General features: G+C 47.6%; 3 protein-coding genes across 3 annotated transcripts; 1 reads left to right on the forward strand and 2 right to left on the reverse strand.

Moving 5' to 3' along the window:
- The first annotated feature begins 37471 nt into the window (after positions 1–37471).
- On the forward strand, positions 37472–40358 carry LOC125506237 (cysteine-rich receptor-like protein kinase 44). Its single transcript, XM_048671094.1, has 6 exons — positions 37472–38390; positions 38601–38735; positions 38819–38952; positions 39038–39248; positions 39330–39573; positions 39643–40358. The coding sequence occupies exons 1-6, from the start codon at positions 37532–37534 to the stop codon at positions 40100–40102; spliced, it is 2043 nt and encodes a 680-aa protein (XP_048527051.1). The 5' UTR covers positions 37472–37531; the 3' UTR covers positions 40103–40358.
- Positions 40359–45238: 4880 nt separating this feature from the next.
- LOC125506238 lies at positions 45239–45605 on the reverse strand. Its single transcript, XM_048671095.1, has one exon. The coding sequence runs from the start codon at positions 45570–45572 to the stop codon at positions 45303–45305; it is 270 nt and encodes an 89-aa protein (XP_048527052.1). The 5' UTR covers positions 45573–45605; the 3' UTR covers positions 45239–45302.
- A 10514-nt stretch (positions 45606–56119) lies between these two features.
- On the reverse strand, positions 56120–56589 carry LOC125506239. The gene has a single exon (XM_048671096.1). The coding sequence runs from the start codon at positions 56515–56517 to the stop codon at positions 56242–56244; it is 276 nt and encodes a 91-aa protein (XP_048527053.1). The 5' UTR covers positions 56518–56589; the 3' UTR covers positions 56120–56241.
- Positions 56590–72089: the final 15500 nt, after the last annotated feature.

The raw sequence follows: 72089 nt of genomic DNA on the forward strand, positions 1-72089 counted from the left end.
AGATTCTGTTTTTCGTGTGTTGTTTGCTTATTTGATGAATCTATGGCTAGTAAAATAGTTTATAAACCATAGAGAAGTTGGAATACAGTAGGTTTAACACCAATATAAATAAAGAATGAGTTCATTACAGTACCTTGAAGTGGTGATTTATTTTCTTATACTAACGGAGCTTACGAGTTTTCTGTTAAGTTTTGTGTTGTGAAGTTTTCAAGTTTTGGGTAAGGATTCGATGGACTATGGAACAAGGAGTGGTAAGAGCCTAAGCTTGGGTATTCCCAAGGCACCCCAAGGTAATATTCAAGGAAAACCAAGAGCCTAAGCTTGGGGATGCCCCGGAAGGCATCCCCTCTTTCGTCTTCGTTCATCGGTAACTTTACTTGGAGCTATATTTTTATTCACCACATGATATGTGTTTTGCTTGGAGCGTCAATTTTTATTTTGTTAGGATTTTCTTTCCGTTATTTAGAACAATGTTTTGCATCTTTTATTTCAATAAAAGTGGCATTGATAGCCTTTACTATGCCTATGTTACAAGTATACATGTTGTTGTTTGAAAACAGAAAGTTTACCGCTGTTGCAATAATTCCCTAGAAAATTCAGAATGTGATAAAATGTTGAAACCTTTTGCATATTAAGATCTGTTAAATTTACTACAGTGGGAATTTTCTTTCATAATTTTTGGAGCTAGGGAAGTATGGATGTTGCAGCATTCTTTACAGACTATCCTGTTTAGGCAGATTGCTGTTATGTTTGCATTGTTTGCATATGTTTGCTTCTTTAATGATTCTATTTGAGGATAGGACTATTAAATATGCAGAGGAATTTAGTATGCAATGTTGAATAATAATTTTAGTGATTTGCTACAGTATAGTATGATAAGGTCTATGCAATGGTTTATACTAACTTATCTCACGAGTCCTTGTTGAGTTTTGTGTGGATGAAGCTTTTGAGATTTAGGGAGACCTTGATATGAGAGGAATTAAGGAGACACAAAAGCTCAAGATTGGGGATGACCAAGGTGAAGGAAATATGCCCTAGAGGCAATAACAAAGTTATTATTTATTTCCTTATATCATGATAAAAGTTTATTATTCATGCTAGAATTGTATTAACCGGAAACATAATACATGTGTGAATACATAGACAAACAGAGTGTCACTAGTATGCCTCTACTAGACTAGCTTGTTAATCAAAGATGGTTATGTTTCCTAACCATGGACAAAGAGTTGTCACCCGATCGTTTAGTATGTTGCTATTGCTTTCTTCATGACTTATACATGTTCCTATGACTATGAGATTATGCAACTCCCGTTTGCCAGAGGAACACTTTGTGTGCTACCAAACGTCACAACGTAACTGGGTGATTATAAAGGAGCTCTACAGGTGTCTCCAAAGGTACATGTTGGGTTGGCGTATTTCGAGATTAGGATTTGTCACTCCGATTGTCAGAGAGGTATCTCTGGGCCCTCTCGGTAATGCACACCACTTAAGCCTTGCAAGCATTGCAACTAATGAGTTAGTTGCGGGATGATGTATTACAGAACGAGTAAAGAGACTTGCCGGTAATGAGATTGAACTAGGTATGGGATACCGAGGATCCAATCTCGGGCAAGTAACATACCGATGACAAAGGGAACAACGTATGTTGTTATGCGGTCTGACCGATAAAAGATCTTCGTAGAATATGTAGGAGCCAATATGAGCATCCAGGTTCCTCTATTGGTTATTGATCAGAGACGTGTCTCGGTCATGTCTACATTGTTCTCGAACCCGTAGGGTCCGCACGCTTAAGGTTACGATGACAGTTATATTATGAGTTTATACATTTTGATGTACCGAAGGTTGTTCGGAGTCCCGGATGTGATTACGGACATGACGAGGAGTCTCGAAATGGTCGATACATAAAGATTGATATATTGGAAGCCTATGTTTGGATATCGGAAGTGTTCCGGGTGAAATCGGGATTTTACCGGAGTACCGGGAGGTTACCGGAACCCCCCGGGAGCTATATGGGCCTAAGTGGGCCTTAGTGGAAAAGAGAAGGGGCAGCCCAAGATGGGCCGCGCGCCCCTCCCCTCCCTTGGTCCGAATAGGACAAGGAGAGGGGGCCGGCCCCCCTCTCTCTCTTCCCCCCTCCGTGAATCCTATTCCAACTAGGATTGGGGGGGGGGGGAATCCTACTCCCAGAGGGAGTAGGACTCCTCCTGGCGCGCATCTCCTAGGCTGGCCGCAACCCTCCCCCCTTGAGCCTTTATATACGGAGGCAGGGGCACCCCAGAGGAACACAAGTTGATCCACGTGATCATATTCTTAGCCGTGTGCGGTGCCCCCTTCCACCATAGTCCTCGATAATATTGTAGTGGTGTTTAGGAGAAGCCCTGCTGCAGTAGAGCATCAAGATCGTCACCACGCCGTCATGCTGACGGAACTCTTCCCCGACACTTTGCTGGATCGGAGTCCGGGGATCGTCATCGAGCTGAACATGTGCTAGAACTCGGAGGTGCCGCAGTTTCGGTGCTTGATCGGTCGGGCCGTGGAGATGTACGACTACATCAACCAAACGCTTCCGTTGTCGATCTACAAGGGTACGTAGATCATACTCTCCCCTCTCGTTGCTATGCATCACCATGATCTTGCGTGAGCGTAGGAAATTTTTTGAAATTACTACGAAACCCATCAGTGGCATCCGAGCCTAGGTTTTATATGTTGATGTTATATGCATGAGTAGAACACAAGTGAGTTGTGGGCGATATAAGTCATACTGCTTACCAGCATGTCATACTTTGGTTTGGCGGTATTGTTGGACGAAGCGGCCCGGACCGACATTACGCGTACGCTTACGCGAGACCGGTTCTCCCGACGTGCTTTGCACATAGGTGGCTTGCGGGTGACAGTTTCTCCAACTTTAGTTGAACTGAGTGTGGCTACGCCCGGTCCTTGCGAAGGTTAAAACAACACCAACTTGACAAACTATCATTGTGGTTTTTGATGCATAGGTAAGATTGGTTCTTGCTTAAGCCCGTAGCAGCCACGTAAAACATGCAACAACAAAGTAGAGGACGTCTAACTTGTTTTTGTAGGGCATGTTGTGATGTGATATGGTCAAGACATGATGCTAAATTTTATTGTATGAGATGATCATGTTTTGTAACTGAGTTATCGGCAACTGGCAAGAGCCATATGGTTGTCGCTTTATTGTATGCAATGCAATCGCGCTGTAATGCTTTACTTTATCACTAAGCGGTAGCGATAGTCGTGGAAGCATAAGATTGGCGAGACGACAATGATGCTACGATGGAGATCAAGGTGTCGCACCGGTGACGATGGTGATCATGACGGTGCTTCGGAGATGGAGATCACAAGCACAAGATGATGATGGCCATATCATATCACTTATATTGATTGCACGTGATGTTTATCTTTTATGCATCTTATCTTGCTTTGATTGACGGTAGCATTATAAGATGATCTCTCACTAAATTATCAAGAAGTGTTCTCCTTGAGTATGCACCATTGCGAAAGTTCTTCGTGCTGAGACACCACGTGATGATCGGGTGTGATAGGCTCTACGTTCAAATACAACGGGTGCAAAACAGTTGCACACGCGGAATACTCAGGTTATACTTGACGAGCCAAGCATATACAGATATGGCCTCGGAACACGGAGACCGAAAGGTCGAGCGTGAATCATATAGTAGATATGATCAACATAGTGATGTTCACCAATGAAACTACTCCATCTCACGTGATGATCGGACATGGTTTAGTTGATTTGGATCACGTAATCACTTAGAGGATTAGAGGGATATCTATCTAAGTGGGAGTTCTTTAAGTAATATGATTAAATGAACCTAAATTTATCATGAACTTAGTACCTGATAGTATCTTGCTTGTTTATGTATGATTGTAGATAAATGGCCCGTGCTGTTGTTCTGTTGAATTTTAATGCGTTCCTTGAGAAAGCAAAGTTGAAAGATGATGGTAGCAATTACACAGACTGGGTCCGTAACTTGAGGATTATCCTCATTGCTGCACAGAAGAATTACGTCCTGGAAGCACCGCTGGGTGCCAGGCCTGCTGCTGGAGCAACACCAGATGTTGTGAACGTCTGGCAGAGCAAAGCTGATGACTACTCGATAGTTCAGTGTACCATGCTTTACGGCTTAGAACCGGGACTTCAACGACGTTTTGAACATCATGGAGCATATGAGATGTTCCAGGAGTTGAAGTTAATATTTCAAGCAAATGCCCGGATTGAGAGATATGAAGTCTCCAATAAGTTCTATAGCTGCAAGATGGAGGAGAACAGTTCTGTCAGTGAGCATATACTCAAAATGTCTGGGTATAATAATCACTTGATTCAAATGGGAGTTAATCTTCCAGATGATTGCGTCATTGACAGAATTCTCCAATCACTGCCACCAAGCTACAAGAGCTTCGTGATGAACTATAATATGCAAGGGATGAATAAGACTATTCCCGAGCTCTTCGCAATGCTGAAAGCTGCGGAGGTAGAAATCAAAAAGGAGCATCAAGTGTTGATGGTCAACAAGACCACTAGTTTCAAGAAAAAGGGCAAATGGAAGAAGAAGGGGAACTTCAAGAAGAACAGCAAGCAAGTTGCGTCTCAAGAGAAGAAACCCAAGTCTGGACCTAAGCCTGAAACTGAGTGCTTCTACTGCAAGCAGACTGGTCACTGGAAGCGGAACTACCCCAAGTATTTGGCGGATAAGAAGGATGGCAAGGTGAACAAAGGTATATGTGATATATATGTTATTGATGTGTACCTTACTAATGCTCGCAGTAGTACCTGGGTATTTGATACTGGTTCTGTTGCTAATATTTGCAACTCCAAACAGGGACTACGGATTAAGCGAAGATTGGCTAAGGACGAGGTGACGATGCGCGTGCGAAACGGTTCCAAAGTCGATGTGATCACAGTCGGCACGCTACCTCTACATCTACCTTCGGGATTAATATTAGACCTAAATAATTGTTATTTGGTGCCAGCGTTAAGCATGAACATTATATCTGGATCTTGTTTGATGCGAGACGGTTATTCACTTAAATCAGAGAATAATGGTTGTTCTATTTATATGAGTAATATCTTTTATGGTCATGCACCCTTGAAGAGTGGTCTATTCTTATTGAATCTCGATAGTAGTAACACACATATTCATAATGTTGAAACCAAAAGATGCAGAGTTGATAATGATAGTGCAACTTATTTGTGGCACCGTCGTTTAGGTCATATCGGTGTAAAGCGCATGAAGAAACTCCATACTGATGGACTTTTGGAACCACTTGATTATGAATCACTTGGTACTTGCGAACCGTGCCTCATGGGCAAGATGACTAAAACACCGTTCTCCGGTACTATGGAGAGAGCAACAGATTTGTTGGAAATCATACATACAGATGTATGTGGTCCGATGAATATTGAGGCTCGTGGCGGATATCGTTATTTTCTCACCTTCACAGATGACTTAAGTAGATATGGGTATATCTACTTAATGAAACATAAGTCTGAGACATTTGAAAAGTTCAAAGAATTTCAGAGTGAAGTTGAAAATCATCGTAACAAGAAAATAAAGTTTCTATGATCTTATCGTGGAGGAGAATATTTGAGTTATGAGTTTGGTGTACATTTGAAACAATGCGGAATAGTTTCGCAACTCACGCCACCCGGAACACCACAGCGTAATGGTGTGTCCGAACGTCGTAATCGTACTTTACTAGATATGGTGCGATCTATGATGTCTCTTACTGATTTACCGCTATCGTTTTGGGGTTATGCTTTGGAGACGGCCGCATTCACGTTAAATAGGGCACCATCAAAATCCGTTGAGACGACGCCTTATGAACTATGGTTTGGCAAGAAACCAAAGTTGTCGTTTCTGAAAGTTTGGGGCAGCGATGCTTATGTGAAAAAGCTTCGACCTGATAAGCTCGAACCCAAATCGGAGAAATGTGTCTTCATAGGATATCCAAAGGAGATTGTTGGATACACCTTCTATCACAGATCCGAAGGCAAGACTTTTGTTGCTAAGTTCGGAAACTTTCTAGAGAAGGAGTTTCTCTTGAAAGAAGTGAGTGGGAGGAAAGTAGAACTTGACGAGGTAACTGTACCTGCTCCCTTATTGGAAAGTAGTGCATCACAGAAAACTGTTTCTGTGACACCTACACCAATTAGTGAGGAAGCTTATGATAATGATCATGAAACTTCAGAACAAGATACTACTAAACCTCGTAGATCAACCAGAGTAAGATCCGCACCAGAGTGGTACGGTAATCCTGTTCTGGAAGTCATGCTACTAGATCATGATGAACCTACGAACTATGAAGAAGCGATGGTGAGCCCAGATTCCGCAAAATGGCTTGAAGCCATGAAATCTGAGATGGGATCCATGTATGAGAACAAAGTATGGACTTTGTTTGACTTGCCCAATGATCGGCAAGCAATTGAGAATAAATGGATCTTCAAGAAGAAGACTGACACCGACGGTAATATTACTGGCTACAAAGCCCGACTTGTCGCAAAAGGGTTTCGGCAAGTTCAAGGGATTGACTACGATGAGACCTTCTCACCCGTAGCGATGCTTAAGTCTGTCCGAATCATGTTAGCAATTGCCGCATTTTATGATTATGAAATTTGGCAGATGGATGTCAAAACTGCATTCCTGAATGGATTTTTGGAAGAAGAGTTGTATATGATGCAACCAGAAGGTTTTGTCGATCCAAAGGGAGCTAACAAAGTGTGCAAGCTCCAGCGATCCATTTATGGACTGGTGCAAGCCTCTCGGAGTTGGAATAAACGCTTTGATAGTGTGATTAAAGCATTTGGTTTTATACAGACTTTTGGAGAAGCCTGTATTTACAAGAAAGTGAGTGGGAGCTCTGTAGCATTTCTGATATTATATGTGGATGACATATTACTGATCGGAAATAATATAGAATTTCTGTATAGCATAAAGGGATACTTGAATAAGAGTTTTTCAATGAAAGACCTCGGTGAATCTGCTTACATATTAGGCATAAAGATCTATAGAGATAGATCAAGAAGTTTAATTGGACTTTCACAAAGCACATACCTTGACAAGATTTTGAAGAAGTTCAAAATGGATCAAGCAAAGAAAGGGTTCTTGCCTGTGTTACAAGGTGTGAAGTTGAGTCGGACTCAATGCCCGACCACTGCAGAAGATAGAGAGAAGATGAAAGATGTTCCCTATGCTTTAGCCATAGGCTCTATCATGTATGCAATGCTGTGTACTAGACCTGATGTGTGCCTTGCTATTAGTCTAGCAGGGAGGTACCAAAGTAATCCAGGAGTGGATCACTAGACAGCGGTCAAGAACATCCTGAAGTACCTGAAAAGGACTAAGGATATGTTTCTCGTATATGGAGGTGACAAAGAGCTCATCGTAAACGGTTACGTTGATGCAAGCTTTGACACTGATCCAGACGATTCTAAATCGCAAACCGGATACGTGTTTACATTAAACGGAGGAGCTGCCAGTTGGTGCAGTTCTAAACAAAGCGTCGTGGCGGGATCTACGTGTGAAGCGGAATACATAGCTGCTTCGGAAGCAGCAAATGAAGGAGTCTTGATGAAGGAGTTCATATCCGATCTAGGTGTCGTACCTAGTGCATCGGGTCCAATGAAAATCTTTTGTGACAATACTGGTGCAATTGCCTTGGCGAAGGAATCCAGATTTCACAAGAGAACCAAGCACATCAAGAGACGCTTCAATTCCATCCGGGATCTAGTCCAGGTGGGAGACATAGAGATTTTCAAGATACATACGGATCTGAATGTTGCAGACCCGTTGACTAAGCCTCTTCCACGAGCAAAACATGATCAGCACCAAGGCTCCATGGGTGTTACAATCATTACTGTGTAATCTAGATTATTGACTCTAGTGCAAGTGCGAGACTGAAGGAAATATGCCCTAGAGGCAATAATAAAGTTATTATTTATTTCCTTATATCATGATAAAAGTTTATTATTCATGCTAGAATTGTATTAACCGGAAACATAATACATGTGTGAATACATAGACAAACAGAGTGTCACTAGTATGCCTCTACTAGACTAGCTTGTTAATCAAAGATGATTATGTTTCCTAACCATGGACAAAGAGTTGTCATTTGATTAACAGGATCACATCATTAGTTGAATGATCTGATTGACATGACCCATTCCATTAGCTTAGCACCCGATCGTTTAGTATGTTACTATTGCTTTCTTCATGACTTATACATGTTCCTATGACTATGAGATTATGCAACTCCCGTTTGCCAGAGGAACACTTTGTGTGCTACCAAACGTCACAACGTAACTGGGTGATTATAAAGGAGCTCTACAGGTGTCTCCAAAGGTACATGTTGGGTTGGCGTATTTCGAGATTAGGATTTGTCACTCCGATTGTCGGAGAGGTATCTCTGGGCCCTCTCGGTAATGCACACCACTTAAGCCTTGCAAGCATTGCAACTAATGAGTTAGTTGCGGGATGGTGTATTACAGAACGAGTAAAGAGACTTGCCGGTAATGAGATTGAACTAGGTATGGGATACCGACGATCGAATCTCGGGCAAGTAACATACCGATGACAAAGGGAACAACGTATGTTGTTATGCGGTCTGACCAATAAAAGATCTTCGTAGAATATGTAGGAGCCAATATGAGCATCCAGGTTCCGCTATTGGTTATTGATCAGAGACGTGTCTCGGTCATGTCTACATTGTTCTCGAACCCGTAGGGTCCGCACGCTTAAGGTTACGATGACAGTTATATTATGAGTTTATACATTTTGATGTACCGAAGGTTGTTCGGAGTCCCGGATGTGATTACGGACATGACGAGGAGTCTCGAAATGGTTGATACATAAATATTGATATATTGGAAGCCTATGTTTGGATATCGGAAGTGTTCCGGGTGAAATCGGGATTTTACCGGAGTACCGGGAGGTTACCGGAACCCCCCGGGAGCTATATGGGCCTAAGTGGGCCTTAGTGGAAAAGAGAAGGGGCAGCCCAAGATGGGCCGCGCGCCCCCCCCCTCCCTTGGTCCGAATAGGACAAGGAGAGGGGGCCGGCCCCCCTCTCTCTCTTCCCCCCCTCCGCGAATCCTATTCCAACTAGGATTGGGGGGGGGGGGAATCCTACTCCCAGAGGGAGTAGGACTCCTCCTGGCGCGCATCTCCTAGGCTGGCCGCAACCCTCCCCCCTTGAGCCTTTATATACGGAGGCAGGGGCACCCCAGAGGAACACAAGTTGATCCACGTGATCATATTCTTAGCCGTGTGCGGTGCCCCCTTCCACCATAGTCCTCGATAATATTGTAGCGGTGTTTAGGCGAAGCCCTGCTGCAGTAGAGCATCAAGATCGTCACCACGCCGTCGTGCTGACGGAACTCTTCCCTGACACTTTGCTGGATCGGAGTCCGGGGATCGTCATCGAGCTGAACGTGTGCTAGAACTCGGAGGTGCCGTAGTTTCGGTGCTTGATCGGTCGGGCCATGGAGACGTACGACTACATCAACCAAACGCTTCCGTTGTCGATCTACAAGGGTACGTAGATCATACTCTCCCCTCTCGTTGCTATGCATCACCATGATCTTGCGTGAGCATAGGATTTTTTTGAAATTACTACGAAACCCATCACAACGCACCCCAAGATAATATTTCAAGAAGTCTCAAGCGTCTAAGCTTGGGGATTCCCCGGTTGACATCCCACCTTTCTTGTTCAACAACTATTGGTTAGTTTCGGTTGATCCTAAGTTTTTGCTTCTTCACATGATGTTTGCCATTCTTAGAATGTCATTTTATTTTGCTTTGATTGCTATTTGAATAGAATACCAAGATCTGAAATTATTAAATGTTAGAGAGTCTTCACATAGTTGCATAATTATTCGACTACTCATTGATCTTCACTTATATCTTTCGGAGTAGTTTGTCATTTGCTCTAGTGCTTCACTTATATTTTTTAGAGCACGGTGGTAGATTTATTTTATAGAAACTATTGATCTCTCATGGTTCACTTAGATTATTTTGAGAGTCTTAAATAGCATGGTAATTTTCTTAAATAATCCTAATATGCTAGGTATACAAGATTAATAATAAAACTTTCTTATGAGTGTGTTGAATACTATGAGAAGTTTGATACTTGATGATTGTTTTGAGATATGAGGATGGTAATATTAGAGTCATGCTAGTTGAGTAGTTGTGAATTTGAGAAATGCTTGTGTTGAAGTTTGTGATTCCCGTAGCATGCACGTATGGTGAACCGTTATGTGATGAAGTCGGAGCATGATTTATTTATTGATTGTCCTCCTTATGAGTGGTGGTCGGGGACGAGCGATGGTCTTTTCCTACCAATCTATCCCCCTAGGAGCATGCGTGTAGTACTTTGTTTCGATAACTAATAGATTTTTGCAATAAGTATGTGAGTTCTTTATGACTAATGTTGAGTCCATGGATTATACGCACTCTCACCCTTCCACCATTGCTAGTGAGGGAGTCCTGGATTAGGGGGTCTCCGGACAGCCGGACTATCTCCATTGGCCGGACTGTTAGACTATGAAGATACAAGATTGAAGACTTCGTCTCGTGTCCGGATGGGACTCTACTTGGCATGGAAGGCAAGCTAGGCAATACGGATATGGATATCTCCTCCTTTGTAACCGACCTTGTGTAACCCTAACCCTCTCCGGTGTCTATATAAACCGAAGGGTTTTAGTCCGTAGGACAACAATCACAACCTACAATCATACCATAGGCTAGCTTCTAGGGTTTAGCCTCTCTGATCTCGTGGTAGATCTACTCTTGTACTACCCATATCATCAATATTAATCAAGCAGGACATAGGGTTTTACCTCCATCAAGAGGGCCCGAACCTGGGTAAAACTTCGTGTCCCTTGCCTCATGTTACCATCCGGCCTAGACGCACAGTTCAGGACCCCCTACTCGAGATCCGCCGGTTTTGACACCGACATTGGTGCTTTCATTGAGAGTTCCGCTGTGCCGTCATCATCAGGAAGGATGTCTCATCCCGTCTTTAAAGATGACACTATCGCCGAGGGAGCTTTGGCTATCGGCCAAACTCTCCGGCTAGGTGGTTTTCTTATGACCGCCCGTTCGGCCGCTGCGCCAATGATGACTTGTCGGGTCATTGAAGGCAATCTTCACGTCAATTCGGAACTCGCCGAGCAGTTAGATCCAATGGAGCTCTCTTCCCTGAACGAGCTCTTGGATCGCATCGCCGCCCTGGGAGTCGCTACAGACTACGATCAGATTGGGCCTAAATCCGATCCGAGAGAGATCAACTCTCCCCAGGTCACCCATCACATTGCAGTGGTGGAGGAACAATGCGGCAACCCTTCATCTATCTTAAGGACTAGCTATGTCCGGATTCCCGATCCCTCCAAGCCGGATACCCGCGGAGGGGAGGACGTCACTCAAGGCCTGAACCTAGAATCAGACAGCGGGCTAGTTTATTGGAAAACATCCAAGAACCCAAACTTTCGAGTTCGGAAACTCCTTGGCCCCTGAGTCTCAGATGGGGTGAGGATTCGGATTCAATTCCACCCACCCACCCAAACATACGCGATCTATCCCAAATTAGGCAAGAGCGAAGAAACAGTACACCATTACTGGGCCAGATTCCTCCTGGTCATGAACAGGATAAAGGACTGCAGCGAGGAAGACGCAATTTCACTCTTCTGCAATAATTGCACGGACAAGGGAATTCTCAACGCCATAAGTCGTCGCGAAGTCACACACTTTGCTGACTTGGTGTCCATAGTACGAAAGTACTGTGCGATGGAAAGCGCCTGGAAAACCGAAGTACAATTTTGGGATAATCCGGCCCTGAATACAAACCCAGTCCGAAATAAAAGGGTGCATTATCACAATACACCTGGGTTAACTGCCAAAAAGCAAAAGTCCTCTACGGGGCAAGGAACCGTACTGGAGGGATGGCTCAACGGACCCTGCAAAATTCATAGTACAGCAGATGCAATACCAATGCACAACCTTAGAGCATGTTGGATACTCCGGCAGGTGGCCAAAAGTGGTGTTAACGGTGGACAACAATGCGGTGTTAACGGTCTTTGAGACCTTCGCGTCAAATAATAGACGCAATCGAACACTCCGCAGCATTGCCGAAATCTGCCACATAGCAGAAATAAATCCTTGGAGTGACACGGCTATTACCTTCAATGCCAGTGACGAACCCAAATTCTGAACAGCCCGAGCACCAGCCACACTGGTCCTCAGTCCAATCGTGGATGGCTTTCGACTTACCAAGGTACTCATGGACGGCGGCAGCGGATTAAACCTCATCTATGAGGAAACTCTTCAAAAGATGGAAATAGACTAGAGCCGCATTGAGCAAAGTAGCACAACCTTTAGAGGAATCAGCCCCAGTCGGGAAGCATGTTGTGCTGGGAAAATCACACTAGATGTGGTATTCGGAACGCCGGATAATTACAGGTCCGAAGAAATTACATTCCAAGTGGCCCCGTTTAGCAGCGGATACCACGCTCTACTAGGGCGGGAGGCGTTTACAATCTTCCAAGCCATACCCCATTACGGGTACATGAAGTTCAAAATGCCCGGGCCCAACGGAATCATCACTCTCGCTAGTGATCCGGACATAGCACTCCGCGCCGAAAATAAGACAGCCACACTGGCCCTCGAGGAACTGTCCGAAGCCCTAGCGGCCGAGGAACTAACTGCGCTGCGCTCCACGGTGAACAGGGACGATGTGATACTCGATAAAAGATCCAAGTACACCTCCTTTAAACCGGCAGATGAAATAGTTAAATTCCAAGTCCATCCAACGGACCCTACAAAAACAGCTTCCATCGGGGCACAATTAAACCCTGATGTCGACGCCGCACTGTGAAAGTTCCTACGCGAGAACTGGGACATTTTTGCCTGGCACCCTTTAGACATGCCAGGAATCCCACGCAGGCTGGCCGAGCACAGCCTAAATATCCTAAAAGGATTTAAGCCAGTCAAGCAGGCTCTTTGACGTTTCTCTGATCCTAAGAGACAGCCATGGGAGAGGAACTAGCCAAGCTATTGGAGGCCAGATTCATCAGAGACATAAAACATCCAGACTGGCTAGCAAACCTGGTGATGGTACCAAATAAGGACAAATCCTGGCGCTTATGCATCGATTTTAAGGACCTTAACAAGGCCTGCCCAAAGGATCCCTTCCCCCTCCCCCGCATCAATCAAATCATCAACGCTACCGCAGGACACGATTCATTGTGTTTCCTCGACGCATACTCCGGCTACCATCAAATTAAAATGGCGGAGCCAGACCAAGCTGCAACGGCATTCATCACACCATACGGCCCATTCTGCTTCAACACAATGCCCTTCGGGCTCAAAAACGCCGGCGTAACATATCAGCGCATGATTCAGACATGTCTGACAAACCAGATTGGCAAAACAGTGGAGGCATACGTAGATGACGTGGTCGTTAAAACCAAGCATGTCAAAACTCTAGTAGACGACTTGAGGCTCACATTCGACAACCTCCGAGCATATGACATCAAGCTCAATCCGGAAAATGCGTTTTCGGCGTACCAGCCGGAAAGCTCTTGGGATTCATTGTCTCCAGTAGAGGTATTGAAGCTAATCCGGCCAAAATCCGAGCGTTGTCACAGTTGACTACCCCAACAAACCTCAAACAAATACAAAAATTGAATGGATGCATGGCGGCTCTAAGTCACTTTATCTCCCGCTTGGGAGAAAAGGCATTACCCCTTTATCACCTCCTCCATCGCACCGAACACTTCGAGTGGACGGACGCCGCCACGGCCGGACTCAACGAAATAAAAGCCATATTGGCAACAAACCCGGTCCTGGCCGCGCCAAACATTGGCGAACCAATGCTATTATACATTGCGGCAACTCATCAAGTAGTAAGTGCAGTACTCGTCGTCGAGCGAGAGGCGGACGGACACAAATTCCCCCTTCAAAAGCCGGTTTACTATGTGTCCACTGTCCTTACTCCATGCAAATCACGGTACCCGCATTATCAAAAGATAGCATACTCGGTATTTATGGCATCCCGGAAGCTGCGACACTACTTTCAAGAGCGTTCGATAACGGTAGCCTCGGAAGTACCACTTAACGATATTATAAACAACCGCGACGCGACGGGCCGGATTGCCAAATGGGCCATTGAGCTCCTCCTGTTCGACATAACTTACAAGCCACGGTGAGCTATTAAGTCGCAAGTTTTGGCTGACTTCGTCGCCGAGTGGACGGAAGCTGAACTCCCTAAAGAGTACCGCACATATTCAAACTGGATCATGCACTTCGACGGCTCCAAAATGTTGGCTGGTCTGGGGGCTGGCGTCGTTTTGACGTCCCCAACAGGAGACACCGTTCAATACGTACTACAGATAATGTATACGGACTCTAGCAATGCAGCCGAATATGAGGCCCTTCTACATGGTCTCCGGATGGCAGTATCCATGGGCATTCAACGCCTAGAGGTGCGTGGGGATTCGAAGCTCGCGATATCCCAAATAAATGGAGACTTTGATGCCAAGGATCCGAAAATGGCAGCTTATCGCAATGCCATCCTAAAAATCTCAGCTCGGTTCGAGGGGCTCGAATTTCACCATGTGGCTCAGGAAAACAATCAGGCGGTAGATATCCTCGCCCGCATCAGCGCAAAACGGGACGCAGTCCCTCCCAACATATTTCTGGAAAGGCTTTTCAAGCCATCCGTAGCATGGGAAGGGGACACCGGTACCAACAGTCCGGACCCGGCCAAAATACCCGATACCGAACTCTCTGACATAATCGGAGGCTCCGCCATCGAAATAACACAATCAGCCCACGACATAATGGCTATTATTACCCCGTGGATAGAACCATTCCTGGCCTACCTGACTAGACAGGAACTTCCAGAGGACCAAAATGAGGCACGCTGCATAGTGCGGCGATCCAAGGCCTATAGGGTCCACGAGGGAGAATTGTACAAAAAAAGCGCTACCGGAGTCCTTCAATGGTGCATCTCCGAAGAGGAAGGGCGGAACCTTTTGGCAGAAATTCATGCCGGACTCGGCGGTCATCACGCCGCAGCCCAGGCTCTTTTAAGCAAGGCCTTCTGTACATGATTCTATTGGCCAACGGCCCGGGCAGACGCACAAGACTTGGTCCAACGTTGCGCCGGTTGCCAGCTCTTTGCAAATCAAAGGCACATGCCACCCACCGCCCTCCGAACAATCCCCATTACATGGCCCTTCGCGGTCTGGGGGCTTGACATGGTTGGACCCCTTAAAGGGGGAACCCACAAGAAAAAAATACTTATTGGTCATGGTGGATAAATTCACCAAATGGATAGAGGCCAAACCGGTTAAAACAGCTGAATCCGGATCGGTGATATATTTCATATCCGGGATTCTACACCATTACGGCGTCCCCCACAGCATCATCACTGATAACGGCACGAACTTCACGGCCGACGAGGTAAAACTCTGGTGCAGCAAAATGGGCACCAAGCTCGATTATGCTTCAGTCTATCACCCACAGACCAACGGTCAAGTCGAACGAGCAAATGGTCTTATAATGAGCGACATTAAACCCAGATTAGTGCGCTTCTTAACGGAGTCTGACATGCACTGGGTAGAGGAGCTCGACTCCGTACTCTGGGGGCTGCGAACCACGCCGAATCGTAGTACCGGATATACACTGTTTTTTATGGTGTACGGCGCAGAGGCAGTCCTGCCCTGTGACATAATTCATGACTCACCTCGAGTGCGCATGTACGAAGAAAGAGAAGCCGAGCTCGATCGGCAGGACAGTCTGGAAACCTTGGAGGAAGAGCGTGACGTGGCCAAAGCCCGTTCCGCATTTTACCAGCAACAGGCTCGCAGATACCAAAGCAGAGAAGTACGGGCCAAAACTTATAACGTTGGCGAACTAGTTCTACGGCTGCCGGATAAGAAAAAGAACAAGCTAGAGCCCAAATGGGAAGGTCCCTTCATGATCTACCAAGTTCTGACCGGCGGAGCGTACCAACTGCGGGATGCATCGACTAGTCGACTCAAGCCGAACCCATGGAACACAGCCAGGCTCCGAAGATTCTACGCCTAGCATCGGACTTTATGTTAGTCCCCTCCCTTTGTCCATTTTCTGAATATACATCATCTGTCTTGTTTCCCTTTCTTTCTTTTATTTCTCTAGGCCTTCAAGGGTCACCTTGTGCCTCACTTGTACATTACAGATGTGCTAGCCGCACTCTCTACACCTGGGGGCTTCTTTCACAGAAGCTTAAATTATTTACCTGGGCCTCACGCCCAACACATGCGTTATACTTCCGCATGTACCTTTTTTCACCATTATATGCATCAACATGACTTAAGTTTTGGCCAAGCTGGGTTGCCTGGCTCTTGTATTTATGCCCTGCGTTCCCGTTAATTCGGCTAGGGCATAAGTGGAGCACCTCTGCGATTGTTACCGCCGGGTCAGCCGAACGTGTACCTTAGACTGGGTGAAGCCGAAAGCTAGCGTTCTTAAGAGAATATTCAGTCGGTGAACAAAAGATGACTTTTATTTATTATCCATATCTGCCCCTAGATGTTTTTTCTGCGCTTCTTGTCGCAGTCCAGACATGCACTTTAGGGCATGCCTACCCAGGGAAAGGAACCCTTAACGGAACTATTCTCTCTGGAAGATGTTTCTTACTACCCATGTAATATAACATAACTAGTTGGGCACTTGTCTGATAAAGCACTAATGACCCCTACGCCTGGTCTCATGCATGCCCCGGTTCTTACATAACCGAGAGGGTATTCGGATACACTCCGGACTGTCGGGTCCCGAGGTTGAAGCGAAAAGGTCCGCCACAACAAACGATCTACAATCCGGCTAGAAGGCATCATACATGTCACTTTAAAATTACATAGTCAATTTGACTAATTGAATTCCTCTTCAATGCCATCCAAAAGGTTGTCTAGTCTACAGTCCTGTTGGGAATACTTTGTGGCCAATTCTACTTGGCCGTACACTAAACTCACAGGGATTTCCTTGCCATCAGGCCCCACAGGTCCGACTTCGGCCATGTGGTTCGGGTCAGCCTTCGTATACCGTGTCTTCACCATTGCCTAGGCTTCCCTAGCACCCTGACAGCAGGCCGATATCTTCCATAATCGGAAGCGCCGCCGTGCTCCCTTCAGCTTTTCTGCAAGCTCTCCAAGGCCTTCGGGTATAGAGACGGACGGCCACAAGGCCTGGGCGACGCCTTGCATCACCTGCCGAACTCGTTCGTGCAACTGCGAGAGCTCGGGAAGAAGATCACCCGTTGAACCAGGCATCTCCTCGGCAGGACGACCTGTTAGCATACCTACAAACATAACTCTGTCAGCCAGCTTCCTCGCCGAACTCCTTTTTCAAAGTTCGTTCAAGCACTTACCAAATATGCCGCGTAGAAGCCGCCGATTTTCCTTAACAGAGTCCGACAGTTGGGCACGCACATCTTTTGGTTCCATGCCCAGCTTGGTGTTGGCATCTTGGAGATCATTCTTCTCCTGCCTCACCCTCGTCAGCACGCTCTCACCAGCCTTCAGCTGGCGTATGAGTTGTTGCTTATCCGGAGTTACTCTAGTGTCATCTGCAATTTTATCGTCAGATCGGCATATATGCCGCATTCTAAATATGATACTTATCATTCGAAGGATATGTTACCAGAGGGGGTCTCTTTGGGCTCCCCTACCGCGGCCAGTGTGGCCTGAAGTTGGGCCTTGCACTCTTCCAGCTCCTGGGACAGTTGAGTATTCTTTTTTGTAAGAACCTGCATAACAAATGATCCTTAAATCAGTTATCCTAACTATTTCAAGTCTCAGGGGCTACTGATATATATAATCATCAAATTTTCCCACCCGTATGTCTTTTACATACTGCTCCGTGGCTCTAGCTAGACCATTTTGAGCGGCACGGAGGTGCGCGTCTCCCGAGCTGAAGGCATCTAATGCCTCTTGGGAGAAACAAGCGTCATGAAGAACAGTCCGGCGACGCCTGTGGTTCATGGCACTTTCCACCTCGGAATTGGTGGCGGACAGTTTGTCCGTATCCTCTATAAGAGGAGCGCCCGGTGCACGCCTCATATTCGTTCCTGCATCCGAATCCGGCCTTGGAGCCTGGCCGGTGGAAGCGCGATGGGTAGCCTCTCCGGGTATAGTCCGGCGAGCGCTCTTTTTCCTGAAAAGAAGGCATGGGCGTCAGTATGCCTCTAGGAATAATGGCTTGCAATAAAGACGGTGCGCCATACCGCTGCGCCGGCGTCTCAATCTGGACTGCGGGTCTTTTCAGCCCACCTGGCCTCGCGGCCCCTTGTTGGCTAGTTGCCACAGGCTCGGCCTTCTGCCCCGAGGACCTCCCCTACAAAACACGGCTGTTATACGGCAATCAAAAAGCGCAAGGACGGATCCCTTTTTAAGTGCTGGGACTTCGGTCTCAGTCACTTGTGAGGCTGGAACTAGCCCAGGGTAGTTGGCCGTAATGGCCACCAAGGCGTTGTCATTACTCCGTTGGTAAAATACCCCATCGATCAGCTCCACAGATATGTCCGGATCCTCCTGGGAGGCCGGGTCAAGGGACCGTCCCGGGTCCTCGGGTTGTGGAGGAGGGTTGTTTATCTCCTTTACTGCCTGGCGCAGCTCCTGCGATGAAATCGCTAGAATAAATACTTAACTACGGGAATACGAAATGGATGGGCGATAAAAAGCCTTCGCTTACCCAGCTCGGAGGATTGTACATAGAAAATACGCCCTGCGGGTTGACACGAATGAATTCCTCCTCTTCTCCCTTGTACAAAGTGGATAAGATCTTTATTAGATCGGCAACTGATCCCGACCCTTTGCGGCCGTGGCGGGTGGCGTCATCCTCCCCGTTGAAATCCCACATGGGGTGGCCTCTATACTGAAGCGGCTGCACCCCCCGCATGATGCATGTGGCCATGACCTCGACCATGGTCAATCTGGATCGAGCTAAAAAACTTATCCGGCTCATCAGGTAAAGAATGTCCCTGTCATCTTCCTCCAGGGAGCTCCATGGACGCCAGCTCCGGCGTTTCTTCAAAGGGGCGTTGTCGAACTCAGGAAAGCCAATCCGAATAGGATCCGGGAGGGGGACATCTTCTATATAAAACCATTCTGAAGGCCAGTCTTCGGACGTCTTCTTCGGGGTCCCGGACAGGTATCCGGTCCCGGCAATACGCCACACTTCGGCTCCGCCCACTTGGTATATTGATCCCTTCTGAGAACGGGGCACAAGGCAGAACAGCTTCTTCCATAGAGCGAAATGAGCTTCACAGCCCAAAAACAACTCGCAAAGGGCTACGAATCCCGCGATATGCAGCATGGAGGCAGGCGTAAGATTGTGCAACTGGAGGCCATAGAACTCCAGGAGCCCCCGGAGAAATGGAAGAATTGGAAATCCGAGCCCTCTTACCAAATAAGGGACAAGGCATACCCTCTCTCCCTTGGAGGGATTGGGAAGACTCTCCGCTTGCTCTCCGCCATTATAGGTGGCAAGCCCGGCTCGAACCGGGACCAGGTACGCTGGGGGAAGAAATCCCTTGGACTGAAGCATCACTAATCTGCTGTGCGGGACGGAACATTTCTCCCAATATCCAGGCTTGGAGCTAGGGGTGCGAGAGGAGGAGCTACGGCGACCGGCCATGATGGAATGGATTTCTATCGGGTGCGCTCCGATGAAGGCTCGCCAAGGGAGGATGGTGTGATTTGGATCTGAATCCTCGTCTTTTTAAATAGGCGGCTCATTCACACAGCTAGGGGGGTAAATGTGAAAACACCCTGGCTCTTCACATTCGCTCGACACGTGGAAAGTAGACATTATTGGGCGTAGAAGCCAAGGAGTACAAACCATCACAAGAAACCGGACATTATTTCGACAGGTACACAGAATTTGGAGAGGAACCCGCCTTGCAATGCCGAAGACAATACTGCGCGCCGGACTCATCGTCATTGAAGCCTGGTTCGGGGGCTACTGAGGGAGTCCTGGATTAGGGGGTCTCCGGACAGCCGGACTATCTCCATTGGCCGGACTGTTAGACTATGAAGATACAAGATTGAAGACTTTGTCTCATGTCCGGATGGGACTCTACTTGGCGTGGAAGGCAAGCTAGGCAATACGGATATGGATATCTCCTCCTTTGTAACCGACCTTGTGTAACCCTAACTGTCGGTGTCAAAACCGGTGGATCTCGGGTAGGGGGTCCCGAAATGTGCGTCTAGGCCGGATGGTAACAGGAGGCAAGGGACACGAAGTTTTACCTAGGTTCGGGCCCCCTTGATGGAGGTAAAACCCTACATCCTGCTTGATTAATATTGATGATATGGGTAGTACAAGAGTAGATCTACCACGAGATCGGAGAGGCTAAACCCTAGAAGCTAGCCTATGGTATGATTGTTGATGTGTATGTCGTCCTATGGACTAAAACCCTCCGGTTTATATAGACAGCGGATAGGGTTAGGGTTACATAGAGTCGGTTACAATGGTAGGAGATCTGCATCTCCGTACCGCCAAGCTTGCCTTCTACGCCAAGGAAAGTCCCTCCCGGACACGGGACGAAGTCTCCAATCTTGTATCTTCATAGTCCAGGAGTCCGGGTGAAGGTATAGTCTGGCTATCCGAACACCCCCTAATCCAGGGCTCCCTCAGTAGCCCCTGAACCAGGCTTCAGTGACGACGAGTCCGGCGCGCAAATTGTCTTCGGCATTGCAAGGCGGGTTCCTCCTCCAAGTACTTCATAGAAGATTTTGAACACAAAGATAGTGTCCGGCTCTGCAAAATAAGTTTCCACATATTGCCATAGAGAGAATAATATTTACACAAATCTAATCTGCTGACGTATTCCGTAGTGTGACACACCATGACCAAGCCTTTATCCGAGTCGTTTCATTATCCCACCTCAGCGCGTCATGCGAGGCGGTTTCCTTGGCACGTCTTGTTAAAGCAGAGATCGTGTCCCCTTATCCCGGGATTCTCATCAATACGGGCGTGGGTAACCCAACCGCGCCATTGATTATGGCGCTTGTAGATAAGCGAGTTTTACCAGTCTGGTGGGGACATGTAGTTGCGTCCGCCCATATAAGGGGATAAGGATCCACCTTTTTACCTACGCCTTCTTCCTCCTTCGCATATCCACTCTTGCGCACTCGAGCTCCAGCGCCCAAGTCCGCACTCCCACCCTAACCTTCTCCAGCCATGTCCGGAGCGGGAGGCAAGTGGATGGTCTCCTCCGTCATGGAGGGACACATCAAAAAGCTGAGGAAGGCCGGATACCTGTCTAACGACATCGCGTACCGGCTTCCCGAAAAGGGGCAGCTCATCCCCACCCCTAGGCCCCATGAGAGGGTGGTGTTCCTCCCCCATTTCCTCCGCGGACTGGGCTTCCCTCTCCACCCATTTGTCCGGGGCTCATGTTCTACTACGGCCTGGATTTCCATGATCTGGCCCCGAACTTTGTCCTCAACATCTCGGCGTTTATCGTCGTGTGCGAGGCTTTCCTCCGCATCTGCCCCCATTTCAGCCTATGGCTCAAGACTTTCAATGTCAAGCCGAAGGTGGTGCGCGGCAACCAGGCGGAGTGCAGAGGCGCCATGGTGGGCAAGATGGCCAACGTCCTATGGCTCGAGGGCTCCTTTGTGGAGACCCTGAAGGGGTGGCAATCGGGGTGGTTTTACATCACCAAGCCGCGCGACGCCGAATGGGTCGCACCCCCGAGTTTCGGTCCGGACCCCCTACGCGGCTCACCTCCTGGAAGGAGACGGGCCTGTCGTGGGGTGAGAAAGGAGAGCTGACCGGACTCCAAACATGCATCCAAACCCTGGTGGACAAGAAGCTCAAACTTGTCAACGTAGTCCAGGTTATGCTCATCCACCTGCTCCTCCCGTGTCAACAACGGGCTTTCAACTTGTGGGAGTTCGACCCGGCGCGACACCAAACTCTGAGCAGGCTCTTCAACACGACATACGAAGATGCCTGGAAGGTGTTTTTCAAGGGCTCCGAGGCCCCCGCATCCGCTACCGAGGATCGCGGATTCAGTACGCAGCGTCACACTCATGCGGTAAGCTATTTTTTCCTTTTACATGGTATCAGTTTTTCATAGTTTGACTCCATGCGGGATCTAAGCTCCCTTACCTTTAACAGGACTGGCAGGTGACGTCCGGACAGATCAATTGTCCGGCTTCTTTGCCCGAAGGCCCAGCGGACGCTCGCTTAGCGAAGCTGCTGCTTCTGGCACCCTATGTGGTGCCGGAGAAGAAGGCCACGAAAAAGGCCACGGGGACTCAAAAGAGTGCCCGGGGCCAGGAGGTGTCGGATCCATCATCCGACGGTTCCGAGGTGCATTCCTCCCGTGAAGACGAGGAGAAGAAGAAGAGACCTCTCCCCTTCCAGCGGGACGAGAGAAGAAAAGGAAGGCCGCCCCCTTTGGGGAGGCCGGAGGGTCCAAGAAGGGGAAAACCCTTCCTCCGGACTACTCCACCGACGCCGACGACGGCGGAGAGGAGTGGCAGCCCAGGGCTAAGCCCCTGGCAAAATCGTAAGTATCCAGATACCAGGGTAATTCATAGTATTCATTTATTGCACAGCTTTCCCTTACGTCGAATATGTTTATGCAGCCCACCCAAAGACCGGCTCGACGTGTCGTCGAGTGGCTCACTGGACTCGTCGGATGTGAACTCGCTTCCGACGACTTCCTCCCCCCGCCCTACGGACAACACCGAAGTGTTGTCTCAACAGGTTCCAAGCCGGGAGGAGGTGGTCCTGGAGGCGCCGCAAGGTGACCTCCCAGACTCCGGGAGTAAAGGGGATGAAACCCCCCAGGGCTCCAAGTCCGGCTCTAGGCCGGACACCGCTCCGGAACCTTCAAAGGTTCCAGAGTCCGGCGGGGGACCTCCTTTCAAGAGAAGCAAGCCCACCGTGCCGGCGGCCCCCGTCCAACCGGAGGCGCCGGACAATATGTTGGAGGCGCTCCAAGGCGCCTCCATCGACGAGGAGCACCGCACTATTATGAGTGCGGTGGTCCAGAAGGTTCAGTCCGCCAAGAGCGGACTGACTGAAGCTTGTACTAGCCTTTTAACAAGCTTTGAGGTAAGTAAAGAATGTGTAAATAATATTACCGCATAAACAGTAGCCCCTGATGCTCTGTTTGGCGTTCGGGAAGAAAAGCCGAATATAGGATCAAATAAAATTCGCAGGAGTCTAACAAATATGCGTATGCAGGCTTCTCTACTTGCGTCTGCCGCACTGACTGCGGAAGTGGACACGCTAAAGCAGAACCTCGAGCGGTCCGAGCAAGAGCTCGGGCGTGCCAAGAAGCAGCTCGAGGATAATGAAGGTAAGAAATACCTTGTTTAGATATATATATATAAAGGTGCAATTGCAAAAAATGACAGGATTATCGTGGCTATTGTAGGGGCCACGTCTGAGGTGGTGACCCTTAAGCAAGCGCTGGTCGAGGCCGAGAAGAAGGCGGCCACGGAGCGCATCGAGCGGGAGAAGTATGAGGCCGAGGTTGGCAAGGTACGGCAAGAGCTCCAGGCTCTCATGGAAAAACATGAGAGCTTGGAGCTTGACTCAAAGACGTGAGCGTCCGAGCTCGCGGTGGCTATTGAAAATGCCAAGTCTGCCATGGCCGAATCCCAGAAGACCCTCCAGGATTTGGATGAGGTGAAGAAGATAGCGGCGGGTAAGGCATTCTTTATGCAAAGCAAACACATAAACGTGAGTTACTTGTTACTTACCCGAATCCGGAGCTCTCCAGGAGCGTTCGCAGATCTTCCCTGGAGTGTGTCTGATGCCGCCGCATTCTGTCGAGCCGAGGAGGGCAGCTCGACAGAGAAGGTGTTCTGGTCTCAGTATGCTGAGGCCGGACACCCCGTGCCCCTGAGCGACCAGCTGAAGCAACTGGTCGAGCTCCACAAGGCGGCCGAACAGGCCATGAAGGGCCTCATAGTTCGGCTGTGGCCTGGAGGGGCTCTGCCTGGGAGCTATTTCGGGCTGGTGCGGCGGCTGATGGAGGCCTGTCCAAGGCTCGAAGTCATCAAGCGCTCCGTCTGCATTGAAGGTGCCCGTAGGGCCCTTGCCCGTGCTAAGGTGCACTGGGGCAAGTTGGATGCTGGGAACCTTGTGAAGGACGGGCCACCACCGGGGAAAGAGCATCGCAAGCCCCAGAATTATTATAAGGATGTTCTGAAGGGTGCCTGCCTTGTGGCAGATGAATGTTCTAGGGATGTAATTTTTGAGTGAAACTTGCTTGTTTTGTCCTGTGCGCTGAAAACTTGTTCATATGCGCTAAGCAATGCTGTTGAATTTAAAATATTACCTTCTGTGCGGCTGTTTATCAATTCTGAGAGATGGCAAGTCGTCGGCTTCTGCCCCCGTGCCGCTAGTGCTGGGGTGTTCGGGGATAAACCTGAGCGCTCTTTTTCCCATGTTTGGGTCCTTCCAGGGAGGCGCTCAGCCCAACGAACAAGGCAATCGGACTATAATGCGTGAACACTCTCACTTAGCCATAGAATTCTATAATTTTAAATTCCGGCGAAGCCCCTGGTATTCGGAAGACCGAGTTCGGGGCACTATCCACGCCTTGGCCGGACAGAGCCGGCTCCTCGCCCTCAGCGGCATAAGTCTTTAGGGACTCGAAAAACCTCTCGAACAGCGACCAGCTCTCGCTTCATCATGACAGTCAGTTTTAGCTTTCTGCACTGAGGTGCTCGACCCAGCTCAACTAGGGCACAATCGCAGTGGTTCTCCTAGTGCTACCTTAGCCGATATAGCGGAACGTAAGGCACCAAAACATAGGAGCCGGGCAAACCCAACTATTGACCCAAGACATGATTCGGAGCCGATGCATATAATGCTATAAGTTCGGGGTGCCGCACTTGTTAAAGTGTTCGGACTTCTCACACCATATTGAGGGGTACTAAAGCCCATGGCGTATTTTTGCCATACCAACGTGTACGGGTGCAACATGTCGTTAAGGAACATATATAAAGAAAAAAAGGTAATGAAAAAATAGACGAAAGCTATGCATTATTTATTAAAAAGGGCTGCGATCAAAGCAGAACGATACAAATAATGCGATAAGTGAAAGGTTGGACTAGTTAACATGTCCGTTCCAGGGGCAAGCTGCGGAATAGTATGCGGGACAGGTATACTGCTCGTGATAGAGACCACCTGGGAGTTCCATAATGCGGCGTGGCTTGTCTGCTTCCCTGGTTCTTGCATCGTTTGTGCGGCAATTGAACTGTCGGACAGGCCTTCCAAAGGATGGAGTCCTGAAAGTAAGAGAAAATTAAAAAATCGGCAGCCCCTGGTACGGTTTAAGCCGTGTTTTGGGCGTGCCGTGATGGTGCCCCTCCCCCTGTACCCATGGTATCTCTAGAGCGTAGTTATGTACGCGAAGTACTGGCGTCGCCTTTTTGCGAGGGTTGGGGTTGGGGCCGCATTGCTACGCCTGCTCAGATCGTGCCAGGCGGTTTTGTTGTAGGTTACTCCGGGCGCGCTTGATGGTGTCCGGTCGTTTAGTGGCTGGACTGGAGAACTGCCTGGAGAGGCTGCTTTGTACTTCCGCTGCAAGGGCCGCCGTGTGCTCCTCCGTTCGGAGGGAGCGTTCGGTGTTTCCATTGACCGTAATTACTCCTCGAGGGCCTGGCATCTTGAGCTTAAGGTATGCGTAGTGTGGTACCGCATTGAACTTGGCGAGTGCGGTTTGCCCGAGCAGTGCGTGATAACCACTGCGGAACGGGACTATGTCGAAGATTAACTCCTCGCTTCGGAAATTATCCGGAGATCCGAAGACCACTTCAAGTGTGACAGAGCCTGTACAGTTGGCCTCTACACCTGGTATTACGCCTTTAAAGGTCGTTTTGGTGGGCTTAATCCTCGAGGGATCTATGCCCATTTTCCGCACTGTATCCTGGTAAAGCAGGTTCACGCTGTTGCCGCCGTCCATAAGGACTCTAGTGAGATGAAATCCGTCAATAATTGGGTCTAGAACCAATGCGGCGAATCCGCCATGACGGATGCTAGTGGGATGGTCCCTTCGATCAAAGGTGATCGGGCAGGAGGACCATGGGTTGAACTTTGGGGCGACTGGCTCTACCGCGTATACGTCCCTTAACACGCGCTTCCGCTCCCTTTTGGAGACGTGGGTTGCGTATATCATGTTCACTGTCCGCACTTGTGGGGGAAAACCCTTTTGTCCACTGTTGTTCGGCGGCCGGGGCTCCTCGTCATCATTGCTATGCAGCCCCTTGTCTTCATTTTCGGCGTTTAACTTGCCTGCCTGCTTGAACACCCAACAATCCCTGTTGGTGTGATTGGCCGGCTCTTCAGGGGTGCCATGTATCTGGCACAAGCAGTCGAGTATTCGGTCCAAACTGGACGGGCCCCTAGGATTCCTTTTGAATGGCTTTTTCTGCTGACCGGGTTTAGAGCCTCTGAATCCGGCATTAACTGCCGTATCCTCAGCATTGTCGCCATTAATGCGGCGCTTCTGCTTGTTGCGACGCGACCTGCCGCTACTGTCCCTGGTGTCCGAATTACCAGGTTTCTTGGTCATATTGTTGCTACGAGCAAGCTAGTTGTCTTCTCCCGCGCAAAAGTGGGTCATGAGTGTCGTGAGTGCTGCCATAGATTTCGGCTTTTCCTGTCCAAGGTGCCGGGCCAGCCACTCATCACGGATATTGTGGTTGAAGGCGGCTAGGGCCTCAGCGTCCGGATAGTCGACTATTTGATTTTTCTTTGTTAGGAACCATGTCCAAAATTGCCTGGCTGATTCCTCTGGCTGCTGAATTACGTGACTTAGGTCATCGGCGTCTGGGGGTCGCACATAAGTGCCCTGGAAATTGTCGAGGAATGCGGCTTCCAGGTCCTCCCAACAACTGATTGATCCTGTTGGCAGGCTGTTAAGCCAATGCCGAGCTGGTCCTTTAAGCTTGAGTGGGAGGTATTTGATGGCGTGGAAATCATCGCCGCGGGCCATGTGGATATGAAGGAGATAATCCTCGATCCATACCGCAGGATCTGTTGTGCCATCATATGATTCGATGTTTACGGGTTTGAAACCCTCGGGGATTTGATGATCCATTATTTCATCTGTGAAGCATAGTGGGTGTGTGGGCCTCTGTACTGGGCTATATCATGACGTATCTCCAATGAGCTTTGTCTACTGTATTCGGCCCTGCCGAATTTGTGGCCGGCGTGACGGTTACTGTCTCGAGCCGTGGGGCGCCCCCGCGATCCGTAGATCGATCTTGTTTGCCTTGCCTTCTCCTCCAACATATCTCGTAAGTACGGTGCATATTCCCATGCCTTGGTACGGGGTGCGGCTTGAGTGGAGGGCCGAGAGGCCTCTCTGTCGCGGCCACGAGGTGGCCAGTCGGCCGCATCAAGTGCTTCCTCCTCTAATCGGGGTAGCAACCTGCGCTTTGGGTAGCTCTTGGAGGGGCGTTCGAGTTTATGCTCTTCGGCCGCGAGGACTTCAGTCCATCTGTCGACTAGCAAATCTTGATCAGCTCTAAGCTGTTGCTGTTTTTTCTTGAGGCTTCTTGCCGTGGCCATAAGACTGTGTTGAAAACGCTCTTGCTCGATGGGATCCTCTGGCACGACGAATTCGTCGTCGTCGAGGCTTGCCTCGTCTTCGGAGGGAGCCATATAATTATTGTCCTCGACCTCTCTGTCTGCCGCTCTCCCATGAGGGCTGGTTTCTCCATCCTCCTATGCTAAATCTTGCTGGAGGGGATTTTCTTCGGCACTTTCTGGAGTATTATTATCTCCCGTCCTGGAATCACCGTATTTGTTTTGGCGGGATTTTGAGCGGCGCCGCTGACGCTGGCGCTTAGGCTGTTTCTTAGAGGGGTCATCCTCCGCTGTTCCATTGCCATCTCCTTCTTTTGGGGTGTCCACCATGTAAATGCCATATGACAAGGTGGCTTTCCAGGGCCTAGTAGGCGCTGGTTCTTCATCATCTCCTTCACCGGCGTCCATACCGTCGATGTCTTCGGAGTCAAAGTCGAGCATGTCGGTTAAGTCGTCGACAGTGGCTACAAAGTGGGTGGTGGGTGGGCTTTGAATTTCTTCATCGTCCGTACCCCAACCTTGCTGACCGTAGTCCGGCCAGGGCTCTCCTGATAAAGAGAGAGACTTCAGTGTCTTCAAGATATCGCCGAAAGGAGAGTGCTGAAAGATGTCCGCGGCAGTAAACTCCATGATCGGCGCCCAATCGGATTCGATCGGCCGGGGCGCGGAGGGTTCGGAGTCTGGAGAGGAGTCCGGCTCCTTGGAGTCACGAGTCTCGCAGAGTACGGGGCTGGTGTTCGGCTCAATCGCCGTTGGGATCGCAGCCCCCGAGGTGGCGTCCAACCGCCCATCCTCAATCGGCACAGTTGGCTCTGAATTAAGGGTCGAAGCTGATGCGGGTGCGGCCTCCAGGGCACTGTTCGGCGGCAAAGCTAGATCATGCTCGTCGGGACAGTGCAGCGCGCTCGGCAGTGGCTCGAATCTGTCGAAGATCAAGTCCCCGCGGATGTCAGCCGTGTAGTTTAAACTTCCAAATCTGACCTGACGGCCAGGGGCGTAGCTTTCGATCTGCTCCAGACGGCCAAGTGAATTGGCCCACAGTGCGAAGCCGCCGAAGACGAAGATCTGTCCGGGGAGGAAGGTCTCACCTTGGACTGCATTGCTATTGATGATCGTAGGAGCCATCGAGCCTGATGGCGACAACACAGAGGAACTCTCAATGAAAGCACCAATGTCGGTGTCAAAACCGGTGGATCTCGGGTAGGGGGTCCCGAACTGTGCGTCTAGGCCGGATGGTAACAGGAGGCAAGGGACATGAAGTTTTACCCAGGTTCGGGCCCTCTCGATGGAGGTAAAACCCTACGTCCTGCTTGATTAATATTGATGATATGGGTAGTACAAGAGTAGATCTACCACGAGATCGGAGAGGCTAAACCCTAGAAGCTAGCCTATGGTATGATTGTTGATGTGTATGTCGTCCTACGGACTAAAACCCTCCGGTTTATATAGACACCGGATAGGGTTAGGGTTACATAGAGTCGGTTACAATGGTAGGAGATCTGCATATCCGTATCGCCAAGCTTGCCTTCTACGCCAAGGAAAGTCCCTCCTGGACATGGGACGAAGTCTCCAATCTTGTGTCTTCATAGTCTAGGAGTCCGGCTGAAGGTATAGTCCGGCTATCCGAACACCCCCTAATCCAGGACTCCCTCACTAACCCTCTCCGGTGTCTATATAAACCGAAGGGTTTTAGTCCGTAGGACAACAATCACAACATACAATCATACCATAGGTTAGCTTCTAGGGTTTAGCCTCTGTGATCTCATGGTAGATCTAATCTTGTACTACCCATATCATCAATATTAATCAAGCAGGACGTAGGGTTTTACCTCCATCAAGAGGGCCCGAACATGGGTAAAACTTCGTGTCCCTTGCCTCCTGTTACCATCCGGCCTAGACGCACAGTTCGGGACCCCCTACCCGAGATCCGCCGGTTTTGACACCGACAGCTAGCCTCTCTAGTACCACACAACTTTCGCCGGTACCGTAAACCCACCATATATCTTCCTCAAAACAGGCACCATACCTACCTATTATGGCATTTCCATAGCCATTCCGAGATATATTTCCATGCAACTTTCCACCGTTCCGTTTATTATGACACGCTTCATCATTGTCATATTGCTTTGCATGATCATGTAGTTGACATCGTATTTGTGGCAAAGCCACCATTCATAATTATTCATACATGTCACTCATGCATCATTGCACATCCCGGTACACCGCCGGAGGCATTCATATAGAGTCATATCTTGTGTTAAGTATCGAGTTGTAAATCTTGAGTTGTAAGAAAATAAAAGTGTGATGATTATCATTATTAGAGCATTGTCCCAGTGAGGAAAGGATGATGGAGACTATGATTCCCCCACAAGTCGGGATGAGACTCCGGACCAAAAAAAAGAGGCCAAAGAAGCCCAATAAAAAGAGGCCATAAAAAAAGAGAAGGCCCAAATAAAAAATATATAAAAAATAAAAAAATGAGAGAAAAAGAGAGAAGGGGCAATGCTATTATCCTTTTACCACACTTGTGCTTCAAAGTAGCACCATGATCTTCATGATAGAGAGCCTCCTATGTTGTCACTTTCATATACTAGTGGGAATCTTTCATTATAGAACTTGGCTTGTATATTCCAATGATGGGCTTCCTCAAAATGCCCTAGGTCATCGTGAGCAAGCGAGTTGGATGCACACCCACTAGTTTATTTTGTTGAGCTTTCAGACATTTATAGCTCTAGTGCATCCGTTGCATGGCAATCCCTACTCACTCACATTGATATCTATTGATGGGCATCTCCATAGCCCGTCGATACGCCTAGTTGATGTGAGACTATCTTCTCCTTTTTGTCTTCTCCACAACCACCATTCTATTCCACCTATAGTGCTATGTCCATGGCTCACACTCATGTATTGCGTGAAGATTGAAAAAGTTTGAGAACATCAAAAGTATGAAACAATTGCTTGGCTTGTCATCGGGGTTGTGCATGATTTAAATATTTTGTGTGGTGAAGATGGAGCTGATACGTCTCCAACGTATCTATAATTTTTGATTGCTCCATGCTATATTATCTACTGTTTTGGGCAATATTGGGCTTTATTTTCCACTTTTATATTATTTTTGGGACTAACCTATTAACCGGAGGCCCAACCAAGATTTGTTGTTTTATGCCTATTTCTGTGTTTTGAAGAAAAGGAATATCAGGCGGAGTCGAAACAGAACGAAATCAACTGGAGAAGTTATTTTTGGAAGGAAACACACCTGATGGACTTGGACCCCATGTCAGAAGATACGAGAGCTGCCCACAAGGGTGGGGGCGCGCCCCCTGCCTCATGGGGCCTCCTTGGCTCCCCTGACGTACTTCCTGCACCCATATATATCGTCGTACCCTAAAACTTCCAGAACGCAACATAGATCGGGAGTTCCGCTGCCAGAAGCCTTCGCAGCCACCAAAAACCAATCTAGACCCGTTCCGGCACCCTGCCGGAGGGGGCAATCCCTCTCCCGTGGCCATCTTCATCATCCCTGCGCTCTCCATGACGAGGAGGGAGTAGTTCTCCCTCGGGGCTGAGGGTATGTACCAGTAGCTATGTGTTTGATCTCTCTCTCTCTCATGTTCTTGAGATGATACGATATTGATGTATCGGGATCTTTGCTATTATATTTGGATCCTATGATGTTTCTTCCCCCCTCTACTCTCTTGTAATGAATCGAGTTTCCCCTTTGAAGTAATCTTATCGGATTGAGTCTTTAAAGACTTGAGAACACTTGATGTATGTCTTGCCATGGATATATGTGGTGACAATGGGATACCGCGTGCCACTTGATGTATGTTAAGGTGACCAACTTGCGGGTTCATGAACCTATGCATAGGGGTTGGCACACGTTTTCGTCGTGATTCTCCGGTAGAAACTTTGGGGCACTCTTTGAGGTTCTATGTGTTGGTTGAATAGATGAATTGAGATTGTGTGATGCATATCGTATAATCATGCCCACGAATACTTGAGGTGACATTGGAGTATCTAGGTGATATTAGGGTTTTGGTTGATTTGTATCTTAAGGTGTTATTCTAGTACGAACTCCAGGGCTGTTTGTGACACTTATAGGAATAGCCCAACGGATTGATTGGAAAGAATAACTTTGAGGTGGTTTCGTACCCTACCATAATCTCTTCGTTCGTTCTCCGCTATTAGTGACTTTGGAGTGACTCTTTGTTGCATGTTGAGGGATAGTTATGTGATCCAATTATGTTAGTATTGTTGAGGTAACTTACACTAGTGAAAGTATGAACCCTAGGCCTTGTTTACTATCATTGCAATACCATTTACGCTCACTTTTATCACTTGCTACCTTGCTGTTTTTATAATTTCAGATTACAAAAACTATTATCTACTATCCATATACCACTTGTATCACCATCTCTTCGCTGAACTAGTGCACCTATACAATTTACCATTGTATTGGGTATGTTGGGGACACAAGAGACTCTTTGTTATTTGGTTGCAGGGTTGCTTGAGAGAGACCATCTTCATCCTACGCCTCCTACGGATTGATAAACCTTAGGTCATCCACTTGAGGGAAATTTGCTACTGTCCTACAAACCTGTGCACTTGCAGGCCCAACAACGTCTACAAGAAGAAGGTTGTGTAGTAGACATCAGGAGCATAGCCAGACTATATGATTTTGTAGGGATAGCTTTCTTTGGCCATGTTATTTTGAGAAGACATGATTACTTTGTTAGTATGCTTGAAGTATTATCATTTTTATGTCAATATGAACTTTTGTCTTGAATCTTTCGGATCTGAATATTCATACCACAATTAAGAAGAATTACATTGAAATTATGCCAAGTAGCACTCCGCATCAAAAATTCTGTTTTTATCATTTACCTACTCGAGGACGAGCAGGAATTAAGCTTGGGGATGCTGATACGTCTCCAACATATCTATAATTTTTGATTGCTCCATGCTATATTATCTACTGTTTTGGGCAATATTAGGCTTTATTTTCCACTTCTATATTATTTTTGGGACTAACCTATTAACCGGAGGCCCAGCCCAGATTTGTTGTTTTATGCCTATTTCAGTGTTTCGAGGAAAAGGAATATTAAACGGAGTCAAAACGGAACAAAATCAACTAGAGAAGTTATTTTTGGAAGGAAACCTACCGGATAGACTTGGACCCTACGTCAGAAGATGAAGGAGGTGCTCACGAGGGTAGGGGGCGCGCCCACCCCCCTGCGGCGCGCCCCCTGCCTCGTGGCCCCCCCCTTCGGTCCACCGACGTACCCCTTGTACCCATATATACCTACGTATCGTAAAACTTCCAGAACGGAGATTAGATCGGGAGTTCCGCCGCCAGAAGCCTCCGTAGCCACCGAAAACCAATCTAGACCCGTTCCGGCACCCTGCCGGAGGGGGCAATCCTTCCCTGGTGGCCATCTTCATCATCCCGGTGCTCTCCATGACGAGGAGGGAGTAGTTCTCCCTCGGGGCTGAGGGTATGTACCACTAGCTATGTGTTTGATCTCTCTCTCTCGTGTTCTTGATTTGGCACGATCTTGATGTATCGCGAGCTTTGCTATTATAGTTGGATCTTATGATGTTTTCTCCCCCCTCTACTCTCTTGTAATGGATTGAGTTTCCCCTTTGAAGTTATCTTATCGGATTGAGTCCTTAAAGATTTGAGAACACTTGATGTATGTCTTGTCGTGCGTATCTGTGGTGACAATGGGATATCACGTGATTCACTTGATGTATGTTTGGTGATCAACTTGCGGGTTCCGCCCATGAACCTATGCATAGGGGTTGGCACACGTTTTCGTCGTGATTCTCCGGTAGAAACTTTGGGGCACTCTTTGAGGTCCTTTGTGTTGGTTGAATAGATGAATCTGAGATCGTGTGACGCATATCGTATAATCATACCCCACAGATACTTGAGGTGACATTGGAGTATCTAGGTGACATTAGGGTTTTGGTCGATTTGTGTCTTAAGGTGTTATTCTAGTACGAACTCTAGGGCTGTTTGTGACACTTATAGGAATAGCCCAACGGATTGATTGGAAAGAATAACTTTGAGGTGGTTTCGTACCCTACCATAATCTCTTCGTTCGTTCTCCGCTATTAGTGACTTTGGAGTGACTCTTTGTTGCATGTTGAGGGATAGTTATATGATCCAATTATGTTATTATTGTTGAGGGAACTTGCACTAGCGAAAGTATGAACCCTAGGCCTTATTTCCACGCATTGCAATACCGTTTACGCTCACTTTTATTATTAGTTACCTTGCTGTTTTTATAATTTCAGATTACAAATACCTTTATCTACTATCCATATACCACTTGTATCACCATCTCTTCGCCGAACTAGTGCACCTATACAATTTACCATTATATTGGGTGTGTTGAGGACACAAGAGACTCTTTGTCATTTGGTTGGAAGGTTGCTTGAGAGAGACCATCTTCATCCTACACCTCCTACGGATTGATAAACCTTCGGTCATCCATTTGAGGGAAATCTGCTACTGTCCTACAAACCTCTGCACTTGGAGGCCCAACAACGTCTATAAGAAGAAGGTTGTGTAGTAGACATCATTTCTCTCGGAATTGTTGGATTAGGAGTCGACACTGCCGAGTGGTATGCTTCGGGTAAATGAAATTACCCTCTTCATCATTTTTGGTGTGGATGTGGCATGGCAAATCCAGCACATCATTTCCATCTTGATCTTTTACTTTCTTGGGGTTCCATGGTCCCTTGGGCTTCCCCTTGAACTTTCATTGAGTCACGGCTAAGGCTTCACCAGGAGCGGCTGGCTCGGCTTTGCGCTTCTGCTTCCGACTGGAGTTTCCTCCTCCGATTTCATGGGCGACTGTTTTGTGCTTGCCACTCCGGAGTCGGTCTTCTTCTTCACCGTTGGCATACTTGGTGGCAATTTCCATCATCCGAGTCAGAGTCATATCTCCTGTCCGACCGAATTTCAGATTCAACTCCCGATACTTGACGACTTCTTTAAAGGCACAAATCGCCTGATGATCAGACACATTCTCCACAGTGTGGTGCAATGTGATCCATCTCTGGATATAATCCCTCAAAGTCTCATTCGTTTCTAAACGCAACACTGTAATTCGGTCAACCCTGCCGGCCGTTTGCAAGTACCTTTGAATGTTCTGAAAAATACTCAGGCAAGATCTTCCCAAGTATAAATACTACTAGGTGCTAACTGATTCAACCATGCTCTAGCCGAGCCCTCCAACATCAGAGGAAGGTGTTTCATGGTCACTTCATCATTGCCACCACCAATCTGGACAGCCATTCGGTAGTCTTCAAGCCAAGTGTCCGGCTTGGACTCACCAGTGAACTTACTGACTCCGGTCGCCAACCTGAAGTTGGGGGGAATCACTGTGGCCCTGATGGCTCAGCTGAAGCACTCTGGACCTGAGACATGCACCCTGCTGCTGGTTGGTAGATCTCTGTCATGACCTTCTCGGTGAGCCATGTTTCTGTCGATCAAGCCCTGAACGAGAATAGATCTCGCATCAAAGCTTGGTTCTCTGGGGTCGAATGGAATCCCTCGCCCCATACTGTGAGGGCGCCTGTCATCATGTTGCCGAGGCACGTACGACCCATTCCTCGGGGGAGGCGTGGGCACTCGACGACGATCATCGCGATCGACTCGGTGATCATACTGCTCACGGTTTCTGTACTGATCTCGTCGATCTCCACGTCCCTCACGCCTCGGGGGCGATCTTGGGCTGTGAGCCGACTGAACTGTGTCGCAACCACGGATCTGCTATGGATCTTATTCCGCGACTGAGATACTGTTGTATTCTGCTCTCCCGCTGCATGGAGCAAGGCCCGGATCTGCACTAGACCTCGACCAACTTCTGACTGGGAAGGTTCGATCGACTCCGCTATCCGGGCTGCAGCTGCGAGATTCTGGATCGGAGTTCGGTATACCTGAGTCGGAGGCGGAAAAAGTTGACGTCGACAGGATTCGGGAGCACGCTGTCGAGCACGCTCGTCGAGTGCGCGCTGGAGATTCTCCAGTCGAGTGCGCTCAGCCAAGTTGGCCAAGCGCGCCTCCTCCAAGGCCTGGGCCTCAGGGGTTTCTCCAACGATAGGAGTGTGAAGTGCATCCATGTTCCGGCGGCGAAGTTCTTCTCTCCGCTGCGAAGAGAGGGGTTCGGGGCGGTACTCTTCATGAATACGCGACAGATCGCCGCCCCCATCGCCTCCGTCTTCACGGGTGAAGCCAGGAGGACTGCGTGGTCCATTGACCATCAAAACTTCCGCCGCTGGGTCGCTGCTGTCGCACTCGGATGCAGTCTCTATGGAGCCAGTCGACAGATCGAACAAGCCGTAGAGGGTTTCGTCGGGCTCGATTGCCGCGGCTTGAGGGGTGGCCGACTAGCGAGCCACCGCATGCTTCACCCACCACTGAAGCCTCGATCGACCGAAATGCTTGCTCCGGCGGGCCGCATGGAGGGGAAAAGCTACAGGAGCCGACTGATACTGGGTCGACGGCTGTCGCAGGAGGACGCCTCGGACGCACGCGTGAAAGTGAGTTGCTCCGCGGGCGGGGAGTGCGTCGACGTCGAGTGGAGCCTCCTGAAGTCAAGCGGAGTCATCGGCGACAAACATGAGCGCACCGAGATGGATCTCGCAGCCCTCAGCCAAACCTCCGCCTGAAACCATGATGAAGGGGATCGGAAAAATTGAAACCTCTCCAACAAGTCGCTAAGACACATGCCCCAAGGTGGGCGCCAACTGTCGTGGTTCTAGATCTGACAGTTGAATGGGGGGTAGGAATGTAGAGGCAAGATCCTAGCTATGGAGGAGTTGTACACGCGAGTTTTACGAGTTCAGGCCCTTCTCGGAAGAAGTAACAGCCCTACGCCTCGGAGCCCGGAGGCGGTCGACTGGATTATATGCGTGTGAGTTACACGGGGTGCGAACCCTTATCCCTGAGGAGGGGGGGTGGCTTATATAGAGTTCGCCAGACCCCTCCCGCCCTCAGTTACAAAGGGTTTAAGGTACATAAAGATAGAGACGTTACTGGTAACGCCTGTAATAAAAGTACATAAATGACCATTAAACCTATGATTTAAATCCCGACCGTTGCAGAGTGAGTGGCTTTTTAGTCTTCTGGTAGTCGAGTGTCTTCAAGACTGTCAAGTGAAACATGGCTTTATGGTCAAGTGGACGATGATTTTTATTCGACTACTTCTGCTTTTTTAAGAGATGTTCTTGGGAAGGATATCTAATCAGATCCATGACCCTACCCTAGATAGGTAGCTTCATCAGATGGAGCTGGAGATTATTACTCCATATGCCAACCCAAGTAACCTCGGGGCAGCGTACCGGTTCACTCGACATGTTCCTTCACCATTCCAACTCAAACCTGCCCGCCTTTCCTTCGAACGGGTATAAAGCATGCTTTGGAAGTGGAGCTGACCTTCCGCATGGTTTCTCTCGAGCCAGGTTTTGTCCAAGAAGCTGGAATTTTTTACGGAAAATGAAGCAGAAACCAAATACAAGCACACAAGAAAAAAAATTAAGCTTGACACGTTGTGGCCGCTTTTTTCATATGGGGCTCCGACTTCTGCAAACCGTGCGACTGCAGGACACGGACCGAGTCATGGTTGATGGAGCCCCCGAACAAAATGTCAGAGGAATATACAGTTGGGTAATCAGCGATCACCGTCGTCCATTCAAACTTTCTTTTTCAACAAGAAACTTATTTCTTTTCTTGGACATATATGTGAGAAGACGTGTCCCACTGCTGACCACTAAGGTCCAGTTAGTTGGTTAAATAATAGGAGTAGTGTCCCGAGTGACACATTTGCATCACCACACGCTGAACATAGCCATCGCCGGTGCGTGCACCCACCATCACCATGGCGCCGCACATCGTGCTCCTCCTCCTCGCGGCGAGCTTCGCAGCTTCACAAGCGGCGGTGGAGTGCGGCCCCTCGGCCGCCTCTCCCTCCCCAGCACCAGCACCAGCACCAGCACCATCGCCGACGCCGTCAAACAGCAGCGCGTTCCGGGCCAATATCCTGGCACTCCTGGACGCGCTCCCCCATGCCGCGGCGCCCACGGGCTTCGCCTCCCTCTCCCGGGGCGGCGGCGGCGACCGCGCCTTCGTCCGCGGCCTCTGCCGCGGTGACTTAAACCAGTCCGTGTGCCTGGCGGACCTGCAGGAGGCCGTCCGGGACCTGAGCGGCAGGTGCGCCTCCAGCCGGAGCGTGGGGGCGTGGTACAGACAAGTCTACATCAGCTACGCCGACACCAACGACTCGGCCATCTACGACGGGCCGGGGCGCATCAACCAGGTACTGTACGACACCCGCACGGTGGTCGACGCGGGCAGCTACGACCGGGCGTACTACGCGCTGATGAGCCGCCTGGTGGCGCGCGCGGCCGGCGGCGGCGGCAACCGGTCGGCGCGGACGAGCATGTTCGCCACGGGGGAGGCGGTGTACGCCCCCGACGATCCCATCGGGACGATGTACGGGCTGGTGCAGTGCATGAGGGACCGCAGCGACGCCGAGTGCCAACAGTGCCTGCATACGCTGGTGCCGCAGCTGCCGACGTGCTGCGGGGGGCATCAGGGAGGGGTGGTGCTCGGCTTCAACTGCCACCTCCGGGTCCAGGTGTACACCTACTACGACCTGGCGCTCGACGCGCCGCCTCCAGCTCCGGCTCCCCCACCACCGGATGCTTCATCGCCGCCGTCGGCCGGAGAAAATCCCAGTAAGTAACCTTTTTCCCAACACCGGAGAGAGTCGGAGACTGGACTGGAGAAGAGTCGCCGTCTTGACCCGTCAAACTCCGCGTGGACACTGCCATCGCCATCGAGGCCGGATTTTCCTCCTGCCCGTACGTACGGGTCGGGCACGCCTCTGCTTTTGGCCTTGTGCACGGAGTGACAGACGCTAAAATCGCACAAAAAAACACTTGCAGGAGAGGGGAGGCCGTCAAAACGTGCCGTCCTTGCAGGCGCGATTTCAACCGGAACGCTACTAGTCGTGCTACTCGTCGTGCTCGTTTGTGTTTACATGAAGTGGAGGAGGACGGGGCCGAACAAGAGAGCACGAGGTACACACACTTGCGACTCGCCCATAGATTTCAGAGTTTCCTTAATTCTTCAGGTACTCACTCCTATCCTGGGACTGCGGCAGATGGTGGTATAGAAGATAGCAGCAACAGGTACGTCAGTCCGGAGCAGTTCACTCTGCCGTTGCTGAGGGCGGCGACGGGCAACTTCGCCCCGGAAAACAAGCTGGGCGAGGGAGGTTTCGGCCAGGTTTTCAAGGTATGCGATCGACCAATTAGCCAGTAGCATGCACTTCTGTTTTCAGTGGCTGTGAGTGCTAGTGTTTACGATGATATATTCGCAGGGCAAGATGCCGAATGGACAGGCCATAGCAGTGAAGAGGCTGTCCCAGGGCTCCTCGCAGGGGTTCCATGAGCTGAAGAACGAGCTGGTGCTGGCGGCCAAGCTCCGGCACCGGAACCTCGTGCAGATCCTTGGGGTCTGCTTGGAGGAGAAAGAGAAGCTCATCGTGTACGAGTACCTGCCAAACAGGAGCCTCGACACCCTCCTTTTCGGTACGTTCCGATACGAGAATTTCGTCTACTATACATATCTCCCATTGTCTTCAAGCCCCAGCTCCCGGCCCAATCATGCAGATAATGGGCGGTGGCGGCGGCATGGCCTGGACTGGAGGAAGAGGCACACCATCATCTGCGGGATCGCCCGTGGCCTGCTCTACCTCCACGAGGAGTCGCGCCTGAGGGTCATCCACCGGGACCTCAAGCCCAGCAATGTGTTGCTGGACGAGCACATGAGCCCCAAAATCTCTGACTTCGGCCTGGCCCGAGCGTTCCGGGGAGACCAGTCCAGAGACGTGACCAAGCGAGCGGCCGGCACCCTGTAAGCTACCCATCTCCATTGTTATGAGCACCCTGTAAGCACCCTGTACTGATGCACTTAAGCTAACAGCGGTTACATGTCGCCGGAGTACGCCTACTGCGGCCACGTCTCCGTCAAGTCGGACATGTACAGCTTCGGCGTCATCGTGCTGGAGGTCGTCACCGGTCGAAGGAACAGCAGCCCAGGCCAAGACCACGCCAACAGCTTGTTGAGCGAGGTGTGGGAGAAGTGGAGGGCCGGGACGGCGGCGGAGATGGCGGACGCGTCGCTGGGCGACCAGTACCCTCGGGCCCAGGTGCTCAGCTGCATGCACATCGGCCTCCTCTGCGTCCAGAAGAAGCCGGAGCTCAGGCCCGACGCGTCGGAGGTCGTGCTCATGCTCAGCAGCCAGTCCACGTCGCGGCGCACGCCCTCCAGGCCGGCCTTCTACGCCGGCTCCACCGGCGGCGTGGTCACCGCCTCACGTGTTCGTCCTAGCGAAAATGTTTCGAAGAATGGGGTGACCATGTCGGACCTTGAACCGAGGTAGCTGGGTAGTACTCCCTCCGTTTCAAATTACATGATCTCTATTTGTCTAGACACGGATATATCTAGACATTAAACAAGTATAGATACATTCGTATCTAGACAAATGAAAGTCGTGTAATTTGGAACAGAGGGAGTACTAAATAGTAGTAGTACGAAAAAACGACCAATGTGTATGGAGATGGATCATATTATTGTCAACTTACAATATTAAGGGCCTCTTTAGTTCACGGGATTATAAAAGCGAATTCTTAGAAAAACACAGGATTAAAATGTACATGATTTGAGTTTTTCTGGTTGCAACACTTAAAAAAATGAATTTAATATATATCTGACGTCAGATTTTAGGGTTAAAATCTGATGCCCTGAGGTACGTCCGATCCCGACCAAAAACTCATGGCAAATAAGCGCTACGGCATGGCAATTTTCTATCGATGTTTTGCGTTGTATGGCAATTTCCAATCTAGAACATGGCAAATCCTTGTATACAAACTTAACATTTTATTTAGTTTTCGCATGGCAAACCTGGTCGTCGGATTTCCCGTCAGGAGCCATGAATTGTATCAGCTGGAATTGTCGTGGTTTGGGAATGCCGCGACAATTCGAGAACTCGGTGTCTTGACAGAGACACACCATCCCAAAATTATCTTTCTTTCTGAAACTCGTCAAAAGTGTGCTCGTTTGCGCCGTCTTAGGAATCGATTGGGTCTCAGTGGTTTTGTTGGAGTTGATAGTGATGGTCTGAGCGGTGGCTTAGCTTTGTTTTGGCATGAGAGTCTGTCCGTTGAAGTCAAAGATTTAAATGAAAGGTTCATTGATGTTTCTTTGAGATTGTCACCTTCTGCTCCTTTGTGGCATGCATCTTTTGTGTATGGGGAACCTCGCTCTGAAAATCGGCGCCGCATGTGGACGTCGATGTGTTCCCTTCGGGCGACCTCGCCGCTACCATGGTTTGTAGTGGGTGATTTCAACGAAGCTCTTTGGCAGTACGAACACTTTTCTGCCACTCCACGGGCTGAATCATTGATGGTTGCTTTCCGTGATATGTTGTTGTTATGTGGGCTGAAAGACTTGAGATTCAGGGGGCTGCCATATACATATGACAATGGTAGGGCGAGGAATGCCAATGTAAAGGTCCGGCTGGACAAGGCAGTTGCTGACGACCTCTGGTGGGATATCTTCTCTGAGGTATCGGTGGTGCATCTAGTATCTCCGGGATCTGACCACTGTCCGCTCCTTGTCTCCTTGGATCGCGAGGTGCGCGTGCCAAATAGCCGTAAATGCAAACAGTACGAGATATGTTGGGAACGTGATGAAGCTCTCCCGGAAGTTATTTCTGAGGCGTGGCTGGGTGCAACTCATAGTGCAGATTTGGCCGGTGTGCATGTGGCTCTGAAACAAGTCATGGATAGGATGCATGCATGGGGCAGTCGCAAGTTTGGCAACGTCATGCGGGAGATGTTGCGGCTGCGTCGGGTGCTAAAGGAGCAAAAGGAAGCAAACGCTTCATCTGCGGACCTTCGGCAAACTATGGACCGGATGAATGAGATTTTATATAGGGAAGAAATGTTATGGCTGCAGCAGGCGCGAATTACGTGGCTGAGAGAGGGAGACCGTAATATAAATTTTTTTCACCGACATGCTGTATGGCGTGCCCGGAAGAACAAAATCTCACACCTACAGGATGTTGATGGTGTCGTGCATGATTCCCCCTCTGAGATGGAGCGCATGGTGGTCTCATACTTTAAATCAGTTTATACAAGAGATCCCACGTTGGTGGCTGACCCGGTAATCAGTTTGTTTGAGACCCAAGTGTCTAATGAAATGAATGAGCAACTATGCAAAGACTTTACAGAGGAAGAAATTTTCAATGCGTTGTTCCAGATTGGGCCACTCAAGGCGCCGGGGCCGGACGGCCTCCCCGCACGTTTCTTCCAACGAAATTGGGATTTGTTAAAAGTGGATATTGTTAAGGCAGTAATGAATTTTTTTCAGACAGGTGTTATGCCGGAGGGGGTGAATGATACTTTCATTGTGCTCATTCCTAAGGTTGATAACCCATGTGAGCTAAAGGACTTCCAGCCGATTAGCTTATGTAATGTTCTGTACAAGGTGGTGTCCAAATGTTTGGTCAATAGGCTCCGGCCGCTGCTTGGTGAAATCATCTCGGAGAGCCAGAGTGCGTTTGTTCCCGGTAGACTCATCACTGACAATGCTCTACTTGCTTTTGATGTTTGCATTTTTTGGAGCATGGGGCGACACCACAGAATTCTTACTGTGCGTACAAGGTAGATTTGTCGAAGGCATATGATCGAGTGAATTGGAAGTTTTTGGAGGAGGCAATGCATAAAATGGGCTTTGCTCACCTGTGGGTGCAATGGATAATGTCGTGCGTAACCACGGTGAGGTACTCAGTTAAATTTAATGGAGCTCTATTGGAAGCATTCTCCCCCCCACGAGGTCTTCGACAAGGTGACCCACTCTCCCCATTCCTGTTTCTTTTTGTTGCTAATGGGCTTTCGGCTCTTCTACAGTCCGAGGTATCCACTGGAGGTATCTCGCCAGTGAAGGTGTGTAGACGTGCTCCTGGGGTGTCCCACCTCCTCTTCGCTGATGATACACTCTTATTCTTCAAAGCGAAAGAGGAACAAGCTAAGAGGATCAAGCATGTAATTGACACCTTTGCTACTTGCACGGGCCAGTTAATTAATCCGGCCAAGTGCTCCATCCAATTCAGCAAGCAATGCCCGTTGGCGGACCAGGAAGCAACCCGACAAACACTCCTAGTTGAGAAGCAAGTGTTTGAAGCAAAATATTTGGGGTTACCGACCCCGGAAGGCCGTATGAAGCGTGGGAAATTTCAGAACCTTCAATCCAAGCTGACCCAATGCATCATGTTATGGGGGGATTCATACCAGGCTTAGAGTGGAAAGGAAATTTTAATTAAGTCGATTGCCCAAGCTTTACCAACCTATGTTATGGGAGTTTTCAAGCTTCCATTCTCGGTCTGTGATGACTTATCCAAGCTCATTCGGGATTTTTGGTGGGGCTCGGAAAATGGGATGCGCAAGACTCATTGGCTCAGTTGGGACAAGGTGACAAGGACAAAAGGGCAAGGTGGCATGGGGTTTAAAGACATGAGAATTTTCAATCAGGCACTCCTCGCACGTCAAGCATGGAGACTGCTACAGGATCCTGACAGTCTATGTGCCCGCGTGTTGAAGGCGCGCTACTATCCGCAAGGAAACCTCCTAGAGACGGTCTTCACCGGGCAGCCATCGTCCACCTGGACGGCCATTGCCCATGGCTTGGAGCTGCTCAAAGAAGGCATGATATAGTGTATCGGGAACGGAGAATCAGTCCGCATCTGGCGGGATAATTGGTTACCACACTCTGCCTCGCTCAAACCAATTGGCCCCCGTGGCCGATCGAGACTCATCCGGGTCTCTAGTCTGCTGGATCAGTACGGCGCATGGGATGAGGCTGCTGTGTGGGCGAATTTTGCACCGATTGATGCTTGTACAATACTCAGAATCCGCACCTCGCCGCGTGGTGAACCGGACTTCCTCGCCTGGCAACCGGAGAAAAATGGAATATTTACTGTCCGTAGTGCCTACAGACTAGGTCTGAATCTGACGGAGAGTGCGCGCAATGTGCCGGCTGCGAGCAATAGCCCAAGTGGAGACCGCCAAATTTGGAAGAAGATCTGGAGTCTGCCGGTACCCCCTAGGGTCCGGACGTTTGCATGGCGGGCAATCACAAACTCACTAGCAACGGAGGACAACAAGAAGGGCCACCATATCCCTGTTACTGGTGTGTGTTTGATATGTGGCCATGAGCAGGAAGATGTCCTTCACGCCCTGTACCGCTGTCCACCTGTACGTGCACTTTGGAATGCCATGCGTGAGGTTTGGACACTCCCATCACATGCAATAATGGAGCGGCTACAAGGGGAATGGATCCCGGAGCTCATCCTACCCCGTCCCCCTGATGAGTGTGCTCATATCCTAATGGTTATGTGGAGGGCGTAGTATGTCAGAAACGAACTCACTCATGCTAAACCAATGCCCTCTATTGAAGGCTCCCGACGGTTCCTATGCAGCTATATGCTTAGCCTCACGAATATTCTGGAACAGTCTATGGAGCAGATCATCAAGGGAAAAGGCATTGCAGTCGGGCCGGCATGGCGCCGGCGCCAACAGCGACCGCGGCCCCTGTAAGGCTACCTGAGGAGGCCAAGGATTGGGAGAAACCACCAGATGGGAAGGTCAAGCTGAACGTGGATGGTGCTTTTCTGGAATCCATTGGAGCTGCAGGGGCTGGTATGATCCTGCGAGATGTGCAGGGACAAATCGTGTTCTCCTCGTGTCGGTCCTTGCGGCGGTGTGGTTCTGCATTGGAAGCAGAGTTGTGTGCCTGTCTAGAGGGCATATCCCTTGCCTTACAGTGGAGCCAACAGGATGTGCTGGTGGAGACTGATTCCGCCGAGCTCATCAGCATGATTAATAACAACTCGCGGGACTGCTCTCACCTGGGACACCTTGTCAGCGAGGTGAAGCACCTCTTGAGCTCGGGTAGAAGGTTCACTATTAGTAAATACCCCGTGGCCAGAACTATGCTAGCCATCTTCTCGCTAGATTTGGTCGACAGGAGGGTCGAACTGTGGTATGGTTAGGATCAGGCCCTGAAGAAATTTTAGGTCTTCTCCTTCGGGATTGTAATGTGACTCTTACTTAATCAATACAATCCCCTTTACCCCGCAAAAAAAAGAGAGGGAATACTTAGTTAGACTTACCTAAAGATAAAAATATTGCTTGACTTTTTTTACTATTTTAAATATTTCAGGCACATGTAAATTTACGAAATACTTCATCCGTTCCAAAATAGATGACTCAACTTTGTGCTAACTTTATTACAAAGTTAGCACAAAATTGGGTCATCTATTTTGAAACGGAGGGAGTACCTATCATCGGACATGGCAACATGCACACGTCATACACATTCGGCCACGTGGAAACAACAAAGTACTCCGTAAAGATATCCAATCAAAACAAAGTAATTAATCTCTCACACACACACACACACACACACACACACACACACAAGCAACATGCATGTGCTGATGTGCACATAGCCTGGATGCACGATCTAGCTAGCAGTGGCAGCAAAGATCGACGAGATAGACCACCCGGCCAGTGGCTATACTATCCGTCCTGCTCGTTGGCGAGCATCCGGCGGTGGACCTTGTCGATGAACTCGGAGGCCTTTCGGTCGATGTCGCGTTCGGCATACCAGTGCCGGGTGTAGTCGTCGTCGTCGCTCGGGCGCACCCTGTGATGCTGGTACCTCTGCTGCGGCGCCGCCGCCGCATGCTGCTGCTGCCGCCTCGCCGCCGTGGCCTCTTCCTCCTCCTGTCTCCTGTTCTTGAACCCGAACAAGGACGCAAGCGCCGCCCTCTTCTTCCCACTTCCCATCGCACAAACCTCTCTTGCTCTAACTAGGCTTAGCTTTCGTTGCAGAATGTGCAAAGGTAACGTACTTGGTTGGCTGCACGGAGGCATGGCGTGTGTGTGTATTTATAGTGGCTGGATATGCCTTCAGTAGTGTTTGATGAACGCGACGATCGCCGCAGTCGTGCGGATAGTTAGGCAAGAGATTTCAATGATTAGCTGCGGCCGCGGTTCTCCGTGGAGCTTTTTGACTGGCCATTCCTCGACCGGGCCGTGTAATTATCGTCATTTGTTTAGTTAATCCACGGTGACTACTGACAAGCAAGTGAGCATTTGGACACGGCAGCAAACAACACAAAGCGGCCACTTGCATGTATGTTTAGTGACCTGTAACCTGTTTGGAACGCAGGATAAGAAAAATACATGAATTAATTGGATGTTATGTTTATAAATCCTTTCCTATAGGAATCTAAACATAGGAAGGTCTCTTTGGTTGTAGGATAGGATTTTAAATGGAATATTTCCTGTAGATCCCTTTGGTTTGTAGCTATGTAGGATTGGTTTCTCTCCTTCAAATTGTAAAGGAAACAATATTACCTCGAACCTAATGGAAAAAATCCCTAACATATGAACCAATTTATATGTTTTCCTATAGGAACTTAGAAGCATGTCATCTCATTTCCTATGACTTTTATATTCCTATGATTTTCCGAGGGCGTGAGGGTGCTCCGGCTATATATGCGAACTTATCGGCATTGACATCCTTGCTTATGCAAGTCATGGTGGCGACGTTGCAGTGCGGGTGTGTGCTAGATCTGGCAGCGCGGCTCTGAGGGGCATGGTCACGTCGATGCATGGGGGCAAAGGTGATAATTCTGGGGTGGCAACCCATAAGACATGGTGGGCGGATCCTTGAGGTGGCTCCAACGACGGCTGTCGAGGCAACGAATCTGACAGTAAGTACTAGGGGTACGAAATAGGGGTGGAACCTAGCTACGGCGAAGGTGTGACACTCGGATTTTACGAGTTCGGGTCCCTCTCAGAGGGGTAAGGACCCTACGTCTCGAGCCCTGAGGCTATGTTTTCTCTGGGGTGTTTGATTACAGCAAGGTTGCGAACCCTTGTAATAGCGCTAGGGGTGGCTTATATAGAGTGTGTCGCTCCCCATAAATGCTACGTTACAAGGGATGTGAAAGAGAAATTTACTACAGGGGTTACTGGTAACTGCAACCATAATTACACTTGAAGTCTAGTGTTAAGCTTCCCGAACGTTGTGTGTCCCACGTAGTCCTTTCGCTTACATGTCCGGATGCTGGTGAATGAGGCCGACTGGCGGTGGACCATCCAAGTGAGCTATCCCCATCTGAGTGGATATTCAGAAGTGTGCATCCGAATGCACCTATGGTTTGGGAACCTTACCATGATGGGGCGGGGCCCTATGTGGGCCCTCGATGTCAGGTTCGTGGCCCTACCCTTAGTAAGTGACCCCATCAGCGGCGACCCGTGAGGTGACTGCATTGATGGCCAGATTTGGTCTAGCTTACGTCAAAGTGTTCATCCATCAATGACTGGAAGAAGTGCGACAGTGCCCAGATGCAGGACAACGGTCCTTAGTTTGTAGAGATCATGTTGTTCCTATGTCGTTTTTCTAAGTTGATTCGTTCAACACCGGTGCTAGGTTTCATTGGCATCATTAGATAATCAATAATATATGATCATGTGCATCATTCAATTTTCGAAAAAGCAGGTTGTTAGAACACTATGATTTTTTTCTGAAAACTATTTCTTCGGTGGAGAGAGGAAGAAGGAATATAAAGACATATATTGCATGGATTTCTCAAACGAAGTGAAAACATAATGTTTGAGTCAATGTCGAGAACCCTAGGAAAGGAAGGATTCTTATGGGAACTTTTAAGGCCATTCCTTTTTTTTGATAGGAAGTTTCAATCTATTAATCATCTGTCATTGCAGTATAGAGAATATCAGAAGTATCAAAAATTTCATCCAGGTCCGTAGACCTCCTAGCGGCTACTACAACCACTAGAGCGAGCTGAAGGCATGACGCCATCATCGCCCCTCCCTTATAGGAGCCGAACAAATCTTATTGTAGTAGATAGTCGAGAAGTCATCATGCTAAGTCCTGACAAGACCAGAGCACCAAATTAACAACCATTGCTGATGAAGAGAAGTGAATATCGGAAGGATTACACATGTAGACACAAGAATGAAGACTGTATCAAAATAGATCCACCGAAGACCAGCATCAACCGAATCCCGCAAAATCAGACGGAGACACACTGAGACACGCCCTCTGACGATGGTAGACGAACCATGGTGACGACGATCGGACATGAGAGACATTAAGGGACAACGCCGCCGCCACACAGCCCCAGCCGAGACGCTGAACCAAACACAAAAGAGAGCGGGCTCCCTCCTGCATGCGAGATGTCTGGGTCCTCTGCACCTCCACAGCCCAAAGGCAATCGGAGGCTGAGCGGACGAGCTGCAATGCTGACAGGAGGAGGGAAACCCTAGTCACGCTTCTTGGGGAGGACGGGATTTGATCCAAAAAAATGTTAAGGCCAAATTACGATCCAAAGGGTGCCATGGTAGGAAAAAAATCAATAAGATTCCATTTATATGAATATCCTGTCAAAATCCTCTGCTAAAAACGGGGCCTAACTGCTGAGCGTAGAAAGGTGTACATGACTATCGGTCGTGCATACATGCAAAGATCGAGTTGGGCATAACAATTGCAAGCCGAAACAAAAACGAATAGAACGATCGAGCTGTCCAGCATTCTGAATTTGACAAACCTATGGTAGTATACTTTTGAGGACAAACAACTCACTGGAGTTGAATTGCATGCTCAAACAGGCAGTTCTTATGTCTAAACAATTAAATCGACATCAAAATTCCAACAAACAACTTAAATGAGACGCTACAAGGGTAAAAAAATATTCTTAAAATCGACAGCGAGCCATTGTCATGGTTTTCATTGGATTCCCAGAGTTGTTGGTCAGCGAGATGACCGGTTGGCTGCATGCATGATATGACTGCGTCGCCCCAAATGTTCGAAAGGTGCGCACAAAGCCCTCGGTATTAACACCCTTGAACTAACTAACCTGGTGGTTATCACATATCTATGCCTATATATAGCAAATCAACTATAAGTACGGCTGTTCTTTGAGTCGGGTGTCATGCCGGACGGGGTGAACTCCACCACTGTTGTGTTAATACCCAAGGTAAAGGATCCGACACGCCTGACTGAATTTCGACCGATTAGCCTATGCAATGTCATTTATAAGGTAATATCAAAATGCTTGGTGAATCGCCTTAGACCTTTTTTGGATGATATTGTGTCTCCTGAGCAGAGCGCATTTGTCCCGGGAAGGCTAATCACGGACAATGCCTTTATAGCTTTTGAATGCATTCATACCATTAAGCAAGAGAAGAACCCGGATAAGAGTTTTTGTGCCTACAAACTAGATCTCTCCAAAGCATATGATCGGGTGGACTGGGATTTCCTGAAGCGAATGATGCAACAGATGGGTTTTGATCATCGATGGGTGCACTGGATCATGACATGCGTGACCTCGGTGACATATAATGTTAAACTCAATGGAGCCTTCTCGGATTCGTTCGCACCGTCTCGTGGACTACGGCAAGGAGATCCTCTATCCCCTTTTTTATTTCTGTTTGTGGCTGATGCTCTTGATGTTATTTTGAAACAGAAGGTGATGCATGGCTCTATTACACCATTGCGGGTGTGCCTTCGAGCCCCAGGTATATCGCACTTGTTGTTCGCCGATGACACTTTGCTCTTCTTCTGTGCATCAGAGACAGAGGCTGGGGAAGTCCGGGAAGCATTGGCCATGTATGAGAGGACCACGGGACAACACATAAACCCGACGAAGTGCTGCTTGCTGTTCGGCCCTAAATGCAGTGAGGTGGATCGTGTGACGGTTGCTCAAGTAGTGCAGGTTCAGAACACCAGTTTCGAGGAGAAATACCTCGGCCTCCCAACACCCACCGGTCGGATGTCAAAGGGCACGTTCCAGTGCTTACAAGAACAACTACTTAAGCGGATTTTGGTATGGGGAGACGCGGTTTCACAAGGAGGCAAAGAGACTCTAGTTAAGGCAGTCGCACAATCGCTACCTACATACTTGATGGGGGTGTTCCGACTCCCCCGCAGCGTGTGTGATGACCTTACGCGTATGGTGCGTAACTTCTGGTGGGGAGCAAAAGAGGGAAGGAGGAAGACTCATTGGAGGGCCTGGGAGGTGTTGATTAAGTCAAAGAACCATGGTGGTTTGGGATTTCACGACTTCAGACTCTTCAACCAGGCACTCCTTGCTCGGCAAGCGTGGCGGCTACTCTCTAACCTAGATAGCTTGTGCGCGCAGGTTCTTAAGGCTCGGTATTATCCAGATGGGCGGCTCGAGGATACGGTATTTTCCGGTAATTCCTCCCAGACATGGCAATCCATTGTTCATGGGCTCGAACTCTTAAAGAAGGGGCTGATTTGGCGCATTGGTAGAGGTAATTCGGTGCGTATTTGGTGTGACCGGTGGATCCCGCACCAGCTGAGCCGGGGCCCGGTGTCCCCCCAGGGTCGCTGTCGTTTGCGCCGGGTTAGCGAGCTCCTGGATTGCTATGGCAATTGGAACGTCTCTCTCCTCCGCCAACACTTCATGCAAGTGGACATTGACGAAATAATGAAGATCAAAGCATCACCACGGCTGGGTGAAGATGTGATTGCATGGGCGCCCGAACACAGCGGAAACTTCTCGGTGCGAAGTGCTTATCATCTCGCCTTGGACGAACGACATCGACCCTCTTCTGTCGCAGCAAGCAGGGCACCGGACGGGCGACGTGTCGTCTGGGCACTTATTTAGAGGTGCCCTGCTCCACCTAAGGTGCGTATCTTTGCGTGGAGGCTGGTATCTAACTCTCTTGCTACTTGGGCTAATAAACACGCACGGTCCATGGAACTTTCTGACTTTTGCCGGGTCTGTGCGACGGAACGGGAGGATACTTTCCACGTCTTTTGTAGATGCCCGAGAGCAGTATCATTATAGCAAGCTATGGCGGAGCATTGGAACTTGCCGGAGATCCGACGAGTCAAGCCCACGGGTGAGGAATGGCTCTTCGATATGTTGCATGGGCTGGGCGACAACGATCGCATGAGAGTCTTGATGGTGCTGTGGCGTAGCTGGCATGTCCGGAACGAGATCGTCCATGACAAACCACCGCCCCCGGTGGAAGCTTCACGTCGGTTCCTGCTAAGCTACGAGAAGTCTCTTTTGGGTATCCAACAATTCCCAGATGATGATATTGTGAAAGGTAAAATGGTGATAAACTTTGACAGCCGTAGTGCATCGACAACAAGTACTGTACCTGCACCACAACCTCCCGCTTGCTGGGTTCCACCTGCAGCTGGCCGGGTGAAGCTAAATGTTGACGGCTCCTTCATCGAAGCTAGTGGTAAAGCTGGAGCAGGTATGATCCTCCGGGATAGTTCAGGGACCATCGTCTTCTCGGCATGCAGGTCCATTTTATCTTGCTCGGGACCATTACAAGCAGAACTCATGGCACGCTTGGAAGGACTCAACCTTGTGCTGCAATGGTCTTCGCTGCCGGTGGACGTAGAGATGGACTGTCAATATGCCGTCAAACTCATTAAATCTGAGACACATGATAGGTCACCACATGCGATGATAGTGCAGGAAGTGAAACGTCTCCTAGGTGAAGGGATAGCTCTATTGCTCACATTAGTAGGAATCAAAATTCTGTTAGTCATAGATTAGTCACGTTTGGCCGTGTAGAGGCTAGGACTGCAGTTTAGTTGAGGTCAGGCCCTACGGATGTATCCCAACTTTGTATGGACGACCTGGTTCCCCATTGAGCAATGAAAATCCCTTTTAACCCCGCAAAAAAAACTATAAGCAGTCTATTACTACTAGTAGCAAACTCTGCGCAAGTGCCAAGTCGCCATTTGGATTGGTATGGAAGACTCGAGTGCGTTCATGAGTTGGCAGAAAGGGGCGAGATCAGCCTGAAGTATATCTAGTTTAACCGAATAAATGCCTAACCGCGCACCTTCCTTAATCCATGCATGCATGGTTATTCTCGTCTTGAGCTAACCTATAGGCATGTTTGGTTACCTACATGGATTTAGAACTATTTGCATATGTGCCTTGGCCCAGCCTGGCTGAGTAAATATATATAAAACATGTTCTTTGCATGGTTTGGCTGTATGTGTATTGTGGTACCTTACCACACACTGGAGTGAACAGTACCTAATTAATATCATACCAGTCCTAGCTACTAGAAATAAATGGAAGTTTGTCCTAATAAAGAACTCGTTTAGATGATATCTGGTTTTTCTAAAGGGTGAAAGAACACCAGGCCGACATGTGTATCCAGTATCACCTATGTAGAACTTACCATTGGGGATATTTATCCCATCAGGTCAAGACATATTGTAAGCATGAATGCTAGCATCATGGACTGATCCTTCCCATCTAGCTAACACATATATGAACTTCAGGTTAAAATCAACAACAATAAGCACATTATGGCTTGTGTAGTGATTTCTATCATATCTTCTGTAGCATGTGATCTCCGCACTCTAACAATCATATGAGTTTGCGCCAATACAATCATGTGATGGCATGAAAAAACTGTTATGACTCGCTCACAACAAGACAAGCATGTCATGGCATGAACTAAGAGTACTACTCACCTTGAAATATGGATACCATCTAGGGCTCATGCGGATCTGGAAGGAGTTTTCCTAGTTGGTGCCTTGATCATCTCTCTTCTGACCTTCCCAGTTGCATACAAGACTTGATTGATATTCCTGGAAGTTTTCTCGCTGGATCTCCTGAACATGTCGTGAATCACTCTGAACCTATGGTTATGACCCACAACATGAAGGAACATTACTACTTGCTCTTCCATAGAGGTGTGGATGCTATCTTGTAGCAACCCCCTTGCCTAACGTGGCCACAAACTTGGCAAAGGGTGTTCTCTGCATTTGAAGCATGTTCACGACCTCTACATCATTGTTGTAGATGTAGTTTAGATTAGACATGCTCTCCCTATCTTGGCCTAATAATGTATCATAAGGTATTACATGCTTTGAATTGCGACGAAGAGCTCTCTTGTTGACCAATATGACTCATGTGTGAATCACAGCTATGAGTGTTGTTGCCTAAACTACCAGGTTCATCTGTTCGTCCTAGTGAAATTGATGTTGCGGCATGTAATGACGAAATCGGCCCTACATCCTACCTAACTACCTAACAATAGAGGGTGCTTCTATGCTACTTACCGCCATTGGAGCCAACGACCCGCCCATGCCGGAGACGAGGCAGATACAAAGATGAAGGGGAGGAACAGGTCCTATAGCCGGAGATTTAAGTCACCGCTGCCATAGCTTTTGCAAATTTGATTCGCGCTGTCGTTGGTGCCGAGAACTAAGACTGGATTTCTCCTACCGCTAGAGGTGAGCGAGCAAAGGGGGAGGGGTAAGCTCGATTTCGCGACATCCTGTGCCGGCAGATTTTGGTTTCTCACCATATCCACATCAGTTTCCCCCGCATCGCCATGCACGATGTTCCCCCATTTGCCCTCGACTCAGCCTGGCTTGCTAGAAACAGCCAATTTAAGTGTTCCTAGTGGGCCAGGCTCTATGATGCTTTAAGGTTCGTGCACGTGCAACCAGTAACTCATGTACGCAACCAAATGTTTTTTCTTGCATCCAGTTGGCCTATTTGGGGGATGCAGACAACCAAACAGACCCTAGCTTGCTTGGAGGGTGCTAGTAGGCAAGTCCAACAAAGAGAGAGAGAGAGAGAGAGAGTAAGAGTGAGAGAGAGAGGTGTTTGGTGGGGCCCAACTGGTAGTGGCTCAAGGAGGAGGGATATGGGTGTTTGGAGAAGTTATTCTTCAACATATACCGGCAAAAGAGCCACATATTTGAATCATCGGTCCATATGCTAGTGCAACACCACTAGAATAGTTGCATATCTGGTCCTAAATGCTAAGGCCTAAACTCTAAACCCTAAACATTGATCTTTTATCTAAACATAGTACCTAACCATACAAACATACATAAGCTTGCATCAACTAATACACCAAATCCATCGGTGTGAAGTTCGGTAACACTTGGGAGCTCACCTTGCTGGAGATCTGGAATGAAGTAGTCGTAATGGGTCCTCCCATGTGATGTAATTCCACCATTAGAAGCCTCATTTGAGGTCGTAGGCGGCATCATTCTCCTGTCTGTAGCCGCCACCCCTCTCCTGGCCAAGCCACCTCGATCGACAACGTAGCCCACTGGATTTGTGATGACGCCGACCTAATTCTCACTAGGCGGCTTAAATTTGTTGGGTAACAACCCGCCGCCGAGGGATGTCTCTAATTCCCGCTTATGTACTAGTGATAATCCATATCGAGCTTTATTTTTCTAGTATTGTTTTCACATATTATGTGTACATGCATATTGATTTTATACATTAAATACAATTTTAATTGCATGTTTATTTAATATTATTATTTATTCTACATTCATTATCTTCGTTAACTTTGAAGATTTACATCGTGAGTGGGTCTTGGATTTAGTGGTAAGTTTAGGGCACTTCGAATGCATTATATCTTAATCCATATCATATGCATTTAATATGTATTTAGATATACCTCCTCTAATGAATCGAATCTTATTGTTGTATGTAAAAGACCTCTTATTTAATTTGTTTTGTGAGAGAAAAGGTATGAGTTGTCATGGTTTTGGTATTAAGAGCTATATCTAGAATAAGAAATGGTAAATCTCTATTTCCTCATTAAATAAGGTGTCATATCTGCTTAGGTACCATGATTAAGATATAGTCTAAGGTGGAGCACTATGACTGCCCCTAGTAAAAACATTGTGCTCTCTCATGTCTTTCATGTTGTCTAGGTAATTAATAAGACATTAGAACGAAAATATAGTTGTGTTTAACATGCCCCCTCTAAGGGTAACCTAAAGCAGTGCATCTGTCATTCTAGGTTATCATGGACTACTCATTTGTTGTAGTACTTTATTTACATGTGTCATGATTTTATAATAATGAGTGGAAGGTGAATTTGTTTTAGTACTTCATGCTATATATGTGCCTGCATGGAAAAACGAAATGATACTCGGTTTATATGTTGCTCCTTAGAATATGACCTACTATTATAGCGTCGTAATTCTTATATCGTTTGTTCAAGGACAAAAAAAATCATGTTTTACTACAAGGTCATTAAAAAGGCCCCGTTGTCATTTATCAAGTAAGACCGTTGAGGCCCAAACTCAAGCCTCCTTTAAGCCCATCAGACAAAAGATAAAACGGGTGATGCTAATTTGCGCGCGGCCGCTCTGACGCTCGGTTTCCGACAAGTCCGTTTTAAGAAGATCTGAAAAGTGCACTTAAAGCATTAATTGGATGGTTTGGGCAATTTTGAGTGCACCCATCCCCATAAAAATTGGGGGGGGGGGATTAGACCGCTTTCAATGGATAGTTGTTTAGATAAGGTGCTAAGTGCATTAAATAGTTTAGCAACTATAGTCCCCAATGCATTGGTGCTTAAGTTGTTGTTGCTAAGCTCCCTCCATTTAATGGCTTAGCTACTAAATTCTTTCATGCATTGGTGAGCTTCCTTCATTTAATTAAATTTTTGGCCTAAGTTTGCGTGCTTGGCATTGGTTCTTTCTGGGGTCACCAAACCCATCTCTCTCCTCTTAATTGTCTTGTCACATCAGATTTTTTGCCTAGATAGCAGACTTAGCATCTGTACAAGGTGGAGCATTGAGAAGGGACTAATTGGATGGGCCTACAGACATGCATGTGTTAGCCAGCCATCAGTGAATGCATGACCTCGTCCACATGGTGGGCCCCAAGGGTTAAAAGTTATCCGCTGACAACTGGCACCCCTCTTCAAATCCCTCAAAAAAAGGCATCCCACTTCAGTTAGTGGCAATATCGCACCGGTAATGCTAGACCTACGTAATTTTTGTTACGTGTTTTACGTAAACAACAACGTGGATGAGTATTATTCGATCAGGAGGAGCGACAGGGCCCACCCCACTGAAAATCGGGGGGGGGGGGGGGGGGGGGGGGGGGGGGAGAAGAGCGGATTGGAAATTTACGTAGCGAGTTCGTAGGTCTAGCATTATCGATATTGCATTGTCTACTAAAAGAAAAACTAATATCACACCCATCGTCGTTGAGTGGTTAAAATTACCCTTAGGACTAAATCATTTGGCTGTAGATTTATTTTTTACATTTCATACATCAAATTTAAGAAAACATGTATCATCCTACCGAAACAATGAACGAACAGTTTGTCTAATTCACATCTAGATGCTTTCTAAATATGTCACATCTAAACTTCCACAAATAACACAGCAACAAGGAAAAAAAAGGTAAATAGACCATAAATATAGTAAACATAAGGTTAGATGGAAATCCACACCATGGTTACATATACATCCGGCGACATACCCAAAGCAAAGCAACTAATCACAGACACACGTACACCCACACCCACACACACTCAACCATGCACGCAACTGCTGCATATAGCCTGCATGCACGACCTAGCTAGATCCATCGGCATGCTGGTACGTATATATATACGACACCTGCGGCCCGGCTGGTGGCTATCCGTCCTGCTCGTTGGCGAGCATCCGGCGGTGGACCTTGTCGATGAACTCGGAGGCCTTCCGGTCGATGTCGCGTTCGGCGTACCAGTGCCGGGCGTAGTCGTCGTCGTCGCTCGGCCGCACCCTGTGATGCTGGTACCTCTGCTGCGGCGCTGCCGCCGCATGCTGCTGCTGCCGCCTCGCGGCCGCGGCCGCGGCCTCTTCCTCCTCCTGTCTCTTGTTCTTGAACCCGAACAGGGACGCAAGCGCCGCCCTCTTCTTCCCACTCCCCATCGCGCAAATCTCTCTTGCTCTATCTAGCTAAGCTTAGCTCCGTTGCAGAATGTGTAATGGTACTCCGTTTGCTTGGTTGGCTGCACGGAGACATGGTGTGTGTGTATGTGTGTATATATAGTGGCCTACCGCACGCGCGCATGCGTGCCTTGAGTATTTGATTAAGGCGACAATCGCCGAAGTCGTGTGGATGGTTAGGCGAGTGATTTGAATGATTAGAGGTTCTCCGTGGTGCTTTTTGACTGGCCACTCCTCTGCTGGGCCGTGTCATCGATCGCCATTTGTTTAGTTAATCCACGGTGATTAGCATTGACAAGCAAGTGAGCGGATGGACACTGCAGCAAGCAACAGAAAGCAGACGAAAAGAAAGTGAGTACTGTTGACCAAGGCCTCTAGACTTGGTGCACACACCCGGTCGATGATACTGCGTCGATTTATTCGAAAGAACTAGGAAATCGCACGTGCACGCATGTCTGCTCAGTGGCACGTAAGTGGTGACCGCACAAAGATTGCGATCAACACGTACGGCATGCATGCATGCAAAGGCCGAGTTGGGCTGAGCAACGGGCCGTGAGCTGAAACAAAAACGAATAGAGACGATGGATACGGTCAGCGTTCTGAATTTGTCAAATCTACAGTGTTCTTCCGTACAACCAACTGTGCAGGAGTTGAATTGTTCAAGCGTGCAGTGGCTATATCTGTGTACATATATACGTATTCGACGTCAATTCTTACAAACAGCTAGCTTAAGTGAGACGCTGCAAGGACAAAAGGATTCCCGGACCGATTGTAATACTAGCAACACCTTGTGAAAGCTTAAAATCGACAGTCGAAAAAAGCATCAAGCAAGTGTCATGTTTTTCGTTAGATTCCAGAGTTGTCGCCTTGTTGGTCGGCGAGACGACTGGTTGGCTGCATGCCTGCATGCATGACTGCGTGCTGCCCAAAATTTCTGAAAGGTGCACAAGCCCTCTCGGGTAATGCTACACCTACGTAAACTGTTTTAGATGATTAATGTAATGACATGCGTGGCATTTTTCTGTTGGACGAAATTAGGGGAGGAGGGCTCACCCACTCGAAATCAGAGGGGGGGGGGGGGGGGGGGGGGGGGGGGGTCTGAAGAGGTTTGGTAGGAAGGTAACGTTAATGTAGGTGTAGCATTATTGATACCCTATTGAGCCCTCTCCATATTCACACCCTGACCTAACTAACCTGGCAAATCTAGAGTGAGTACTACAACAAATTAACAAAGCAGTCTATTACTGCTGGCAACCTCTGCGCAAGCGCCAAGTCACTGTTTGGGTTGGTACTGAAGACTGGACTGAAGTTCGTTCATGAGTTGGCAGAAAGGAGCGACATCAGTCTGCAGTTTATTCAGTTTTAAATAACCGAATAAATGCCTAACCACACACGTTCCTGCTTGTTTCAGATGATCGATGACTTACTGGCCAGAGTATATTATACCCTAGGTGCACTTTGTTAATCCAGGCATGGTTCTTTTTGTCTTGAGCTAGCTTTGCTCGGAGGATAAATGCGTGCACGAAAGGAAACAATTCTTCCCTTTCTCTCTCTTTGGCGGCGATCGACCGTACGTAGGCTCTGTTTGCTGTCTGTCGCCCAATCGATTTGTACTGCCAATCGTCTGCTGCAAATCTCATTTCTCCCGGCCGTAATATCAGGTTCAGTTATCAGTGATACCTGCTGGAAGGAAAACGCTCATTCTCATCTGAATGCACGCATCCATTCGAGGGACCGTCTCGCGCGCTGTCGGTTCACTCGGCATCGGACGGTGTTAGTGTCAAAACCGGCGAATCTCGGATAGGGGGTCCCGAACTGTGCGTCTAAGGCGGCTGGTAACAGGAGGCAGGGGATATGATGTTTTACCCAGATTCGAGCCCTCTTGATGGAGGTAAAACCCTACGTTCTGCTTGATTTATTCTTGATGATATGAGTATTACAAAAGTTGATCTACCACGAAATCGAAGAGGCTAAACCCTAGAAGCTAGCCTATGGTATGATTGTATGTTGTCCTACGGACTAAAACCCTTCGGCTTATATATAGACACCGGAGGGGGCTAGGGTTACACAAGGTCGATTACAAAGGAGGAGATATACATATCCGTATTGCCTAGTTTGCCTTCCACGCCAAGTAGAGTCCCATCCGAACACATGACGAAGTCTTCAATCTTGTATTCGTAGTCCCACAGTCCGGCCAAACGATATAATCCGGCTGTCCGGAGACCCCCTAATCCAGGACTCCCTCAGTAGCCCCCGAACCAGGCTTCAATGACGACGAGTCCGGCGCGCAGTAATGTCTTCGGCATTGCAAGGCGGGTTCTTCTCCAAATTTCAAACGTTTGTTAAGCAGTGTCCGGTCACATAAATGTTTGGACCTCTTGGCTTCTGCGCCCCATAAGGGCTATCTCCCACGCGTCGAATGAATACGAGGCGCCAGGGCGTTTTTACATTCGCCCCCCTAGCCAGATAAATAAATTGTCTATTAAAATGATGGGGATTTTCAGATCCGATCCATACCATCCTCCCCCAACGAGAATCCATCAGAGCGCGCTTCGGAAAGATCCATTCCAGCATGGCCGACCTCCGCAGCTTCTTCTCCCGCCCCCGTAGCCCTAAGCCCGGTGATTGGGAGAGGTGTTCAGTCCCACACAGTCGATTAATTGAACTGCAGACTAAGGGATTTCTCCCTCCAGCATACATGGTGCCCGTTCGAGCCAGGCTTGCCACCTACAATGGCGGGGAGCAAGGGAGAGCTTCCCCAGTCCCTCTACGGGGGAGCGGGTCTGCCTTGTTCCTTATTTATTAAGGGGACTCGGATTTCCAATTCATCCGTTCCTCCGCGGGCTCCTGGAGTTCTACGGCCTCCAATTACACAATTTCACCCCTGCCTTCATTTTACACATCGCCGGCTATGTTGCTCTCTGCGAGTTGTTCCTGGGCTGCGAGGCTCATTTCGAGCTGTGGAAAAGGCTATTTTGCCTCGTCCCTCGCACACAGAGGGGGTCACTTTATCAAGTGGGCGGAGCCGAAATATGGTGCATCGCCGGAACCGGATACCTGTCCGGTACCCTGAAGAAGTCGTCCGAAAACTGGCCTTCGGAATGGTTTTATATGGAGGACGTTCCCCTTCCGGACCCTGTTCGGCGGGGTCTTCCTGAGTTCAGCAATGCTCCTCTGAAGAAACGCCGAAGTTGGCGCCCACGGAGCCCCCAGGAGGAAGACAATGGAGAAGTCCTTTACCTGATGAACCGGATTAAAGCACTGGCTCAATCAGGATTGACAGTAATCGAAGTTATGTCAATATGCATAATGCGGGGAGTGCAACCACTTCAATATCGAGGGCACCCCTTGTGGTGTTTTAACGGGGCGGATGACGCCACCCGTTGTGGGCGTAAGGGTCCGGATAATGCTGCCGCTTTAGCAAAAGTTCTGTCCGAATTGTTCAAGGGAGAGGAAGAGGAGTTCATCCGCGTCAAGCCACGGGATGGATTCTCCATGTACAATCCTCCAAGCTGGGTGAGTTATATCTCCTTACTCCCATTCTTTCCCGCATTCTTTGTCGTAGGTATTCACCTTGCCATTTTGTGGCAGGAACTGCAAAAAGCCATAAAGGAGGTCAGCAGCCCCTCCCCACAACCAGAGGACCCTGACCGGGCCCTCGACTCCGGACTCGAAGAAGATCCGGTCATATTCGTGGAGCTGATAGACCGGCAGTTCTATCAGTTAAGCTGCGATGATGCCATGGTGGCCATTACGACCGACTATCCTGGACTGCTTCCTGCATCGCACGTAAGAAAAACCAAAAATCCCAACTCCAAAAACTAGGATCCCCTTTTAGACACTTCACCTACCATATACATATGGCGTTTTTACAGGGAAGGCATTCGGGATGCCCTGCCGAAACCGCAGCAACTCGCCAACAAGAGGCATCGAGGCCGGGCAGGCCAAAAAGGAAGGCGGTTAGGATGGAGACGCCGATGCAAAGGTATAACAGAAACCCCGCTCCGTGGTTGTCGTCTTTCTCGAAATGTAATGATGCCCGTGTTTCTTTAACAGAAAAAACGCTCGCCGGAATATGTCCGACGATGTTGCTAATCACGCTTCCACCAGTCGGGCGCCAGGACCGGACATAGAGGCGGAAGCCGATATGGGGCGGGCGCCGGATAATCCCCCTACAGAGGATGCGGATAGATTATCCACCACAAATTCAGAAGTGGAAAGCGCCATGAATCATAGGCGCCGCCGGGCCGTACTCCGCGACGCTTGTTTCTCACCAGAGGCATTTGATACCTTCAATTCTGGAGAGGCATACCTCCGTGCTGCTCAAGATGGTCTAGCCAGAGCCACGGATCAGTATGTAAAGGATGTATAGGTAAGTAAATCTGACGATTATATGTATCAGTAGCCCCTGAGACTTGAAACAGTTAGCAGAACTGATTTAAGGATCATCTTTATTGTGCAGGTTCTTACAGAGAAGAATACTCGGCTGTCACAGGAGCTAGAGGAATGCAAGACCCAACTGCAGGCCGCTGTTGCCGCATTGAAGGAACCGAAAAAGTCCCCCGCTGGTAATATTTACTTTAAAGAATGATGGTTACCATATAGTGTGCGGCGTGGCTGCAGATCTAACAATAGATGTTGCAGATGAATCCGGAGAAAATCCGGAGGACCAACATGTCGTGCGACAGCTAAAGGCTGGCGAACGCATGCTGACTGAGGTCAGGCGGGAGAAAAACAATCTCCAAGACACCAATACCAAGCCGAGCGTGGAACTGAAAGACGTTTGAGCCCAGCTTGCAGACTCCGAGAAGGAGAATAAGCGGCTTCGACGCGGCATTTTCAGTAAGTGCTTGAACGAATCCTTTTGAAGGAGTTCAGCGAAGAAGCCGACTAACAGCGTTATGTCTGTAGGTATGCTGACGGGTCGTCCCGCGGAGGAAATGCCCGGGTCTGCGGGTGATCTTCTATCCGAGCTCTCACGACTGCACGAACAATTTCGGCAGGTGATGCAAGGTGTTGCCCAGGCCTTGTGGCCATCCGTCTCCCTACCAGAAGGCGTTGCAGAGCTTACGGAGAAGCTCAAGGGAGCACGGCGGCGCTTCCGATTATGGAAGATATCGGCCCGCCGTCTAGGTGCCAGGGAAGCCTGGGCCATGGTGAAGACGCGGTATACGAAGGCTGACCCAAATCACATGGCCGAGGTCGGACCTGTGGGGCCCGACGAAAAAGAGATCCCTGTTAGCTTAGTTTATGGGCAAGTAGAATTAGCCGCAAAGTATTTCCAACAGGATTGTAGGCTAGACTGCCTGTTGGATGGTATAGAAGAAGAATTTAGTCAGTCTGCATGACTATGTAATTAAAGTGACATGTATAATGCCTTCTAGCCGGATTGTAGATCATTTGTCATGGCGGACCTTTTCGCTTCAACCTCGGGACCCGATAGTCCGGAGTGTATCCGAATACCCGCTCGGTTATATAAGACCGGGGTATGCGTGGAGACCAGGCGTAGGGGTCATTAGTGCTTGAACAGACAAGTGCCCAACTAGTTATGTTATATTACATGGGTAGTAAGAAACATCTTCCAGGGAGAATAGTTCCGTTAAGGGTTCCTTTCCCTAGGTATGCATGGCCTAAAGTGCATGTCCAGACTGCAATAGGAAACACAGGAAAAAACATCTGGGGGCACATATGGAAAATAAATAAAAATCATCTTTTGTTCACCGACCGAATATTCCCTTAAGAATGCTAGATTTCGGCTTCACCCAGTCTGAGGTACACATCTGACTGACCCGGCGATAACAATCGCAGAGGTGCTCCCCTTATGCCCTAGCCGAATTAACGGGAACGTAGGGCATAAATACAAGAGCCAGGCAACCCAGCTTGGCCAAAACTTAAGTCATATCGATGCATATAATGGCGAAAAAAGATACATGTGGAAGTATAACACATGTGCGGGGCATGAGGCCCAGATAAATAATTAAGCTTCTATGAAAGAACCCCCCAGGTATGATGAGTGCGGCTAGTGCATCTATAATGTGCAAGCGAGGCACAACTTGGCCCTTGAAGGCCTAGAGAAAGAATAAAAGAAAGAAAGAAAGAAAAACAAGACAGATAATGTATATGCAAAAAATGAACAGAGGAAGGAGACGAACATAGAGTCCGGCGCTAGGCGTAGAATCTTTGGAGCCTGGCCGCGTTCCATGGGTTCGGCTCGAGTCGATTAGTCGATGCATCCCGCAGACGGTATGCTCCACCGGTCAGAACTTGGTCAATAATGAAGGAACCTTCCCATTTGGGCTCGAGCTTGTTATTTTTCTTATCCGGCAAGCGTAGAACTAGTTCGCCAACGTTATAAGTTTTGGCCCGTACTTCTCTGCTTTGGTATCTGCGAGCCTGTTGCTGATAAAATGCGGAACGGGCTTTTGCCACATCGCACTCCTCCTCCAAGGTATCCAGACTGTCCTGTTGATCGAGCTTGACTTCTCTTTCTTCGTACATGCGCGCTCGAGGTGAGTCATGAATTATGTCACAGGGCAAGACTGCCTGTGCGTCGTACACCATAAAGAAGGGTGTATATCCGGTACTACGATTCGGCGTGGTCCGCAGCCCCCAGAGTACGGAGTCGAGCTCCTCAACCCAGTGCGTGTTAGACTCCGTTAAGGACCGCACTAATCTAGGTTTAATGCCGCTCATTATAAGACCGTTTGCTCGCTCAACTTGCCATTGGTTTGTGGGTGATAGACTGAAGCATAATCGAGCTTGATGCCCATTTTGCTGCACCAGAGTTTTACCTCAACGACCGTGAAGTTCGTGCCGTTGTCAGTGATGATGCTGTGGGGGACGCCATAACGGCGTACGACCCCGGATATGAAGTCTATCACCGGTCCGGATTCGACTGTTTTAACAGGTTTGGCTTCTATCCATTTGGTGAATTTATCCACTATGACCAGTAAGTATTTTTTCTTGTGGGTTCCCCCTTTAAGGGGTCCAACCATGTCAAGCCCCCAGACCGTGAAGGGCCACGTAATGGGGATTGTTTGGAGGGCGGCGGGTGGCATGTGGCTTTGATTTGAAAAAAGTTGGCAACCGGCGCAGCGTTGGACCAAGTCCTGTGCGTCTTCCCGGGCCGTCGGCCAATAGAATCCTGTACGGAAGGCCTTGCTTACAGGAGCCCGGGCTGCGGCATGGTGGCCGCCGAGTCCGGCGTGAATTTCTGCCAAAAGGTTCCGCCCTTCCTCTTCAGAGATGCACCTTTGAAGGACTCCGGTAGTGCTTTTTTTATACAGTTCTCCCTCATGGACCCTGTAGGCCTTAGATCGCCACACTATGCAGCGTGCCTCATTTTGGTCCTCCGGAAGTTCCTGCCTAATTAGGTAGGCCAGGAATGGTTCTGTCCACGGGGCTATGATGGCCATTATTACGTGGGTTGAAGGTGTTGTTTCGGTGGCAGAGCCTCCGATTATGTCAGAGTTTTCGGTATCGAGTGTTGTGGCCGAGTCCGGACTAATATTGCCGGTGTCCCCCTCCCATACCACAGATGGCTTAAACATCCTCTCTAAAAAGATGTTGGGGGGGGGACTACATCGCGTTTTGCGCCGATGCGGGCGAGGATATCCACCGCCTGATTGTTTTCCCGAGCCACATGGTGAAATTCGAGCCCCTAGAACCGAGCTGACATCTTTAGGACAGTGTTACGATAGGCCGCCATCTTCGGATCCTTGGCATCAAAGTCTCCATTTATTTGGGATATTGCGAGGTTCGAATCCCCACGCACCTCCAGGCGCTGAATGCCCATGGAAACTGCCATCCAAAGACCATGTAACAGGGCTTCGTATTCGGATGCATTGTTGGAGTCTGTATACAGTATCTGCAGTACGTATTCAACTATATCTCTGGTTGGGGACGTCAGGACGACGCCTGCCCCCAGTCCAGCCAGCAGTTTGGAGCCGTGGAAGTGCAGAATCCAATTGGAGTATGCGCCGTACTCTTTAGGGAGTTCGGCTTCCGTCCATTCGGCCAATACTTGCGATTTAATGGCTCGCCGAGGTTTGTATGTTATGTCAAACGGGAGGAGCTCAATGGCCCATTTTCCCCGAAGAGGAAGGGATGATGCAGCAGAGTAGCGTAAATATTTCCCCCAGTTTTTGAGAACCAAGGTATCAATCCAGTAGGAGGCCACGCTCAAGTCCCTCGTACCTGCACAAAATGATAGCTACTCGCAACCAACGCGATTAGGGGTTGTCAATCCCTTCAGGTCACTTACGAGAGTGAGATCTGATAGATATAATATTTTTGGTATTTTTGGTATAGAGATGCAAAATAAAAAGTAAAGGCAAAGTAAAAAGCAAAACAAGATTAAAGTGATGGAGATTGATATGATGAGAATAGACCCGAGGGCCATAGGTTTCACTAGTGGCTTCTCTCAAGAGCATAAGTATTCTATGGTGGGTGAACAAATTACTGTTGAGCAATTGACAGAATTGAGCATAGTTATGAGAATATCTAGGCATGATCATGTATATAGGCATCACGTCCGTGACAAGTAGACCGAAATGATTCTGCATCTACTACTATTACTCCACTCATCGACCGCTATCCAGCATGCATCTAGAGTATTAAGTTAAAAACAGAGTAACGCCTTAAACAACATGACATGATGTAGAGAGATAAATTCATGCAATATGAAATAAACCCCATCTTGTTATCCTCGATGGCAACGATGCAATACGTGCCTTGCTGCCCCTTCTGTCACTGGGAAAGGACACCGCAAGATCGAACCCAAAGCTAAGCACTTCTCCCATGGCAAGAACTACCAATCTAGTTGGCCAAACCAAACGGATAATTCGAAGAGACTTGCAAAGATAACCAATCATACTTGAAAGAATTCAGAGAAGATTCAAATATTATTCATAGATAGACTTGATCATAAACCCACAATTCATCGGTCTCAACAAACACACCGCAAAAAGAAGATTACATCGAATAGATCTCCACAAGAGAGGGGGAGAACTTTGTATTGAGATCCAAAAAAAGAGAAGAACCCTTCTAGCTACTAACTACGGACCCGAAGGTCTGAGGTAAACTACTCACATTTCATCGGAGAGGCTATGATGATGTAGAAGCCCTCCGTGATGACGGCCCTCTCCGGCGGAGCTCCGGAACAGGCCCCAAGATGGGATCTCATGGATACAGAAAGTTGCGGCGGTGGAATTAGGTTTTTGGCTCCTGTTCTGATCGTTTGGGGGTACGTAGGTATATATAGGAGGAAGGAGTACGTCGGTGGAGCTTCGAGGGGCCCACAAGGCAGGGGGCGCGCCCTAGGGGGGGCGCGCCCCCCACCCTCGTGACCGCCTCTCTGATGCCTTGGCATAGGGTCCAAGTCTCCTGGATCACGTTCGGTGAGAAAATCACGTTCCCGAAGGTTTCATTCCGTTTGGACTCCGTTTGATATTCTGTTTCTTTGAAACACTGAAATAGGCAAAAAACAGCCATTCTGGGCTGGGCCTCCGGTTAATAGGTTAGTCCCAAAAATAATATAAAAGTGGAAAATAAAGCCCAATATAGTCCAAAACAGTAGATAATATAGCATGGAGCAATCAAAAATTATAGATACGTTGGAGACGTATCAGGCATCCCCAAGCTTAATTCCTGCTCGTCCTCGTGTAGGTAAATGATAAAAAGAGAATTTTTGATGCGGAGTGCTACTTGGCATAATTTCAATGCAAATCTTCTTAATTGTGATATGAATATTCAGATTCAAAAGATTCAAGACAAAAGTTTATATTGACATAAAAATAATAATACTTTAAGCATACTAACAAAGCAATTATGTCTTCTCAAAATAACATGGCCAAAGAAAGTTATCCCTACAAAATCATATAGTCTGGCTATGCTCTATCTTCACCACACAAAGTATTTAAATCATGCACAACCCCGATGACAAGCCAAGCAATTGTTTCATACTCTAACTTTTTCAAAACTTTTTCAATCTTCACGCAATACATGAGCGTGAGCCATGGATATAGCACTATAGGTGGAATAGAATGGTGGTTGTGGAGAAGACAAAAAGGATAAGATAGTCTCACATCAACTAGGCGTATCAACGGGCTATGGAGATGCCCATTAATAGATATCAATGTGAGTGAGTAGGGATTGCCATGCAACGGATGCACTAGAGCTATAAGTATATGAAAGCTCAAAAAGAAACTAAGTGGGTGTGCATCCAACTTGCTTGCTCATGAAGACCTAGGGCAATTTGAGGAAGCCCATCATTGGAATATACAAGCCAAGTTCTATAATGAAAGATTCCCACTAGTATATGAAAGTGATAACATGAGAGACTCTCTACTATGAAGATCATGGTGCTACTCTGAAGCACAAGTGTGGTAAGAGGATAGTAAAATTGTCCCTTCTCTCTTTTTTCTCTCATTTTTTTATTTTATATATTTTTTATATTTTTATTTGGGAATTTTCTCTTTTTTATGACCTCTTTTTTTATTTGGGCTTCTTTGGCCTCTTTTTTTTCGTCCGGAGTCTCATCCCGACTTATGGGGGAATCATAGTCTCCATCATTCTTTCCTCACTGGGACAATGCTCTAATAATGATGATCATCACACTTTTATTTTTCTTACAACTCAACAATTACAACTCGATACTTAGAACAAAATATGACTCTATATGAATGCCTCCGGCGGTGTACCGGGATATGCAATATGACAATGATGAATGTGTCATGATAAACGGAGCGGTGGAAAGTTGCATGGCAATATATCTCGGAATGGCTATGGAAATGCCATGATAGGTGGGTATGGTGGCTGTTTTGAGGAAGTTATATGGTGGGTGTATGATACCGGCGAAAAGTGCGCGGTATTAGAGACGCTAGCAAAGGTGGAAGGGTGAGAGTGCGTATAATCCATGGACTCAACATTAGTCATAAAGAACTCATATACTTATTGCAAAAATCTAGAAGTTATCAAAGCAAAGTATTATGCGCATGCTCCTAGGGGGATAGATTGGCAGGAAAAGACCATCGCTCGTCCCCGACCGCCACTCATAAGGAAGACAATCAATAAATAAATCATGCTCCGACTTCACCACATAACGGTTCACCATACATGCATGCTACGGGAATCACAAACTTTAACACAAGTATTCTTTAAATTCACAACTACTCAACTAGCATGACTTTAATATTATCACCTCCATATCTCAAAACAATTATCATGCTTCAATCTTTTCCTAGTATTCAACACACTCAAAAGAAAGTTTCACAAATCTTGAATACCAAGCATATTATTATTAAGCAAATTACCATGCTATTAAGAGACTCTCAAAATAATTTAAGTGAATCATGAGAGATCAATAGTTTCTTTAAAACAAATCCACCACCGTGCTCTAAAAGATCGAAGTGAAGCACATAGAGCAAAATTATAACGCTCAAAAGATATAAGTGAAGCACATAGAGCAAAACTACTTAGCTCAAAAGATATAAGTGAAGCACATAGACTATTCTATCAAATTTTAATTCATGTATGGCTCTCTCAAAAGGTGTGTACAGCAAGGATGATTGTGGCATACTAAGACACAAAGACACAAATAATACAAGACTCTCCAAGAAAAACACATATCATGTTGGTGAATAAAAATATAGCTCCAAGTAAATTACTGATGGAAGTGGACGGAAGAGGGGATGCCTTCCGGGGCATCCCCAAGCTTTGACTTTTTGGTGTCCTTGGATTATCTTGGGGGTGACATGGGCATCCCCAAGATTAGGCTATTTCCACTCCTTGTTCCATAATCCATCACAAGAATTCACCCAAAACTTGAAAACTTCACAACACAAAACTTAAAGTAGAAAACTCGTGAGCTCCGTTAGCGAAAGAAAACAAAAGACCACTTCAAGGTACTGTAACGAACTCATTCTTTATTTATATTTTTGTTAAACCTACTGTATTCCAACTTCTCTATGGATTATAAACTATTTTACTAACCATAGACTCATCAAAATAAGCAAACAACACACGAAAAACAGAATCTGTCAAAAACAGAACAGTCTGTAGTAATCTGTAGCTAGCGCAAGATCTGGAACCCCAAAAATTCTAAAATAAATTGCTGGAAGTGAGGAATTTATCTATTAATCATCTTCAAAAATAATTAACTAAATAACACTCTTCAAATAAAAATGACAGCAGTTCTCGTGAGCGCTAAAGTTTCTGTTTTTTTTACAGCAAGTTCAACAAGACTTTCCCCAAGTCTTCCCAACGGTTCTACTTGGCACAAACACTAATTAAACACAAAAAAATAAAACCAAAAAAAAGTATAAATAATTTATTTATTAGTAAACAGGGGCAAAAATCAAGGATTAAAAATAAAATTGGGTTGCCTCCCAACAAGCGCTATCGTTTAACGCCCCTAGCTAGGCATAAAAGCGAGGATAGATCTAGGTATTGATATCCTTGGTAGGAAATCCATAAGTGGATCTCATGATAGTTTCATATGGCAATTTTATTTCCCTTTTTTGGAAAGTGTTCCATGCCCTTTTTTAATGGAAATTGAAATCTAATATTCCCTTCCTTCATATCAATAATCGCACCAACCGTTCTAAGGAAAGGTCTACCAAGAATAATAGGGCAAGAAGGATTGCAATCTATATCAAGAACAATGAAATATACGGGCACATAATTCCTATTTTCAACAATAAGAACATCATTAATCCTTCCCATAGTTTTCTTAATAGTAGAATCCGCAAGATGCAAGTTTAAAGAGCAATCATCAAAATCGCGGAAATCTAGCAAATCACACAAAGTTTTGGGGATAGTGGAGACACTAGCACCCAAATCACACAAAGCATAAAACCCATGATCTTTAATTTTAATTTTAATAGTTGGTTCCCACTCATCATAGAGTTTTCTAGGGATAGAAACTTTCAAATCAAGTTTTTCTTCATAAGATTGCATCAAGGCATCAACAATATGTTCGGTGAAGGCTTTATTTTGACTATAAGCATGTGGAGAATTTAGCACGGATTGCAACAAGGAAATACAATCAATTAAAGAGAAACTTTCATAATTAAATTCCTTGAAATCCAATATAGTGGGTTTAGCAACATCTAGATTTTTATTTCTTTCAATCCCAATTTCATCAATTTCATCATAAAGATCTAAATACCCTGAATTTTTAGAACGCCTTCTAGGTAAAGGAAGATCATATTCAGTTTCATCAAGATTCATATTGCAAAACAAAGATTTAATAGGAGACACATCAATAACTTTTAGATCTTCATCTTGATTTTCATAGGAATTGGAAGAACACGCTTTAATAAAGGCATCTTTCGAAGCACGCATCCTAGCGGTTCTTTCCTTGCACTCATCAATGGAAATTATCATGGCTTTGAGAGACTCATTGATATCGAGCTTAGGAGGAATAGATCTAAGCTTTAAAGAATCAACCTCAAGAAAAATTCTATCAACGTTCCTAGCCAAATCATCAACTTTAAGCAATTTCTCTTCAAGCAAAGCATTAAAATTCTTTTGTGAATTCATAAACTCTTTAACACTATTCTCAAATTCAGAGGGCATCTTATTATAATTTCCATAAGAGTTGTTGTAGGAATTTCCATAATTATTAGAAGGATTACTAGGATATGGCCTAGAATTAAAATTCCCTCTATAAGCGTTGTTACCAAAATTATTCCTACCAACAAAATTCACATCCATAGATTCATTGTTATTCTCAATCAAAGTAGACAAAGGCATATCATTAGGATCAGAAGAAACACTCTTAGTAGCAAATAATTTCATAAGTTCATCCATCTTTCCACTCAAAACATTGATTTCTTCTATCGCATGCACTTTTTTATTAGAAGATCTTTCAGTATGCCATTGAGAATAGTTAACCATAATATTATCTAGGAGTTTAGTAGCATCTCCTAAAGTGATTTCCATTAAAGTGCCTCCCGCGGCCGAATCTAAAAGATTTCTAGAAGCAAAATTCAATCCAGCATAAAAAATTTGTATAATCATCCACAAATTCAAACCATGAGTAGGGAAATTATGTATCATTAATTTCATTCTCTCCCAAGCTTGTGCAACATGTTCATGATGAAGTTGCTTAAAATTCATAATATCATTTCTAAGAGAGATGATCTTAGCGGGAGGGAAATACTTAGAGATAAAAGCATCTTTGCACTTGTTCCAAGAATCAATACTATTCTTAGGCAAAGACGAAAACCAAGATTTAGCACGATCTCTAAGCGAAAAAGGAAATAGCTTCAATTTAACGACATCATTATCGACATCTTTTTTCTTTTGCATATCACATAAATCAACGAAGCTATTCAGATGAGTAGCGGCATCTTCACTAGGATGGCCGGCGAATTGATCTTTCATAACAAGATTCAACAAAGCAGTATTGATTTCACAAGATTCAGTATTGGCAAGAGGAGCAATCGGAGTGCTAAGGAAATCATTATTATTGGTATTGGTTAAGTCACACAATTTGGTAGTATCTTGAGCCATCGCGACAAACAAGCAAACTAGCACACGAGCAAACAAGAGCAAACGGGCAAAAGAGGCAAATAGAGAGGGAGGATAGAGAGAGAGAGGGCGAATAAAACGGCAAGGGTGAAGTGGGGGAGAGGAAAATGAGAGGCAAATGGCAAATAATGTAATGCGAGAGATAGGGATTGTGATGGGTACTTGGTATGTTGACTTTTTGCGTAGACTCCCCGGCAATGGCGCCAGAAATCCTTCTTGCTACGTCTTGAGCTTGCGTTGGTTTTCCTCGAAGAGGAAGGGATGATGCAGCAGAGTAGCGTAAGTATTTCCCTCAGATTTTGAGAACCAAGGTATCAATCAAGTAGGAGGCCACGCTCAAGTCCCTTGTACCTGCACAAAACGATAGCTACTCGCAACCAACGCGATTAGGGGTTGTCAATCCCTTCACGGTCACTTACGAGAGTGAGATCTGATAGATATAATATTGTTGGTATTTTTGGTATAGAGATGCAAAATAAAAAGTAAAGGCAAAGTAAAAAGCAAAACAAGATTAAAGTGATGGAGATTGATATGATGAGAATAGACCCGGGGCCATAGGTTTCACTAGTGGCTTCTCTCAAGAGCATAAGTATTCTACGGTGGGTGAACAAATTACTATTGAGAAAATGACAGAATTGAGCATAGTTATGAGAATATCTAGGCATGATCATGTATATAGGCATCACGTCCGTGACATGTAGACCGAAATGATTCTGCATCTACTACTATTACTCCACTCATCGACCACTATCCATCATGCATCTAGAGTATTAAGTTAAAAACAGAGTAATGCCTTAAGCAAGATTACATGATGTAGAGAGATAAATTCATGCAATATGAAATAAACCCCATCTTGTTATCCTCGATGGCAACGATGCAATACGTGCCTTGCTGCCCCTTCTGTCACTGGGAAAGGACACCACAAGATCGAATCCAAAGCTAAGCACTTCTCCCATGGCAAGAACTACCAATCTAGTTGGCCAAACCAAATGGATAATTAGAAGAGACTTGCAAAGATA

The sequence above is a fragment of the Triticum urartu genome, chromosome 5 (assembly GCF_003073215.2).
Source record: "Triticum urartu cultivar G1812 chromosome 5, Tu2.1, whole genome shotgun sequence".
Classification (NCBI taxonomy): Eukaryota; Viridiplantae; Streptophyta; class Magnoliopsida; order Poales; family Poaceae; genus Triticum; species Triticum urartu.

What these genes read in the sequence shown, in the direction of transcription:
- LOC125506237 (XM_048671094.1), top strand. Translation starts at nt 37,532, where the DNA reads ATGGCGCCGCACATCGTGCTCCTCCTCCTCGCGGCGAGCTTCGCAGCT. An exon ending in GTCGGCCGGAGAAAATCCCA is followed by an intron (nt 38,391 to 38,600) that starts GTAAGTAACCTT and finishes AAACACTTGCAG; the next exon opens with GAGAGGGGAGGCCGTCAAAA. An exon ending in CCTCGACACCCTCCTTTTCG is followed by an intron (nt 39,249 to 39,329) that starts GTACGTTCCGAT and finishes CCAATCATGCAG; the next exon opens with ATAATGGGCGGTGGCGGCGG.
- LOC125506238 (XM_048671095.1), bottom strand. Translation starts at nt 45,572, where the DNA reads ATGGGAAGTGGGAAGAAGAGGGCGGCGCTTGCGTCCTTGTTCGGGTTC.
- LOC125506239 (XM_048671096.1), bottom strand. Translation starts at nt 56,517, where the DNA reads ATGGGGAGTGGGAAGAAGAGGGCGGCGCTTGCGTCCCTGTTCGGGTTC.